Consider the following 72,089-nt stretch of genomic DNA (forward strand, 5'->3'; position numbering starts at 1 on the left):
GGCACCCGGCACCGCCGAGTTTTTCGCGCTCGTGCCTCAGCGGCACCGCCGAGCTTTCGCACTTGTACCTCAGCGGCACCGCAGAGCTTTCGCACTCATGCCTTCGCGGTACCCACGAGCTTCCGCTCACGAGCATACCGCTCATGCCTTCGCGGCACCCCCGAGCTTCCGCTCACGAGCTTACCGCTCATGCCTTCCCGGCAACCCTTGAGCTTCTGCTCATGCCTCCTCTGCAACCCACAAGCTTCCGGTCACGAGCATACCGCTCATGCCTTCGCGGAACCCTTGAGCTTCCTCTCACGAGCTTACCGCTCATGCCTTAGCGGCACCCCCGAGCTTCCGCTCACGAGCTTACCGCTCATGCCTTCGCGGCACCCTTGAGCTTCCGCTCACGAGCTTCCCGCTCATGCCTTCCCGGCAACCCTTGAGCTTCTGCTCCCGAGCTTTCGCTCATGCCTTCCCGGCAACCCTTGAGTTTCCGCTCGATCACGAGCTTCCCACTCATGCCTTCCCGGCAACCCACGAGCTTCCCGCTCATGCCTCCCCGGCAACCTACGAGCTTCCCGCTCATGCCTTCCCGGCACCCCGAGCTTTCGCTCACGCCTTCCCGGCAACCCACGAGCTTCCCGCTCAGGCCTTCCCGGCAACCCACGAGCTTCCCGCTCATGCCTTCCCTGCAACCCTTGAGCTTCCCTCTCATGCCTTCCCGGCAACCCACGAGCTCCCCGCTCATGCCTTCCCGGCAACCCCGAGTTTCCCGCTCACGAGCTTTTCCGCTCATGCCTTCCCGGCAACCACGAGCTCCCCGCTCATGCCTTCCCGGCAACCCTTCAGCTCCCCGCTCATGCCTTCCCGGCAACCCTTCAGCTCCCCGCTCATGCCTTCCCGGTAACCCACGAGCTCCCCGTTCATGCCTTCCCGGCAACCCAATGAGCTCCCCGCTCATGCCTTTCCGGCAACACGTTAATGGAACATTGAATTTTTCTACCATTTGTCGTTTACCGACCGCGACAAATCAAATTCTTTTCGCGTTCCATTAATACGAGCGAAAACCAAACAGACACAACCGTACGCGCGGTCATCGTTCATGAGTTACAAATGCATACCTTCGCGGCACTCATGCAACTTACATCTCACGAGCGTAACCCCGTCAAACTCGACCTCGTTCGTCTCCTTGCGCGCGTCACACATTTATCATATGCAATCCATATGCTCACACGACCATGTATCACGCACCTCATACATTTGTATATGCCAACGCATATCATTGCAACTCACATTTGTTGCCCAATGCAACAAGCATTCTACATATGCCTATTTTTTGTCTTTGTTGTGCAGGTTAACGAGTCCCTTCTTGCTTACGGAGTTCGGGGACTTGTAGGGGCTCCGTGCCGCCCAGTTACTTATGCTTGATGACTTCGTGGTTATAATTCCCCAACCAAGAAGCTCCTCTTGCTTGCGGACTTCGGGGACTTGTAGATACCTCTACTAGCAAGACTAGTTTGCTATCTCACCAAGCATAAGTAACACACTCTTTGGGACACCCACAAGCCATGGTGAGGCCCAACCGCTACTTGCATCTTGTAGCCCTAGGTTCAAGCTACGCTACGGTATCCGGAAGTCGCAAATCCGTCGCCGGGAAGCCACCTTTCCGGCCTTGCCAAGTTGTCTCCACAATATGCTTTTCTAGACTAGAATAGTAGCTTTGAGTCCCACATCTAAGAAAATGTAAATGAGGGAGCCTCCTTCCCCTATAAAAGGAGACTCCTTCCCACTTACTCCACATCCCATTATATCTTTTGTAATCACCTTGGGCCGCAAGGCTCAACACACTAGTGTAATATTCAAGTGGACGTAGTTTCCCGCTAAGGCGGGAAACGAACCACTATACATCTCGTGTCACTCTCTCTCTCTCTCTCTCTCTCTCTCTCTCTCTCTCTCTCTCTCTCTCTCTCTCTCTCTAAAGCTAACTAGAGACCCCTCGGTCACTAACGTTAACACTTTGTTTACACCCGGTTTATGAACCTCCATTCCATCAAATTGCAGCCGTTGAAGAGACAAAATTAAGATAATTACTAATGATTTATTTAATTATTAGCATGGTTATCTTGATGAGGCTAAGAAGAAGAGATATGTTCCAACTAGAAGTATCGGAGGAGATTAAGTTTCTTGACATGATGATAAGAATTCCATGCAGCAAGCAAGTACGTTGGAACTAATTAAAGTCAATGTATTTTGGTGGTCATCAAACACTCCAAAGCAATGTAATCATGCACAATACTTATTGAATTTGAATGGGTTTCTACTGCATGACGTGGTGCAATGCTTAATTGCATGATCAAATATTGAGAAGCCATATATATATGGTGCATATTTGTGATGACGTGGGGCTTTAGTATATATCAAGTATATTACTTAGCATGCATTAGGAGTCCTAATAAGATTGAAGCAAGCAATTTGGGTTCGAGAGAAAGACTTTACATCTGCTTGGTCGTCCACCTCTATATAAAGAAGCATCGACAGAAGAGAAGACACACAGACACACATCTCCAGTCAAAACTCCATCATGGGTTTCCTTTTATTTTTCTTAGCTCCAGATTAATTTCATTGTCTTTTCAATTCTTTAGTTGTTGGCTCTACTAGTTCAAGTCATTTCCCTTCGTTTTTCTTGTAATCTAGTATCGATATTTCAATTGTTTCCCTTGTTACTTTTTGATAATAGTTGATAATTTTATTCTTCAAGCCATTTATTGTTTTCTTTTTCCTCTCTTTACTTTATCGCTATTTATTTTCCTGCATTTATTGTTCCTTCCTCGGCTTTCAGTCGCTCGACTAAGTCAGAACACGCGCACTACATCTACAATTGCACACTTGGCCTTCTGGCCGTGTGCTGGCACGCCCCGCAATCTACTCACTAAGAAGGACGTTTGTTCCTTGATCTCTTGGCTATCTAGGCCGAGGTGATTTTCAGAGGCAACATCTTTTGGCACGCCCAGTGGGACCCGAAATATTTCTAGGCGTTGTTGATGGTATGCAATTCAATCAATTACGAACGAATTTTCATGAACCAAATTTTGTCTTCAACATAAAGCCATTCCACGATGCATATGAAGACGATGAGCCAAATCACTACTTTAATGACCTTAAACTCGGGGGGCTCACTGACCACCATTTGGTAAAGCATGAGGTTCCTACACTTGAAGAAACCATGTATACTGACATGGTAATTGGAGACAAAGCCGATGTGATGATAGCAGTATCGGCTAAATTAGAATTGAAGAAACAATTTGGTAACTTCTTCGCGGTGGGGGTACTTAGGAATTCACCATATGTAGAGTCCAAAGAGCGGAATGATCTTGCTAAGTACCCAATGAGTTCAATACTTCGCGGTCTTCAACACCATGAAATTCAGGCCGCGAACATAGGAAGTGTAGGATTTAAGATTAAACATTGGTGGCCACCTCCTAGTTGGCCACGGCTAAGGATGGAAGTTTAATTTAGATTGAGGAATGGTCGTCCAAGACAGGTGCAAAGAATAAGATTTTAGCTAGAACGTATCCATATTCACTTTTGTTTTCATATTTTCGATGTTCCTAACGGCCGAAGCCGTGAAGACCGACAAGGAACAATCAAACAACTGCTGCTGCATGCAAATTCGTAGGTGAAGGAAGAGGTATAGGTTTTGAGCCATGGATGAGCAATCGCGGCTAGAAAAGCATCCAATCTTTGATCATGGCAGTAGTAAAAAAAAAAAAAAAAAAGGGAGGGGGTTCAGCCGAGTTAATCAATGGCTTTAAAGTGCAATAAACCACTAGAAGCATGCAACTTGCAAAGAAGTTTTCATCCTTGTCTTTGTGCTCCGTGCAATATTTAAACAAGAACATTTGAGATCCAGTACCTGGTTCTTGCAATTTTTAAGGTGCAATGATAAAAAAATTCTTAAAGCCCAGGTTGGGAATTATCAAGTTAATTAATAAAGTCCATGGTTACAACGCTCAAGCTAGCATTCGGTGGTGGCTTTGATTTAATATAAAAGCCATTTGTAAAAGTTGCTGATGAGAAGCAGAGATGAAATGACGGTGAGGGAGGTGGCTTTTCAAATGCTAGATTAATTAGTCATGCAGGGAGCATTGGTGAGGTTTCATACGTACATGGCTTTGGTATAGTAAGACAACCACATGCATCATTGGTAAGACATGCTTGAGTTTAAAGTTTTCTACTTTCCAGTTACTTGTCTTACTTATATGTGAATGCATGAAGAGTGAAGAAGTTGATTTTGATCTCTTTGCTATGGTTCATGATATATGATTAATGAGTCGAGTAGATTTTCAGAGAATAAGGGCTTCCATTTCCTTAACCATTCGGCGATACTCGCCGATGCTCAAGAAAATGGGGGGGCTATGTTTACACCCGGTTTATGAATCTCCATTCCATCAAATTGCAGCTGTTGAAGAGACAAAATTAAGATAATTACTAATGATTTATTTAATTATTAGCATGGTTATCTTGATGAGGCTAAGAAGAAGAGATATGTTCCAACTAGAAGTATCGGAGGAGATTAAGTTTCTTGACATGATGATAAGAATTCCATGCAGCAAGCAAGTACGTTGGAACTAATTAAAGTCAATGTATTTTGGTGGTCATCAAACACTCCAAAGCAATGTAATCATGCACAATACTTATTGAATTTGAATGGGTTTCTACTGCATGACGTGGTGCAATGCTTAATTGCATGATCAAATATTGAGAAGCCATATATATATGGTGCATATTTGTGATGACGTGGGGCTTTAGTATATATCAAGTATATTACTTAGCATGCATTAGGAGTCCTAATAAGATTGAAGCAAGCAATTTGGGTTCGAGAGAAAGACTTTACATCCGCTTGGTCGTCCACCTCTATATAAAGAAGCATCGACAGAAGAGAAGACACACAGACACACATCTCCAGTCAAAACTCCATCATGGGTTTCCTTTTATTTTTCTTAACTCCAGATTAATTTCATTGTCTTTTCAATTCTTTAGTTGTTGGCTCTAGTAGTTCAAGTCATTTCCCTTCGTTTTTCTTGTAATCTAGTATCGATATTTCAATTGTTTCCCTTGTTACTTTTTGATAATAGTTGATAATTTTATTCTTCAAGCCATTTACTATTTTCTTTTTCCTCTCTTTACTTTATCGCTATTTACTTTCCTGCGATTTACTTTATTGCTCTTTACCTTTCTGCACTTAATTTAGAGTTTACTTCCTTGCTCTTTTACTATCGTGTTTGTTTCTTGCACTAGGAGTAGTTTAACGTAATTGTTCGGTTACTAATCACTATTTGCTTCATCCATTGAACAACCCGAAAGTCCTTGTCTCCAAGGCATCGAACCCTCAGCCGAGATTGTTCCTTCCTCGGCTTTCAGTCGCTCGACGAAGTCAGAACACGCGCACTACATCTACAATTGCACACTTGGCCTTCTGGCCGTGTGCTGGCACGCCCTGCAATCTACTCACCAAGAAGGACATTTGTTCCTTGATCTCTCGGCTATCTAGGCCGAGGTGATTTTCAGAGGCAACACACTTTCTAAAGAACTCCATCGATACTAACCTTATTAAGCCCAATTCTCAAAAGAAAGAGAAACAAGCTTAACCTTTTTCTGCCAGAAAACAAAATCTCCCTTTCTTCTCCTCCTGAAGCTTCTCTTAGCCCTGTTGACGTCAGTCAATTTTCATGCCTTAATGCACCTAACTCTAAACCTCTGATCGAAAAACGTTCTTCATCAAAGTTGTTCATCATCATCTCATCTATAACATATCCAAAAATCAGTGCGATCAGATCTGTAATGAAGTCTGTACATCGATCTAAGTGGAGGTAGCTCAGAAATCAGCAGATTTCGAGTTTCAGCTTTTCTTTATCCTCTTTCCTTATCAGGATTCCTCAAATTCCTTTGGAATTAATTCCATTAAGAGGTAATATCACTGTTCAGTTTATATTTCCTTCTCTTCCTACCAATTTTAGAACTCAATATACTTTATTGAGTATCCTACTCAATGAGGTCCTCTTATTTTACCTTGCATGTTATCGGAAGTGGTTCCTTGATATATGACTGGGCTTGGCCAAATTCGTCTTGTCTCTCCATCTTTTCCTGTCGAATTTCATGAGGGAACTCACCCATACATTTGATTCAGTGGTGAGTGTCTTATTGTCTCTTAACTTTGTTCCTAATGTGGTTAATGATATGATTGGTTGGTTTCTGGTTTTGTATCTATATTTATACAACATGCTCTCGTATTGCTTAGCTTGTATTTGAAATTTGGGTTTACTTGATCAAACTCCCTGAGTTTTATATTAACCTCTTACAGAATCCTTTTTTTTTTATTATTGAATTCCTTGCATATCAAAGCCTATTCATGTGCATTTCAATTTGAAAGAGACTCCATTTTCCCTTTCTGAACACATCAAAATCGATTGTGTTTTCAGTATGTTTTTGTCTCTGGTTAAATGATTTGCAAGTATTGTGAAGCCTTGACGTCACCTCAGTGATGTTTTTACCAAAGCTAATATCCAAAGCTTGTTATTTTCAGCCTCATTAAGGAATCTGGAAACCAATTCAGTTTCGTTCAATTTCTGACCAGCTGAAATGTTTCGAGCATAACTCTTTCAATTTTCATCCTTTTTACTTGATTCTTTTTGGGATGTATTCAGTACACCTTCACTACTAGAATTTTGTACATAGACATCAGTCCAGAACCGATGTTAAACTAATTTTCGACCGATGTCTTAGTGGGTGTAGAGAAAGATATAGACATCAGTATAAGCGCGTTTTTAACCGATGCCCCAGACAACAACCAACATCGATTCTAAAAAATAAATCGATGTATAATCGTTATAATCATCATATTTTTGTATGTTAGGTATGTCTAATTCTTCATATTTTCACATTTTATGCTTAATAAAGTATATGTCGAACAATACCTACGTGAACATTTGCATCGATTTTTATTCCAGAAGCGATGTCCAGTACACTTGTAGACATCAGTTCCCATGAGTATTGTTTGTTCGTGGCCATTTTTACATGTAAGTTGCCACATTATTTTCCTAGGAATGATGTCTGTATCTTTATTCTACATCGTTTTTTTATTCAGAAATGATGTTCACCTTTTGACCACACATCGGTTTGCTCCATGGTAGGTGATTTGTATGTTCATAATAGATTACGGTTTGGTGATTAGAAATCGATGTGCAGTAGTTTTGATTACATCGGTTTTGAGTTACAATTCGATATATTGATAATCATAGGACATCCATTTCATTTTTGATACTGATTTCTAATCTCTCAACTGACTTCGTTTTCCTTGGCATTATTGTTTTATTATGCTTTAATATACTTCACTTCATTTTGACAAGCATGATGTGAAAAGTTTGCATTTAGCTATTGCTGGGGAAAAAATTGCATTTCTCATCATCCAAAATAAGGGGCTTTCCCATTAATTTTCTTTCCAAATTCATGATTCAACATAATTCACAAAATAAACCCCTAAACTTACAAAAGCTAGCTTGGAAACATATGAGCAACAATGTACAAAAGTTCCACACCAAGCTTTGCTTCAAAGCCAAAACTAGATAGCCTTACTCAAAAAACATCTTGGCAGTCACATTCCTACATCAAACTCTGTATATAATCAGCCACTTCAATGCGCACCTTGTCAATTTGATCAGGGGATGTGACACCATTGATAGGGTCAGAAAACTCTGCTACAAGTTCATCTGCAACCTGGAATACTCTAAACTCTTAGACTTACAATAAGATTTCAATGAGAACTTGTATAATCTGAAAAATTGAATGGCTGTAACTGAGCTAATGGCACTTGCATGCCAATAATACAACTCCTCAAAGGATTGACCATGAAATGAAGGTATATTATAAGTTATAACTTCCTACAGCTTATCAGTTAATAACAGGCAGCAGACAACTTAACACTTAAACAACTGGTTATCTTTTGAAAATGACTGTTCATGCACAAAGGGACACAAAACTTGGATAAGATGAGTTTTTGTATCCTTAAAACCACGGAGAACTCCTTGAAGAACCAAAGATGCTACAACTGCAGAAGCACCAACTTTATGAGTAATCAAACAGAGAGCTCAAAAAAGAGCAATCTCTCGCTTCCCTATGACCTAAATTGATGTAGTTTAGTGACTTTATATCTTGAACATGTGGTTTGGTGTGAGTCTTAGTGACTCCCAGATCAATCAGTAAGTTAGTCACTTTCCTGTTATATGGAAGATGCTACAGTTTAGCAAACCCCACATTAACCAAGTGGGAATGCAATGGTGTGGTGCATATACCAGCTCTGCCTGGACCACTGTGACAATAACCAAAGGAGAAACAGACAAAAACATTACAAATTTCCCTTCTAGATATCTATTCCAACTTTACATGATAACACAGAAGCAATGCAAATTTTCTCTTAAAAAGATAAGAACAAAGGTTTTTGAGATTTGTTCAAGACAAGCTAGAGAAACAATTGGAGAAGTGAAGCAGGTTGAAAGATTCAGAATAAAGCAAATACAAGGTAGGGAGGTTCAAAATGAATAACATTAACATATATATGGTACAATGGTAGCACAGCAACGCATTTCAAATCCTCCATGTCAGGACCTACATTGATTCAAGAAAATGGATGCTTTACATTAATGTGATTCCGACTACTCCGAAAATATGTTTACCAAGGCAGAACTTTCAGTAAATCTAGAGCCTATCATTCAGTTCGAATTTTGCCCAAGCAACTAAACATATATTGCCACTTAAAAAAGAACTTATCTTTTAGCTCAGTTCATTCCCTAATCTCAAATTGCTGATCCGTATAGCATGTGATCCAAGTACACTAATTCAACTGCTAACCCAAAAAGATTGTGCAGATCCTAAAGCATAACTCCAGGTACAACAAAGTTAAGCCAACAAATCCATAGCAAATATAAGATTCAGTCTTTTTGCAAAAAAAAAAAAAAAAAAAAAAAAGATTAATAGTATGACCCCAGCTACAATTGTAAACTAAAATTTGAAGGAAAAAAAAGATTAACATACCATAACTCATGATTGAACAAGAATAGAAGCGAATTGGTATACTCACAGATAAGATATTTTTATTTGGATTTAGGGGTTGTTACCTGGCCATATCCAACATCAACTCCATAAACAAACAATGCACCATACTGAAGTAAACAGTCGGTAAATCCACCAGTTGACCAACATGAATCAAGAGCTACTTTGCCAGTAATATCGATAAATAGCAGCTTCTAACTTATGTCCTGCTCTGGATATACAAAACAGAGGAACAAATTAGCATAACAGGTCTTACCAAAGTTCGAGCATAAAATGATTCTCATATAATGAAGTGCAGATTGATTTGTTAAAGTGAATCACCTAGATACATATTTGGGGACTTCAGCCATATTCTTTACAACAGCTTTATTAGATACTGGAGTACCGGCTTTGTTGATCACCTTCCCATCCACCAATACTTAACCTACACCATCAAACAGATATGTAAAGAGTTTATAACTTCATTGCACGCTTTGCTATTTTTCAATTTCCCAACCATTGAAAGAATATTAGGTTCAATTGCCTACCCAAAAAAAGCATCAGATTGTGCATACATTCTCCTTAGACAAGTGAGGTTTCTGTATTTAGCTCAGAACATTTTTTTTTTTTGGTAAACTCAGAACATTTATTTCAAATCCAAGGAAACTAGGCTAAGTATTATTTCGTTAACGAGCAAAATTCATAAAGTGGTTGAAGTGCAAACAAATTAAACAAGTAAAAGAACCATTGCTAAAGCAAAACAAACCAGACCCACTTCATTTATCTATAGGAAATCAAAAGCTAAAATAAATAACTATGCATATATCCATATACATTGAAATTGTGGAGGGACGAACAGCAAATCTGATTACAATTCGGATATAAGAAATGGGAAAAACAAAGTACACCCAATACCAAGTATGGATTGAAAATTTTGTTTCAGAAAAACCCACAATGATTTGAACTTTCAGAAAGTCAAACAAACTAAGACCTAGAAGCACGTACCAGTAACAAAGGTGTAAGTCCTCAAAACTCGACTTTCCCTGCAAGTGTTTAGTTCAACAAACATAAAAAATGAAGAAAATTTCAACCCCAAAGAATTGAACTTTGAAACAGGGATTGAGCAATTGGAACAGAAATTGCATACCCAAAAAACAAAAAAATAGGAGCGAAAAGGTAAAGGCCTTTTGTGTATTGGGTTCTTCTTCATCGTCTCTGCAAAACAAGAAGAATTTCAGTTGTTTTACCATCAGTTATTCAGAAATTAAACCCAGAAGTGAAATTGAAACTCTAATTTAGAAATTAAATGCATACAAAACTCTTGGAGAAAATTTAAACCCATGAGAAGAGAGACCTTAAGTTTGCGGGAGCCTTTGGGTTCCCCTTGACAAAGTCAAAAAAAAAAAAAAGTTTGCGGGAGCAGAAGACCGGATGAAGGTGGCGATGACAACGACAACGCATGAAATCGAGAAATTAGCTTCAGTTTGGGAATGGGTATCCTTGCATAGTACCAGATTCACACTACGAAGGGATCTGATACAAGCAAAACCCATCAAGAGAAAGAATCAAAATTTCCCTCCAAATAGTTGAAAGAATCCAATTAGATAAAGGACCAGATCTGTGACCCAATAACATGTAATCAAAAGCAGCAAACTTTACAGAAGAGAAAAGGAAGCAAAGGCAAAGAGATCGGAAAGCAGATGCAGAGAAAGAAAGGGTACCTCATAAACCAAGTTGAAGAGGGATCGGAGAGTCGGAGGCAGTGAGGAAGGCTTGGCGCGTTTCAGAACCCCTTTTTGATTAGAGAGAGAGAGAGAGAGAGAAGAAAAGAAAGGGAAAAGAGGAATAAGGGATGCTGTGGTACGACCTCGGAGAAGAGCAGAAGCATAACGATGGAGGAGGCGAGAGTGATGACGCCGCCGGGGAGGGTAGCGCTGTAGAAATCTTCGTTGATTTTGGGGTTTGGTCCGTAGCTTGTTCATCATATTCTCCATAGTTTATAGAGAGAGAGTGAGAGTCGGGGGGGGGTTGGGTTTGAGGGAGGGGGAGAGAGGGAGGGAGAGAGATAGGGTTTGGAAGGAGTGAGAGTCATTTGGGTTCGAAAGTTTCAGAGAAAGTGAACAAAGTTTCAAGTGTTGGAGGGAATCGGGCGAGACCAACGTTAGGGTTTTCTGTTTCAGTTTTGGGGTCGGGCGCAATTTTTTTTCTAAGTGTGAAAGTTTTGAGTTTTAGTCCCCGCTTCTTCATTTCACTTAAAAGACTTAGCGTTTTTTGCAAAAATAGGTTCCCGCAAATTTTCGAACTAAACTTTTAACACCGGTCATTTTAAGAACTGATGTTAATGACATACATTTAAATCGGTATTTTCGTAAAACGATGTTAGATTACTTTTTTACATCGTGGGCAAGTCTGACCGATTTAAAACATGCGATGTCTATGAACAGATTTCTAGTAGTGCTTGAATCTTATTTCTGGAAATTTTTAGCTTGATTGGTCAATGTTTACTATGTCTAAACTATCAGACTGTCCAGTTCCAAAATAATCCAGCTTTGTCATCTTTCACTTCCATATAGTTAATGACACTTGCTTATTTCCGGATTAGGGCCTCCTATAACTCAAAGGAGATCAGTGGACGATGGCATTGCATTGATTATTCACCCAACATCGCTTAGCTTTGGACTCCAGGTAGGGGGACTCGCCCTAGTTAGTGGTTTTCTATATTGTTTTATAGTTTGAAAATTGGTTTTCTATGATTATTCTTATTTGAGATAATGAGGGTGACTTGAGAGTGAGAGGAGTATAGCGACTTCCTTGGGCTTCGATCCCCTAAACCTCCGGAGGGGCCGTATGGACGGTAGAGTGTCTGACATCCTTTGAGGTGTGGCACTGCTTCTAGGTGATACGGCGTAAGTGGACACTCTCGCTACGCCTTGCCGGTTTAAACGATAGTAATCGTGGTAAGGGTGTAGTTGGCTTTATGATCGGTCATCAGGCTTGTTAATCGGATATCCGAATATTTGAGTTTACAGAAAATGTTTTCAATGTGGATTTTATCTATATATGTAGTTTTTACTTACTCGTCGGCACCTATGTTTATATATTACAATTGTTTTCAAACCTAGCTAGGGTTGAGCCATATTGGGCCAGCGAGGACGATTGCTCATCCCTACAACAGTTGTGTGATTGCAGGTACTGTGCACTAAAACGGGACAACTAGGATTGGCGATGGGTGTGGCATGCTTTCTCTCAATTTCGAATTTGTGTATTGTCGAAAAGTTGTCCCGTTAACAGGTTTTGGATTGTGGATTCCAAATCCTATTATCTATCTCATGATTCTACCTATTTCATAATTCCTTGTTTAGTAGTAAGTTTGTAACAATTGATCAGAACATCTTCTTCAATTATTTTCTGCTAGTTATGTGTTTGCTATGAAGTTATTGGTTCCGAAATTGCATACTAAGTTCCTTTGGTATTCTACTCAAATTGATTAGCTTATCTCTTTCCAATCTTCTTGAAATCTGTTACTTGTTTGCTCTCAATTAATATTACTCGGACCAATGATTTGAAACTCCTTGAAACTTGGTTTTAGAAATGGAATTTATTTTGGTATTCGACGTAACAAGTTATTGCACCAAAAGTCTTCTCAATTTCACCTCATTCATATTCACACTTCTAGCTCGATTTTACCTTCCATTGAAAAGTAATTTTTTGTCAAATCCTATTCAAAATGCCTTGCGTATCTTTAGGAGTGTGGCTGAACTATTTTTAGCCTATGCTCCTAATGGTTCGAGGCACTGTAACGTGACTGATTTGAGGAGGTGCAAATCGGGGCGTTACAAGTTTACTGTAGCAAAAGAGGTCAACGTCGTTTTCTTCCATTTCTGGGCACCTCCTGCGACAAAGTCAGGATTTTTAGAAGCGCCTTGGGCAACCCTTCATGCTCTCCAAACCTTTTGCAGCGGATCGAAGCATGGAAGGAGAAATCACGTCAGGAAATTTTTCTGCACTATTCACCGTCGGGTTTTTCGGGTTGCTTAATTGTTCGACCACTTCGAGGTATTTTCTTACCTTGTCATAGTTGAGAAAGTTGTTGGGCTTGTTAAGTAGGTGTTGCTGCCATCGGTGGTGGTGGCCCACGGGGCGTGGGGCCCACATGCCGCCACTGTGGGTGGCGCGTAAAGGTGCGTAAAGGTTGCATATGTGATTTTGGTGAATTTTGGAGAAGTTTGACATCGATTGTGAATTTCCGAATTTTGGAGTTTCGGATGTCGATTTATGGGAATCCGACCTTCGGATTTCCCTTATTTCCGCTATGGAATACTTTAATCGATGGATTGATATTAGTGATGAAGTTTGGCTTGAATCCTGAAAGAAATGGAGATATTGGTTTACGAGGGGTTTTCAAGTTTCGTTTTAGAATTGTATTTAATTGTCGAATTGTTGTTTATGGAATATAATTGTGTACAGGACGACGTACCGGGCTACTGCTTGACGAGGAAATCCGTACGAGTGATCGCCTAAATCGTACTGTGAATGGACGTTTGATTTTAAATGATCTATGCGAATATTTTTTTCTGAATTATTGATTTATTTGATTTATCAAACACATTATTGGTTTTGCTTTACAATTGGTTTATTGGTTGTTTTTCCGCATGATTTTCGGATATGAATTTGTTATGCTCGAATTTGGAATTATGATTTATGATGATTTTCGACGAGTTATTTTCCGATATGATTTCCAGAATTAAGTATATTTTTATTCGTCAACTTTGAGATTTTTGAAAGGCTTTCAAAAATGGGATTTTTAGACGAAATTATATTCATTTGTTGATGGATTTGAGAATATCCTTTTGGCATGTGGGACACGTCGTTGTTTCATGTGATTTATTATGCAATTCTCCGAGTACTGTTGGGAATCGTACTCAAGCTTTTATTTGCATATTTTGGGGAAGCCTTATTGGTTTTCAGTTTTCGTATGATGTTACTCATATCCACTCCTGGGTCGATTTATTTAGTTCTCCTCCTCACGTGGGTGTAGTCGAGCATATTAGTACTCCTCCCCGCTTACTATATGTTTATGGGTGAGTTGAGCAAAGAGCATGGGATACTCAACAGGCTGGGAGGTTCCGACCCGAGCCTGGGAAGCTCCCTTAATCGTATAGTGATGACTTCTTCCCCATACTCTACTGTTACTTGACTAGCAGGTTTAGTCCGATTTTGTTTAACCAACAGGGCTGGTCTTATTTTCTTGAGCATCAAAGTTTCAGTCTTTTTACTTGGTTGTTTGTGACTAGCAGGGCTAGTCGGTTTTCTTGAGCCGAACATCATTCAGATTATTTTCCTTAAATGTTGCATGCATCGAGGTTTTATAAGTTTAATTACGTTGGAAAGTATTAAAGCTTTGCTTCATTTAAATTATTTTATTGATTTATTTTTGTCCACTCACGCTAACGTGTTTTTCAATTACTTTCCCCTAGGCCCTTCAGTTTTAAATGCCCAGTTTGCAGGTTAGATTAGTTGAGGTCGGGCTTACATGGTGTTGAGGCATAGTCAACAGTACAGCTTCTGCATATTCATTTTATTTATGTTTTCCTTGTTTACCTTGGATTAGTATTGCTTTGATAACCTATGGGATTAATGGTGTTGAGTTGAGACTTGTATTTGGGAAATTAGAGGTGATATGATATTGGGAGCAGGGTGGCTCCAGGGATATAAGATTGGTTTGCTAGAAGTGTTTTTGTGTGGTTTGCAGGTTTTGGGTAGTCCATCTTTAGGGGTGACTTCGCCGAATTTTCGGTAGAGTTATTCTTAAGGTGGGCCCCGCAGGGCCATCTTGGATTTCAGGGTGAAATTTGAGACGGGTCTTGTCATAAGATGGCTAAAACTGCTAGGCAGAGAATGCAATGCATAATGCACTACCTGTTCATCCCTAACCCCCATCAATAGCTCTTTGAGCCTACTATTGATGTTGATTAGCTTCATGATATGCTCTCTAACTCCCCCTGAACCCGTGTACTTAAGGTCATGAAATTCCTTAGTTAGCCTAGCTGCTTCTGCTTTCTCACTTTTTTAAACTTTGCAGTTATAAGTTCCAAAAAATCTGATGCTAGCTCAGGCTCTTCCATGCTTCCCCTGACAGTCTTGGACATAGAGGTACGGATGAGATTCTTAGCCATCCTATTGAATCTATGACACTTCTTGTAAAGATAAGTTTCTTTCTTAGTGCTCTTATCAGTCAACTCTTCAGACTTATCCTCAGTAAAGCAATAGTTTATATTCTCATGCATTCTCATATAGTTCTCTACTGAGTCTAACCAAGCTCTATAGTTTGTTCCAGTTAGCATCAAGACATTGTTCAAATTCATGTAGGAGTACCTAAGGAGAAAATAAAAAACGAGTGAGTTCTCAATTTGAAAAGAAAATTACTTTAAGTTTTCTGTGTCTTTAAGAACTTAAGCAATCAAAACAAGAACAGTCCAAAAAACAAAATCATACAGAAAACTTAATCAAGCCATACTTGCATTCATGTCAGTCCATAATATAAAATAATATTAAGCATCACTTTTGAGCAGAAGCATAATATTGTGGAGTTCTTTATCAATATACCATGTTTAACAAAAATAAGTTATATCCAAAGAAATTTATCCACATCTTTAGACGGAAAAAAATTTGTAAGTATTCAAATATATTTCCATTAAACATGCATACTGCTGTCTTGCATTCTAAAACCACACTCGACCACTTCTTTGGAAGATAAACAAAAGGGCATAGTTTTAAGACACAAGACACAATCTTAGTTTTGTTACACCATATGCTTTCTACCAACACCAATGAAGCATGCTTTATGCACCATATTCACTTATGCCAACAGAAAATCACAAAACTCATTAGCTTTTAACTTTATATTCTAACCAGATCAAATTATCTTTATAAGAAAATAAGCTCTTGTATCTGTCAATTTCAACAATGCGTAAAATTTTTGGGAGATATTAATTCTTTATACATTGTCACACGATCACAAACACAATATCATATAAACAATCAATTCATCATGCATATTCAAGCACAGACAAATTCATTCGATTCCAAGAAACCACAGAACAATCAAGAAATTGTAAGTTTCATCCGGTCACCATTGACTCTAGTCTAACGCATGCAGGGAATGCAACTAGGGTTCTTGAGCACAATCAAAAACTTAATAATCATGCTACGAATCAAAACGAGTTTCACAGAAAAAATTGGTTTTGCTTTTTCCCCAATTTGCTGCTAAAATTTTTCAGCGAAAGCATGAACTCAATATCCAGATGTTGCAATTAACTCTATCGGCTTCTTGATTCACAGCAATTGGGGTTTTGAATCCCTTCTTGAGATGAAGCATCTCGCGCGTTTCCAAGTCCAGTCTCAGACCTTCTTCTTGATCAAAATTAACCGTTGTGATACAACGATCACTTGTTCTTGAGGTTTTGTCGGGTTTGGGCCTGGATCATTCGCTTGCTGTGACTGGGCCTAGAATTGTTAACAGGCTTCATTGTAGTCTTTCTTGTAGACTAAGAATTAGATTACTATGCTTAATGAATTGATACACTATTTCATTAAGCTACAAGTATTGGTTTATAATTTGTGTCAATATTAAAATAATTTTTACATTAAGCTAATTATCAATTTATTTAATGTTAATATGTGACAAGTCCATAATGACTCTAACAAGAGTCATGTTCGCACAATTATGGCATAAAGTTATAGGAGTTACGAATTCAGGCATACAATGACTTGAAACACGAATACCACTTGACATACCATACAATTCACAAGAAGCTGATGAACAATTAAGCTACTAATTACATCATTCATCACATATCTCAACACATAATGTAGGGCAGCTATGCTTGTAAAATAAAAGTCTAAACTAAATAGGTGGAATTTTGTAAATTGTTAGCCTTGCGGTATTTTCCAATAAACTTCTATATAAATTAACATATTTCGTACAGTTTGTAAAATTCTTTATTACCATTGCAAATAATAATTCTATTTTTAAGTAATTAAACAAAATGCACAAGGCAAGAAAATAGAGGTCGAACACAAAATAATTGCAATAAGTCTTCAAATCTGACGATTTATTAAAAACCATAGAAAATTAAACCCTAAATCCCCTAATCATGATTCCACCAATTAACCCTAAATCCCCTTTTTACAGAGATGAATGGCTTAAGCCCTCTCACCCCTGATTCTCCTAGCAAGCTGGATATCCTTAGGCATAATTGTAACACGCTTGGCATGAATGGCGCAGAGATTGGTATCCTCAAAGAGCCCAACAAGGTAGGCCTCCGCCGCCTCCTGCAGCGCCAACACGGCGTGGCTCTGGAAACGCAGGTCCGTCTTGAAGTCCTGCGCTATTTCCCGAACAAGCCTCTGGAACGGAAGCTTCCTTATCAGCAGCTCCGTGCTCTTCTGGTACTTTCGGATTTCACGTAGGGCCACCGTTCCAGGCCGGTACCTGTGCGGCTTCTTCACTCCTCCGGTCGTCGGGGCCGACTTCCGGGCAGCCTTCGTCGCCAGTTGCTTCCGGGGAGCCTTGCCGCCGGTCGACTTCCGAGCAGTCTGCTTTGTACGGGCCATCGGCGACGAAATTCGAGATCAAGATAATGAGAGAGAATTGAGAATTGAGTTTTGTTTGTTGTGAGAATGAAAAGGCCTCGGTCGGTCTCCTTATATAGTGAACCCGTGCCTCATTGGACGGTCACGATGCTCCACTGTTGTGTTTCTTTGTGACCCAATCAACGGTCTAGATGTCAGCTTTCCTATATGCTACGGATCGTAAAACATGAATACTCGCTTCCTATTGGCCTAAAATAATCCCTTTACAATCTCTCACGGAGATTAACCCATTAGCCTTAATTTAATTTGATCCGTTTTGATGAATTTGGCGGATTTTACTGGATTTCCTTACTTAATCCACATGATCGGTGCACAATCTCATGAAAACCATGTCAACGTCTGATCACCAATATCTAAGTAATAATCTAACACTGTGGAGAGAAATAAACATTGGTCGTACCACAGAGTTCGAAAAAGTCCCCGAACAAAATGATCACTTTCATGCCCTATATAGATCATTCACATTAGACACCACAACTCGTAGGTTTCATAGTCACATCTTAATGAAGAAAGCTGAAAAGAATGCTGCAGTAGTCATTTTTGTTTTCTTGGATCGATCAGGTTGGTAGAAATTTCACTGATCATTCGAGTTTGTGAAGCTGTTTTTCGGTGGTTTCAAAAGAAACTTATTTTTTGCCAAAATAAAAAAAAAAATTAGAATAGACTGGAATAAAGCTGTAATTAAAATTAGACATGACTCATGCTTTTATCTGACATCATGCTTTTATCTGAAATCAGACATACAAGAAAATATACACAGTAAAAGGGAATCAATTACAATTCAACAAAGATTCAACTTTCAACTTTCTATAGAAAACAAAATATGGCTACCAACTAATTCATATTCCTAGTAGAAGGACCAAGTGTATCTCAAAAGGGGTAAAACTAAATTTAGCCATTTAGATTTCGTTGTATTGTAACAAATGGAAGTTAATTGATCATTTTAGTCTTCGGTGTTGGTTAAGAGTCAAAAAAGCTGCAGAGGCACAAAGAATGTTGGTTATCTACCAAAAGTTTTTTGGTGATGGTATCCTTGTTAACCCCTTCTCATTCTGGATAGGTGCACGAGAGTACCGTCTAGACTTGTGTAACTTCAATCTTATTCCAGGAACCTTTCGAGCGACTGCTTTCCATATCATCTGAACTGCATCACCCTCTTTTGATGGGTACTGAAACTCGTAGAAATTTTGAACCTCCTGTAACCTCTTCCACATTCGCGTCCACTCATCCCTACCAATGCTTCTTATGAGCTTAATAAGATAGTTCTTTTTAACAGCATCACTTGTACGAACAAATATGCAGAACTCAGAGTAGTCAAGCACATCTTCATATGGGAGTTCAATATCATCACTGATGATAACAGGCACACAGTGGCTAGCAATAGCATCAAAAAGGCGATTCGATGATGGGGTGTCGCCGGCTATGTTAAGACAGAATTTGGAGGAATGCATTCCCTTCGTAGCATTTCTTATTCCATTTTTCTGAACAGTCCCAAATGCAAAATGTACATCCTTTTCATCTTTAAGAAGATAGAATAACTCTTGCCGAGCAAAACCACCCTGGACATATAGAGCCAGAAAGTGCAGAACCATTAGAAAGATATGAACACAGCCTACAACAGAATTAGAAAAATGAAGGACAAAGCAGTAAGCAGAGGCAATAAATTGAAACACTTGTGAGCATAATGAATTATGTGAATTGACTTAATTTCTTCTTTTGCAATTGCTAACAATATAAACCTGCCAGGAAAAAGTAACGGTTAAGGATCGTGTAGGAATTGTCAACATTTAGAAGAAAGAACATGGACAAATTGGGAAATAATCTTCTTGGTACTAACTTTACCCTCTAAATCAATATCCAAACACACACACACACAAATTTGTATATGTGTCTGTGTGTGTGTGTGTGTGCGCGCGCGCGCGCGTGTAACTTGCATATCTATCACAGATAGTACCAACTCATGAGCCCAAATCTACATGAGTGTGCACAGCTCACACACCCAAACTCATTCAAAGGCTGGTCCTTCAACCGCATGAATTTAAAAGAGGAAAAGAATTAATCAACTGAGGTGACATAAAGATGGTATGATGCGTATGAATCTGTCATCACCTATGCGGTAATCATTAAAATTGGAGATGCCATTGCTTCTATCTTCTAATATCAGATGTCATTAATCCACATAGATCTCTCATCTAAAGTGAATAGTGCGTTAACATGGGAGTAATCTTCTGTACAATGTATGTGTCTTAACTTTCTGTTGGATGTTTGTGTGATGAAAAAGAAGAAATATCAGTTATCTGAAACACAACCAACAATACTGGGCCTAGCACTATACACCTTTAGATAAGATAAACTGTGATTATTAGAAAATACTTCTTTATTAGATAATAGAGAACAATGCTGCTAGCTTTGTCCCACGGAAAAATCTACCTCATAGTTATTAGACATATATATTTATAGAGGGGAACAACTCAACAACCCAATACCAAAAAAGAGACTACGAAAGAAAGCATTAGACAAAAATTATTGGACACAGGGAAAAAAAATAAATAAATAAGAAGTGACCCAGAGAGCTTGTCTCTTACTGTTGATATCTAACTGTCAAGCGATAAGTAAAAGACAGGATCCATAATACTGATCACTTCTTATTATTTTTTTTTTCTCTGGCCAACAGTGGACACTGGTTACAGGTCATATTCCAAATATTAATGCATAAGTGAATAATTGCATCATGATGCTTCCTACAGAATTATGAGGCCTATAAAATCATAGTCAGAAACAGGAAGAATTTGTTGGTGTCGAATACAGATGAAATAACCTTGAAGAGGCCAGATATTCATAATATGAAAGTTAAAAAATACTTTACAAATTCGATTTGTGAAATCAAATTGGCAAAAAAGACATCAACTAAGGGGAAAAGGGAATTGTAAACCAATAAAATGATGCAAACTAAGGAAAATACTCTATAGCTAAAAATATTAAATATGTTCTCCCACAAAAAATAGTCATAAATATATTCTATTGCTAGCTGAACTGGAGAAAGCTATAAACTAAGGATCTATCGGAAAAAAAAAAGATATTAAACATTTTGCATGCTGCATATTGTACCTTGGCAATAGCATACTATATGAATAAGTTAGCATGTGGTACTATATCTTGAATCATCTCCTCTAACTATACCATACCTGGCACCCAACAGTTTTCACTTTATTCAAAATACAACATCTATGCCTATAAGTAATGCAATATGTATTAAATCATCACTTGAATATTTAAAACTAGAGACAATTTCTAATTTTCTATTATAATGATAAAAGCGTATACGTATACTTATGAGCTCATGTACTTCATACTAGTAATTAAAAGTCCTAGTTATACTTCGTTTAATGTAATGTCAGAACAGGAAATTTTATTGGACAGTCTGCTCAAGTATCCGATCGCCAGCATTAACACAACATTTATTAAATCATCACTTGAATATTTAAAACTAGAGACAATTTCTAATTTTCTATTATAATGATAAAAGCGTATAGGTATACTTATGAGCTCATGTACTTCATACTAGTAATTAACACAATTGTGAAGTGCAGCATAGCCAATCAAGAACACAAGGAGAAGCCACATAATTGACATGTTATTATAAACACCAAAGAAAGTAAATGAAGGAGAAAGAGCACTTACATCTTTTCGGTATATTGCTCCTTGGAAGTAGAGCAAAGTAGGACGGCTCTCAAAAGTAGACGAATCATTTACAAAGGTTTTGATTACATGATTGTACGGTGCAATGACGTCTTTCTCCACATTGGCTACATTTGGAGGATACCTCCCAAAGTCTGAAAGTATGAAAGTTGCAGGCCACAGCTTCATCCTCGCATCCAGAAGGCTATTTGGATGGTGAGCCACGATTAAGTGGTCTCTTCCCCCTGAGGCCTTCCATTCCTTTTGAGCTGTCAAATACTTAACCAATATATCTTGAAGGGCCTTGTTATTGCTCTTCTTTTGGTGTAGGTCTATCTTGGAGAATCGGTTATAGCTCAAGGAAGAAAAGAATGGTACAAATATAATATCAGATTCACTGACATTGCGCACTCTGATTGCAAAACGTGCATTTGGGGGATTGGGAAGTTCTGAAGCAAGGAGGTCCAATGTTAACCAATATTCTATACTGTGTTGCAAATTCAAGCCACCAGGATAACTCGGCACTTTACTTTGAAGATCTGGCCAAACAGTAGCTCCTTGGGGTTTCCAATCTAAGAGTCCAAAATGAAACTCAGGGGGTAAATCATACATGAATACCTTGAGAACTTCTTTTTCATTGGTGTCACATTTTACACCACGACTAGGTCGGGAGGAAGATGATGATTTTTCTTCTTCTTCCTTATTTACAAGGATGGATCGATTCCCAACTGAGGGTTCAACATCATTTTGACTCTCAGTTGCAGAAATCGCATGGTCAATCACAGCAAGAAGCTTAGAATTAGGCAACAATGTATTGTCTATGAATTGGGGGCGACTGCTTGAACGCAACAGGAAGACCCAAGATAGTATGAAGAGTAGTGATGTAAATGTAAATAAACAGAACAAAGATTTCCGAGTAATAATCAAAAGGGATGATGCATTCCTTTCGGCCATTGCAAAAATCCCAAAGGATCAATAACTTGGTCTGTGAATCATGATGATGTTTAACGCCCCGAAATTTGAAAACCAAGGCAAACTACATTAAGCCAAGAGAATCAGAAAAGAGTCCACTAAGCAATCAATGCCCACCACAGTAATAGAGAATGATGTGAAAACGCAGAAATATGGAGAATGATGTGAGCTAACCCATAAAAACAGATCTCATTATGCTCATGCATTCTGCATTGACTAGAAATATGGAGAATCAGCTCAGCAAGATGCGACAACGATTGATAACCCAAAATGCACCAAGATAACAAAACCCAGATAAAATCGAAACGAATCCGATCAAATCCAGCAAGAGAGAGAACCCAAAATGCAACCCAAGCAAAGGAGCAAACAGAAAAGCCAATGTGGGTTTTGAAAATTAGAATGGCGTGAGAACTCGTACCGTAGAGGAAAAACAGAGGCTGCACAAGGCAACAGAGATTGTGAGAATTCTCTCTCTTCTCTGAAGAAGAAGAAGAAGAAGAAGCAAAGAAGGAAGCGGGAGGAAGAAGAAGCGTGGGAATAGGTGGTCTGGTCTATCTCTACCGCTCCGTCTTTCTTTCGCCCTCGTGGACCTCGTCCTTAAGTGACTTTCTCTATAATTTTTTAATTTTCCGTCTACTGTTGCTTACCAGTCTCTAATTATCAGGAATCCCACCATCCCCACCAATAAATAAATACATTTTATCTGTCAAACCCTAAAACCAACTTTACTGGTGGAGGATCCTTTTCGACAAAAAACTTACTGGTGGAGGATGGTACCTAACCAAACCTACTTGGTGGAGGATGGTACCGGAGTGGCTAAGTTCTAAGTTAAGTAATTAAGTTTTAGTATTAGAGTGTGGCACTTTTTTTTATAGTTTATAGGATTTAATAAGACCATTATATACTCGTTCTTGTACTATTTTGTGATTAATAAATATTTCCCTTTGATCAAAAAAAAACTCTAAGCAACAAAACTAGTAAACTCATGGGTGAAATTACCACAGGTCTTTTCTACTATACCACATGAGCAAAAATGGACAAGACCCGAGGCAGCATATAAAAACTAGAACACTTTAAAAGAAAAAATAAAAAAAAATAAAAGTAGTGAGGGTGCCCAACAAGAAATTTGAATTAGTTCCAGCATTATAATCCTAATAGATTCGTAAGAGTAACCCAGATACTGCAAAAGCCAGTGCAGCCTACATAAATATTGATAAAGCGTAACTCAACCAGATGATCTGCAAAGAAAAGCCCAGATAATTGAAATGCCACACGAACCAAGAAGACCCAGTTGACCAAGCCAACAATGACCGAAGCCCATTCAGTGTACCTACAGTGCATATGCACTAGCGGGTCAACCACCACCAAAATTGGTGACACGGTTTTTTTTCCCAGCCCTTGCGCCTAGGGGTGTGCAAAACATAGTACAAACCAGCCAAACCGGCCAAAACCGACCGTTAAATATGGTTTGGTTAAGGTTTTTTAACTTTAAAAATTGAAAGCCGGTTCACTACTGAATCAAACCATTTATGAAATGGGTTGGTTTGGTTTCTCTTGTACTTAAACCGCAAAACCCGAACCGACCAGCATGTTAGAAATATAATAGTAAAAAAATTAAATTTATATATTTAATAAATATATATATATATATATATATATATATATATATATTCATTTGTCCAGTCTATTTGTATAAGTTTTAGATCTCTAATTACAACTTTATTCTTAAATGATATACTACCATATTAAATCTAAGGCCCAAAGGCTCGCTACAATCATTTCGATTCTCTCACATCACATCTCTCAATCTCTCAATCTCTAACCTTCAATACTAGCAAATTAAGCTATTACTAATGGCTAAGCCATCAAATAAGTGAATCACTTTGAATCTATTCTAAATTTTGATTTTTGATCGAATATTGGTTTTGGATTTTAATTATTGAATTTTAAATTTAGTTATTGTTTATTTAACATAATTTTTATTATTGAGATTGAATTTTACTATGATTTTTTTTTTATAAATAATATTATTAGGGTTAAACTGCCTAACCGACCGAACCAAACCATCTTTAATTGGATTGGATCGGATTGGACTATGCTTATTTTTTCTGATGGTCGGTTGTTCAAAATGCATAAACCGCTCACTTTGGCATAGAGATGGTTTGGGGTCAAAACTGATCCAATGCAATCCGTGTGCAGCCCTACTTGCGCCACCACCAGCCATGGAACTAATTTTAAAATGACCGCCTGATCCCATCTAACCATTGCCCAAGCTTCAACACCCTCCATAACCGCCCACAGCGACGTATCAAATAGGATAACCAAAACGGTTGCAACTGGTAACTTCCTCCTCCAGTTACCTTGAGCTCCGTAACCACTTGGCTTGTCTCTTCCTTATGATTCCAACGCCAACCACTAGCAGACCTAGTAAGAGACTAGTGGGGGCTTATGCATGTCACGCCCTGATTTTAAAAAAAATTAAAAATCAAGATAATTCTCACAATTATACAGACATGATGGTTCAACCATCAATATAAAATACATGGAAAAAATTTTCCTTTTAAACCAAGTACATACTGATGACCTAAACCCACAATGTCAATACAGACTCACTCTGCAGAGTCATATATTACATTACAGAAATTTACGAATTAAATTGCATCACAAAATAATAAGTAAATGCTCCTCAGAGCTTACTACATAGCAGGAGTCTTATCAACGGTAAAGTCACAAAATTGGCTTCCTACCGTAAAACTGCAACTAGCAGCTCTCAACTTCAGCCACGATTACCCTGACTTGCAGGATTAACCCCTACACTATGGAATAGTGCACCGAGTTGCAAGAACAAACCTGATAAGTTTTTGCAAGCTTGTATGAGTAAACCCATTAAGGTATCTAGCTCGCTTAAACCAATGGACGAACTGAATCTGTCCAACCTGAACCGTACTAGCTTGAAGGATGTTATCAATGCCTTAACGACCATCAATTTGGCTGAAATTTTGCAGAGATGATCTATACATTAGTACCTAAAAACTAAACGGTCGAGATGTGGATATGCGACCGAAAAGTAACCATAAACCCTAACATCGCTCTGAAATTCACTCTGGATAGGATCTGTATATATATATATATATATATACTGTGTGTGTGTGTGTGTATATATATATATATATACACACACACAACCCTTCTTGGCTACGGATATCCGCACCTAAGCAAAAGGTGCGGATTTCCAGTTTTTCCCCACTTTCCGATCATATTTTCACATCTTAACCGTTCAGTTTTTAGATCCTAATGTATAGATCATCTCTACAAAATTTTAGCCAATTTGATGATCGTTAAGGCATCCAAAACTGCAACTTACACGAACGAACCGAATCTGTCGAACCGGAACCATTCGTGTTTATAATGGTAAATTGCAGTTTTGGATGCCTTAACCATCATCAAATTGGCTGAAAATTTGCATAAGTGATCTATAAATTAGGATCTAAAAACTGAACGGTTAAGATGTGAAAATATGATCGGAAAGTGGGGAAAAACTGAAAATCCGCACATTTTGCTTATGTGCGGATATCTGTAGCCAAGAAGGGCTGTGTGTATATATATATATATATATATATATAGTTTGTCTATATTTTAAATTCTTAGCAAAAGTGCAAAACCCTGCATCCCAACTACTTCTTAATGTTCATAATAAAAAAAGGGGGAAAAAAAGGATTAGTTGGATCTCCTTGAGGACCGTGCACACTCTTGGTTGATTCAAGATTGATATGCAAATAGACGGATATTACTAAACTGAAGCTGCAAATAGTGTGTTCAATAAAAATGAAAGTGGTGGAGGTGAGAAAATAAAATAGTGGGGCATTTTTTATTTACTAATTATCTATCGTTTGTTTTTTTCAAAAAGTATTGGTAATAATATGAAAAATTGAGTTTGTACCAAAAAAAAAAAAATGAAAAATTGAGTTAATTACTTTGATTGAAGTTCTTAGATCCATGATGACTAGATCTTGTCTTCTCTAACTTGTAGGTTGCTGTGACCTGTGAGCATGTCACATTAGAGAAAAAGAAAGACCTATTGGTTGCTTAGGCCATCTCCAACCGGAAGGGCTAAAAATAGCCTTAGGGCTAAATTTTAGCCTTGAATTTTATACTATTCATCGATGTGACATCAACTATCTCCAACCTGTCAAGGCTAAATTATAGTCCTAAAATATATTTTAACATTTTGGATATGTTATATATATATATATATTCTTATTTTTTTATCAGATTTGTACTTATAGTAATTGAAATCATTTTTATGATAAAAAATATTTTTACAGATGTTTTTATTTTTTTAAGATAATCAAAAATATCTTTATTTATGAGGAAGTAGAAGGAAGATGTGAAAAAGAAGGTTGAGGTGATATGCATTTATAGTGTAAAAAAAATTAAAAAAAAAATAAATTCAAAACCAACCGCTATATGAAAAAAAAAAAAAAAAAAAAAAAAAAAAAAAAAACCCAACGGCTAGATGACGTCAGCGTTGTTGTTGACGTCATGCATATGTCACAGTAGCACCCAACAGTGGGCCTCCCTTTTCTGATCTCTTTGGGACTTTGGCCCTAAGGGCTAAAAGGCTAACTTTGGGGCTAAATTCACCCCTCTCTACTCACCTTTAGCCCTAAGTTTTGGCCCTTTGGCCCTAAGTTTGGTGGGTTGGAGATCATTTGGGCTAAAAAATAGCCTTTTAGCATTTTATGTTGGTGGGTTGGAGAAGGCCTTATTTCACACCTATTTTATTTGTCAGTGGACTTGGCGACTTTTAGTCAATAAATGAGTGCCTAGGACTCAATTTAGCCAGAGGTAGAGTGAATCCAAGAAACCTTAGTTTTTGCCGGTGGATATTGTGTAAAACCATAGAATCATGCTCACAATCATATGCATATAAGCTCAACAACATTCAAACAATAGATCAAGGCTTACCTTCAGCTATTAATGGCATGGATTCCATCTCAGCAGCACTGCAAACACGAACACTTGAATATGGTCTTCTGTTACTTACCAACCTTGCTTCTCAATGGACAGAACTTATGCAAATTGTCGTGGTAGTAACAGGGACCAATTCATCTATTTATATAGGATCACTAGACCTCAGAAACCTTCCATCAAAGCTGTTCTTGAGGAACTAGGTCTCCTAGCTAGATTCTTAATGTAACACTTCATTGTAGTCTTTCTTGCAGATCAAGAATTGGATTACTAACCTTAATGAATTGATATACTATTTCATTGAGCCACTAGTATTGATTTGGATTTTGTGTCCATGTTAAATTGGATTTGACATTAAGCTGATTATTAATTTACTTTATGTTAATGTGTGACAAATCCATATTTGATTCTAACAATCTCCCCCTTGGACTGACACATACTAACCTTGATAACTTGCACCAAAAAAATCCCAGAACCTATTTAACTTACTGAAGTGCGCGCCAGACAAAAATTCAAATCAAAATCCATTCCAACATGGTCAGATCACAATTACTTATGCAGGGCAAGAAACAATATACATTTTAACATAAATGCAGAGTTTCAAAACCACAAACATAAGCTCCTGCAATCCACATATGTCAAACTAGAAGTGATACAATATATGTCGATGTGTATCAACAAGTAGACATATATTAGGTCCTCCTGAATGTTTCTAAAACTAGAAACTCAAGCAATTTTTTTGAACACTGATGGCCTTACTGCTTATTACTTGAACTGTAACATCATGCTATACATGATTTTAAGCCATTTGATAGCAAGTATAAAACAAAATAAAAATTGACAATTTTTTCAGAACATTCAATAGAGCTGCAGCAATCACCAAAATTTGAAAATACCTCAAAAATTTTATTGATAACTTTAAACTGTCATTACAAATAAGTTGTGATAAATGAAGCTGAAAATCACAACTGGAATTACAAGAACTCAGAAACCTTAGAATTTTAAATTGCTCCAACTAGACTAACTCTCACTGAACCTAAACATCTAAGCTAGCTAAAACTCCAATGCTTTGTGTATGCTTTTGGAATGCAGCTACTAATAGGGCTTTGGTAAAAGGGTCTGCCAACTGTGAATTTTTGTCAATACTCAAAACAGTTATCTCACCATGCTTTACTCTTTCTCTAACACTGTTATACTTCAAATCAATGTGCTTGGAATTATTTGACCTTTTGCTATTTTTACTGAAAAGACAGCAGCCTCATTATCACAATAAATCACAAGTGTACCAACCACAATGTGACTCAACACCTTGGTCTGCATCAAAAAATTCCTGATCCAAAGTCCTTTACACACAGTTTCATATATGTACATACCTCCAACAATATGAAGGATTTGCTACATCACCAAGCATAAGTAACACCCTCTTAGGGGGGCCCACAAGCCATGGTGAGGCCCAACTGAGACATACATCTCATACCTCGACACTCATGCTACCCCGTGGTGGTCGGACTCCGCCAAGAGCTTACCGGGAAGCCACCTTCCCGACCTTGCTAAGATGCCTCCATGATAAGCTTTCTACACTAGAATAGAGGTTTCTTGTCCCACATTGGAAAACATGTAAAGGAAGGAGCCTCCCTCCCCTATAAAAGGAGACTCCTTCCCACTTACTCAACATCCCATTACATCTCTTGTAATCCCCTTTGGGCCGCAAGGCCCAAACACACATAGTTAAACATTCAAGTGGACGTAGTCTCCAGCTAAGGTGGGAGACGAACCACTATACTTCTTGTGTCTTCTCTCTCTCACTCTCCCTTTCTCTAAACGTTAAATAGACCCCTCGGTCGCTAACATTAACATTGGTGCCGTATGTGGGAAGCCAACACAAAGGCTTCGTCACATACCATGAACTTCGGTCAACACTGATCAAGGCTTGTGAACGCCCGGTCAACGCAGATCAAGGTTGGTCAACGCCGACCAACTTTGGTAAGTGCCAACTCAAAATTGGTCAATGCTACACCACTCCAAAAAAAAAAAAAAAACTATTGGCTGCCTATTTACTCTGGACACCCAGAAGTATACCGCTGGGCACCCAGGAGTCTCTTGTCGACATCAAGGGAGGCATCAAGTGATCAAACTTCTCTGAGTCGTCATGCTCTACGAAGCCAAGTAACCAACTATGATCATTGATCAAACCCCGTCATCGACCACTGCTCCGCCAAGCGTGAAGTAATCACAACAAGGGCAACGCCAATCGATCAGCCTGCTACTTAAGCGCCAACCATCCACGGCTAGACAACCTCTGCTAGCCATCCATCGCTGGACATCCTCCGCTAGCCATCCGCAGCTAGATATCCATGGCTAGACAACCTCTACTAGCCATCCACCGCTGGACATCCTCCGCTAGCCATCCACAGCTGGACATCCTTCGCTAGCCATCCACCGCTGGACATCCTCCGCCAGGCAGCACGACTAGCTGTCGACGTCAACGGGCTCCGTTAGGCATCCTCCGCTGGAAGGCCTCCGCTAGCAAGCCCAACACACCAGCGGCCTCTGTTAGATAGCTCTGCTAAGGCACCATTCCGCTGGCCATTCTCCGCTGGCCACCCTCCGCTGCCCATCCTCCGCTGGACATCATCCGCTAGCCATCCACAGCTGGACATCCTCCGCTAGCCATCCACAACTGGACATCCACTGCTGGCCACTCTCCGCTGGCCATCCATCACTGGCCACCCCTCCAACCTACTCCAAATTGGCATAAGATAAGTAAAATGCTATATCTCAATACACGCTCATACTATTAGAGCTATTGCCATGCTTTTACTACTTCTAAGCATGCCTACGGTATATCTCACTTGATATGCATTTACATGCTTCTATGACTCTTAAGCATGCTTACAACAATGCAAAAATATTATTAGCATCCACACTAAAAGTACATGCTATATACACATGCCATGCTTAAATCAATTTAATGTGACACTCACTTAAACAAACTATGCCACATCTAGAGGCTTGTGGCACCTATGACTTAATTAAACATGCCCGGATAAATGAATTGCTTAGGTTACGACTCGCTTGGGTATCGAGCATGGCCACGACTTGCTTGGGCCACGCTCCGCATGCTCGCACAGCGCCTACCCGCTCAACTACACCTAACTTCCTCGAACACAACCTAACTCGCTCAACCACATCCAACATGCTTTAATTAAGTTCCAAGTTGACAATGCTTCATAGCTTTCACCGGGAGCTACATACCTCCAACAATATGGAGGATTTGCTACATCACCAAGCATAAATAATACCCTCTTAGGGGGGCCCACAAGCCATGGTGGGGCCCAACCGAGACATACAACTCGTACCTTGACACTCATGCTACCCCGTGGTGGTCGGACTCTGCCAAGAGCTTACCGGGAAGCCACCTTCCCGACCTTGCCAAGATGCCTCCATGATAAGCTTTCTACACTAGATTAGAAGTTTCTTGTCCCACATTGGAAAATATGTAAAGGAAGGAGCCTCCCTCCCCTATAAAAGGAGACTCCTTTCCACGTACTCAACATCCCATTACATCTTTTGTAATCCCCTTTGGGCCGCAAGGCCCAAACAGACATAGTTAAACATTCAAGTAGACGTAGTCTCCCGCTAAGGCGGGAGACAAACCACTATACTTCTTGTGTCTTCTTGTGATGCCCCGGAAATTCGTATTTATTTTTCGAGGATTTTCCGGAATCTAAATTGTGATTATTGGACGATTTCGTGGCTCGTGGATGGAGCGAAAGTGTTTCGGGCGAATAATTATTTGAAGAATATGGTTTTAGGGGGGTTGCAAAGGTTGAATTTTTATTCATTGGGATTCTCTAAAACCTTCCTTCACAAAAGTTGTAGAGCGCGTCGATACGAGTTCGTGGATATGTGGAATACAGAAATCAGAGTTCGTATGAGAAAGTTATGAGCGTTTGAAAATTTGGAAAGTTACTATAAGTAGGAGTTTCCATTTTCGGAAACTTACTATTTCCATTTTTCCATTTTCCTTTTCCGGAAACCAGAAACGCTCCGTTCTCTCTCCTCACCCGCGTCTGACCCGACCCGGTTTTTCCGGCGAGCTCCGGCGACGAAACTTTCCAGATCAGTTCGTCTCCTCCTTCCGATCGTCTCTGCGGCATCCTCTAGTGGCGATATCCACTGTGTGCGGCGCAGCAAGGCGGCGCAATTTGGTGTTTTCTGACCCGGTCAGAAAACACAGCTCCGGCGACTTCGTGACCTCATGCTTCCTTGGTTGAGTTCAGAGAAGGCTCCCTGATCGATCTATGGTGTTTGTTTGGATCGATTTACGTGGAAATCGGTTCAACTCGGATTGAGCAAAAATCCAAAGCTTGTGAGATAGTTTTCGACCCTTTATGCTTGTTTCTGACTTCGAGCTAGTTATGAAAATTCACGAAGTACTTTGGACGGTTATTTTGTGGATTGGCTGTTTTGTGCTATATTGAAGACGCAGCGGGAGTTTTGAGGTGAGTAATCTCACGAGGTTCATTTATGAACGAAGTTACCTTTATTGTTTTGATAGTTATTTAGTTAACTGCAAACTATTTTTGGTATTAGTGGCATTCCTGAGTGAATGACCACGTGTGTATATATATATTTACGTGAAATATGTATATTCTTGTGGGTTGATGGGTGATTTATGCAATAGGGATTGATGGGTTTCATTCTATTGCTTGAGGCTTGACTTTTCGGGAGACAATGTGTTAGGAATTGGGAATTCCTATTGTTTGGGAAGTGTCAAGAATCGTGTGAGTTTATCTCGTGTTTTGTTTCTTGATTGAAACGTAAATCGTGTGGGTGTATCCCGTGATTTGTGTGAGTTATTTCTTGATTGAAACGTGTGAGTTTATCTCGTGATTCGTGTGGGTTTATCCCGTGATTTGTGTGAGTTGTTTCTTGATTGAAACGTGTGAGTTTATCTCGTGATTCGCGTGGGTTTATCCCGTGATTTGTGTGAGTTTATCTCGTGATTCGTGTGGGTTTATCCCGTGATTTGTGTGAGTTATTTCTTGATTGAAACGAATGAGTTTATCTAGTGATTCGCGTGGTTTTATTCTGTGTTTTGCGTGAGTTATTTGAGTTACTCATACGGGCTTGCAAAAGCTTACCGGGTTTGTTGTGTGGCAACCCGGTGCACCGTTCAAACGGTAGTAGGGGTTAATCCTGTATGTCAGGATAATCGTGGCTGAAAGCTGAAGTAGCGAGCTAGCAGCTTTACGGTAGGAAGCCAATTTTGTGACTTTTACCGTTATTAAGACTTCCGCTTGTAGTGAGCTCTGAGGAGCATTTACGTTTTATTTTGTTGTTGACAACTTAATTTGTAAGCTTATGTAATATATAACTCTGCGGAGCGAGTGTATATTAACCTTGTGGGTTCAGGGCATTAGTATGTACTTGGTTTAAAAGGGAAAAGTTTCCAGGTATTTTGTATTGATGGCTGAACGATCGCGCATATATAAGTATGAGATTATATATCGATTTTTAATTTTGTTAAAAATCAGGGGCGTGACAGAATGGTATCAGAGCGTAAGGTGCATATTTGGTGACAATCAATACTCCTCGAGTGATGGCCCGTCTGGAATGTGAGTCTTCAGGGTAGTGTTGACTCAGTGAACAAAGTGTAGGAGCTTAAGGTAGCTTCTAGGAGTTATAATCTTTTGAGGGATGAGGACCTTTAGATTTAACTCTTGTTTACGTAGGGGATAGAATTGTATCTTCTGACGTAGTGTGAGGTTGATTTAGTCATAACGTTGACTTATACTTGTAGTTGGAAGTTGTACAAGTATTAATCACAGAGTGGTATGCTCCTTAGAGCAAGTTCACCCGTTGGGTCACCAGGTCACCCACTATTCACTGCTTTTTAGTGTTGATTTCACCCTCTGGGTCACAAGTACAGTGTATTTCGTGCCCTGGGTCTCCCTGTACAGTGTTCTGGGTCACCATGGTGACCTGCACAGTGTATTTCGTGCCCTGGGTCACGGGCACAGTGTATTTCGTGACCCAGAGAATGAAAATATACACTAAAAAGCAATGAATAGTAGGTGACCTGGTGACCCAACGGGTGAACTTGCTCTTAGGTGATGGATTCACAAGGAGGTAGAGCTAGGGGTCGAGGTAGACCCAGAGGCAGGAGCAGGATTCTTTCTCCTGTTGAGGAGATGTTTGAGAATGATGTTGAGGCATCGAATGTGGAGCTGCCTGTTCCACCTGTTGTGGAGGTTGTGAATGTTATGGATGCCACTCGTTTGTCGAGGTTGGCTAAGGAGATTTCGATGGCTGGGAGCAGTTGGAAAGGGAGTTTATCTCGTTAGTCCAAGGGACTAAGAGTGTGTGGGATTTGGGGGTGAGTTCTGGAAGAGGCGCAGAATTCATCAACAGGCGCTAGCTAATTAAGGAAGTAGCTGCACCTGTTAGGGCTGCACCTGTGGGGCAGGTGGCATCCGTGAGGTGTTTCAATTGCGGTGAGATGGGCCATATTGCCAGGGGTTGCAAGAGGCCGAAGAATATATATGTATCGGTGGCCTCGTTGAGATTTGAACAATGTTTGAAAATGAGTTCATTATTGCTCGAGAATGGTGAAATTGTGTATTGAGTTATGATTGTAGAATTTCATGTGTTAAGATACCATGAGTCACAGATGGTGACGGATCATAGAAGGTGATCGAGAATGAGTCACAGATGGTTATTGATATTGAGTCACAGATGGTGACGGATCATAGATGGTGATCGAGAATGAGTCACAAATGGTGACGGATCACAGATGTTGATCAATATTGAGTCACAGATGGTGACGGATCACAAATGGTGATCGATATTGAGTCACAGATGGTGACAGATCACAGATGGTGATCGAGAATGAGTCACAGATGGTGACGGATCACAGATGATGATCGATATTGAGTCACAGATGGTGACGGATCACAGATGGTGATCGATATTGAGTCACAGATGGTGGCGGATCATAGATGGTGATCGAGAATGAGTCACAGATGGTGATCAATATTGAGTCACAGATGGTGACAGATCACAGATGGTGATCGAGATTGAGCCACATATGGTGACTGAGATTAGTTCACAGATGGTGATCGTAATCGGTGCAACATTTTGAGTCTAGTATGACCGTCTTGATTGATATCTGTGTGATGATCAGTTGGATGATTGATATATGCGTGATGACCGGTGAAATCTGTGTGATGATTTAGGTTTAGGTTGATCGATGCTAGACCTTATCTTAAATGTGTTTTGAGACAGCAGTACATCCTTGAGTGTGATGAATCTTTCTTTTCTATTGTGGTAGAAATTGCTGTGAGGGTTTGGTCTATGGAAAGAACTTTGTGTTGTTTTTGTGAAAGGTTGATTGTGAACGAACTGTGTGTTGATGTTTGAGTTGAAGTGATGTTGTCATTTTCAATTCTAGGAAATGCCAGTGTAGCATGTTGTGTGGTGCATCCTTCATTGTTATGGTAGTAGAGGGTCTATACCACTTTAATTGTGATTACAATGACAGGTGATGAGTTAAGTGCGGGTCAGGCGGGGCCAGCCCTTAGCTTGATTTTGTGTCTCAAGTTGGGTAGACACTTATTCAGTTGTGATGCTTGGGCTATTGTTGATTTGAGTTGAAGTGAAGGTTTCACTTTCAATTCTTGTAATGCAAGGGTTGCATTTTCGAGGAAATGATGTAGATACTGTTGTGATAACAGGATTCTGGACTCTTGTGTGATCTGTGTATAGTGCTGCAGTCACAGAGTCTTGTTGGTCAGTGTACGAGGATGAGATCCATGAAATGATTGGGTTACCACTAAGTGGTGTGGTAAGGATTCCTAATGTTGTGATACTAGGTGGGGTACCTGTATCCATTATGGATCGCGGAAAGTTGTACTTTGAGATGAAGGGCATTCTTGTCGAGGAATGAGAATTTGATTGAGCATGATTTATCCGTACTTGTTGGCGTGGTACGTGTAAATTTCGGGACAAAATTTCTTAAAGGGGGGTGGAATGTGATGCCCCGGAAATTCGTATTTATTTTCCGGAATCTAAATTGTGATTATTGGACGGTTTCGTGGCTCGTGGATGGAGCGAAAGTGTTTCGGGCGAATAATTATTCGAAGAATATGGTTTTAGGGGGTTGCAAAGGTTGACTTTTTATTCGTTGGGATTCTCCGAAACCTTCCTTCACAAAAGTTGTAGAACGCGTCGATACAAGTTCGTGGATATGTGGAACGCAGAAATCAGAGTTCGTATGAGAAAGTTATGAGCATTTGAAAATTTGGAAAGTTACTATAAGTAGGAGTTTCCATTTTCGGAAACTTACTATTTCCATTTTTCCATTTTTTCATTTTCTTTTTCTGGAAACCAGAAACGCTCCGTTCTCTCTCCTCACCCGCGTCTGACCCGACCCGAACCCGGAAAACCGACCCTGCGAGCTCCGGCGACGAAACTTTCTAGATCAGTTCGTCTCCTCCTTCCGGTCGACTCTGTGGCATCCTCTAGTGGCGATATCCACCGTGTGCGGCGCAGCAAGGCGGCGCAGTTTGGTGTTTTCTGACCCTGTCGGAAAACGCAGCTCCGGCGACTTCGTGACTTCATGCTTCCTTGGTTGAGTTCAGAGAAGGCTCCCTGATCGATCTATGGTGTTTGTTTGGATCGATTTATGTGGAAATCGGTTCAATTCAGATTGAGCAAAAATCCAAAGCTTGTGAGGTAGTTTTCCACCCTTTATGCTTGTTTTCTGACTTCGAGCTAGTTATGAAAATTCACAAGCATGCTTAGATGAACAGCTTTGATGTTGGGAGTTTTGTGAAATATTGAGTTTTGGCCGGCGGCGGTGCGCCACATCCTGTGGCGTCGTTCTGGTGGCTTTTCGGCCATGTAGGGAACTGTTTTTGGTATTATATATGTTCTACTTGTTGATACGATATATAATATGCAAATTTTGGAGTTCATATGGATTTGTTATGATTTTTACGGTTTCATACCGGTTGATTTATTCAATCCGTGAGGATTTGAGCTTCCGATCGACTTGTGGGTTGGTCATATCGATGGTGGAAGTATTCTGGAGACTTTGGCTATGTTTGGGGGGGCTTTTTTGCTCCCCTGCTTATAAGCACCAGAGCAACAAGTGTTTGGTGAGTGAGCTTATGGTCAGCTTTTGGAAAAAGCTGCCCCAGCTTCCCCCAGCTTTTAGAAGCCAGAAGCCCGCTGAGTACTGTAGCGGTGATTACTGTTCATTAATGAAATTTTTTAAATCCCGGTTTCTACCCTCCGTTGGCTGAAGCAATGACAGTGAACTGCCATCAAACCCTCGATATCGATATCAGTCTCTCGCTCTCCCATCTCCCTCTGCTCGATCACAGAACGCATCCCATCCCATCAAGCAAGCCTCGATCTCCCTCTGCTCGATCTCCCTCTCACAGAACCCATCCAGTCGCCGCCACATCTCGCGCATCCCATCTCGATCTCCCTCTAATCACAGAACCCATCCAGTCGCCACCGCATCTCGATCTCCCTCTAATCAGAGAACCCATCCAGTCGTCGCCGCATCTCGATCTCCCTCTAATCAAAGAACCCATCCAGTCGCCGCCGCATCTCGATCTCCCTCTAATCACAGAACCCATCAGTCGCCGCATCTCGATCTCGGCCTCACTTGCATCTCATCAGGATTTCGGAAGTGAAATTGAAGCCTCAATCAAGCAAGTCAGTCTCTCTCCCTGCTTCGTTCTTATCTTTAATCTAATTGTTGTTAGATTCGTTTTGATTTTCGTAGTTCTTGTTAAAGCTTTTGCATTGTGACTTTCGCAACCTCTTCTAAATCAAAAAACACGCTGGGGTTTGGTAGTGGGTAAGAGTGGATTGGGAAAGTTAAAACATTTTGGTGTGGTGAGTGCTAGTGATCTAGAAGTGTACTACTGATGAGCAAGGTTTGAGTGAATGTTAGTTGGATAGTTCAATTATGTTTGCTTTTCTTGTTTATCGATCCATTTAGGTGTTTCAGAATTTTTTTGTCAGATGAAGTGTATAGGCTTCACAATTATGGATCTGTACTAAGAATAGCTCCTGCAAGATGAGGTGTTTTCGATTTGGTTGGTTTTTTTATATCTATCAGGAAACTAAATGGGAATTGAATTTTTGCTATAAAGTGGAGTTGTTCTTCCAGAGTTGCAGTCACTTTTTGTTTGGGGTTTTGAGTAATTAAGTTATAGTTTACTGTATCATTATCATATATGGGAACGAATTCTACAAAGGTTTTCAATCACTGAAGGAACAAGAAAATGGGGATGAATTGAGTAATGATAATAAAAAAGAAAACTAAGAACATGAAGGATGAGAAGATGCTTCTCAGTTTCTTTCCTGTCGGTCACCAACCCTTTAATTCCAATGTGCAGAAGTACATGCCTTATTTTTTTTGAAGGATGCAGAAGTACTCCTTTAAGTTTTCTTTTTCTTATAGCTTTGTTGTTTGTTTCAGCTGTACAAATGGTTGGGGCTGTTCAAGCTACTTTATTCTTTTTCTTATAGCTGCCTTTTTTTCTTTGTCTGTTGTTGATGTTTATGTTTTCTTATCACTGCTTTAGTTTCTTGTTATTGCATCTAAAGCTTATCTTCATATCATTGATTATGCATTGGGGTTGGTACTAAAGCTTGGGCTGTAAATTTTTGGCTTTTTATCTGTGCTAGATGGCTGTTTGGAATGATGCTTTAGTAGATGTTTTTTGTGACTTATGTATCAAGGAGGTGGATAACAATAATCGTCCACATACTCATTTTAATCCGGAGGGATGGGTGAATATAATCAATAATTTTTCTATAGAAACGGGCAAAGAATATACTAGAAAACAACTGAAAAATAAATGGGATTCCCTCAAAGATCATTGGAAATTATGGAAAGACTTGAAGGGAAAAGAGACTGGTCTTGGGTGGGATCACAGGCGTCAAACTATAGATGCATCCGATGAGTGGTGGCGCCTCAAGATTGAGGTATGTAAATCAATTTAATTATTTTGGTTAACAATTTTACTTCATTTGAGGTACATTGAACATCGTATGATTTTTTTTTTTTTTTTTTGTTCAGAAAAACAAGGAATATGGAAAGTTAAATAAAAAGGGAATTGCACCCGATTTTGAAGACAAGTTGGATAAGATGTTCATGGGTATTTCAGCCACTGGTCAGCATGCATATTCACCATCTTCTGCACTACCTATCCCTACAAGTCCACAACAAGGTAACAATGAGGTGAACCTTGAAGGTAGTGGTGACTCTGAGGACAATGATGATTTGGCCCCCACTCTGCCTAAAAGAAAAAGAAATGAGAGAGCTGAGAAAGGTAAAGGAGTAGTACCAAAAAAAGAAAAGGTGGGAGGTGCTGCTCATTTGGCTAAACAAATTAATCGAATGTGTGAGGCAATTGAGAGTAGGAGCACAGCAACTTCCATGGTCCATAAAAGTGTAGAAGGTGGAGGCACCAGTATTAAGGACGTGATGAAGGATGTCACCTCATTGCCTGGTATCGAGCAGGGTAATAGTTTGTGGTTTTTTGCCACTCGACTGTTTTTAAGTCAAGAGAAGAGGGAGATGTATTTCACTATGGAAGATCCTAACGTGAGGTTGGAGTGGCTGAAATTTGAGATGAACGATAAATAAGCTTATCTTGTCTTTGGTTAAGCTTATGTTATATTTGAAGTTTTATGTTTGTTGTTTGTTTCAGCATGTTTTTAATTATGAGAATTGAATTTGATTACATGTTTTTCAGCCCAGCCATTTTCATTGGTGGGTTTGATTATGTTTCTTGAATTTGATTACATGTTTTTCATCATGTGGATATTCATTGGTGGGTTTGAGAATGGATTTTGGCCTCATTTTGTTCATTACTGCTTGTTAATGATTTAGTTTATATTTATCATACTTATAAAATCAGTCATTTAAATTTGCAGGTTTTGGATTGAAATATGAACAATTCGGGAGTAGATGAAGTGGAGGAGGAGATATTCTTACGAAGTGTACAATTTAATGCTCTGCTCATTCAACATTATTACATGAACTATGTTCATAAAACTCCTTGCATGGTATCTTCTCAAACAGGTAATAAGTGGATAATGGCCGGAAGTGCTACAAGGGAATGACATTCGGTGTTACAATGCCTTTAGAATGCAAAAGGAAGTATTTTATCGTTTATGTAGTGATTTGGAAGTTCAATTTGGGGTGTTGGGTTCAAACAGAACTAGTCATATTGAAGTTATGGGAATGCTATTGTGGTGCCTAGGACAGGGATGTGGAATTAGGTCAGTAGCAGAACGATTTCAACATTCTAGTGAAACCGTTTGTAGATATTTCGGACAAGCACTAGATCATTTGTGTCAATTAGGTAAACTTATACTCAAGCCTTCGGAGAATGAATTTAATGGTGTTGCACCGGAGATAATGAGGGATAACAGATAGATGCCTCATTTTAAGGTATTTGTCATGCGTTACTAGTAAATTATTTCACAATTTAGTTACTTATATTAATTGACAAATAACATCATCATTTACAGGATTGCATTGGGGCTATCGACGGAGTGCATATTCCCGCTTCTATAGCTCCTGAAAAACAAATACCGTACATTGGTAGAAAAGGAATACCAACACAAAATGTTATGGCGGCATGTAATTTCGATATGCAATTTATCTATGTATGCGCGGGATGGGAAGGGTCTGCTCATGATACAAGAGTGTTTCTATCGGTACTTCGAGATCTTGAAATGAAGTTTCCTAAACCTCCACCAGGTAACTATATTTATTTATAGTTATTTTTAGATCAAATTTTATGATCCTTTGAATGAAGTTTTGTTAAAATTTGACATTTCTTTATTTTACAGGAAAATATTATGTTGTAGATTCCGGATACCCTCAAATGAATGGGTTTTTGGGACCTTACAAAGGTCCGAGACAACATTTTCAACAATACCGTAGGCAAGAACCAAGAAATGAAAAAGAGGTATTTAACCAAGCACACTCTTCTCTTAGAAGCGTTATAGAACGCACATTTGGAGTTTGGAAAAAAAAGTGGAAGATTTTAAGGGACATGCAAGGTTATTCATTTGATAAGCAAGTGAAGATTGTCATTGCCACCATGACACTTCATAATTATATACGGAGACATGCACATGGTGATAGACATTTTGTCCGCAGTGAAGAAAGAGAAGGTTATGGGTCAAGTGGTGGGATAGAAATGGATGATGATGTAGAAGAAGAATATCATGGTCACGGTGCACAAGAAATGGAAACAATAAGAAATAGCATTACTCAAAGTTTGATGAATGCGCGTAATAACGTGAACATTTGATGTGAACCAGAAACCAATTGTTATTAATGTTACTAATATATTTGTATAAGTTATTTTTAAAATTGTCCAATATTAATCAGAAATGTCACCATGATTTATAAAAATTGAAAGTTAACAAAAATTAATAAGGATATAATAAATATTAAAATTAATAACAAAAGCATTTGAACAACATTGTTTGGTATATAATCAAGGCAAAATAATCTCTCATGTCCAATTTGGTCATTCCCCAAACAAAAAGCGCAAGCCAGTTTGATTTACCAAACACTTTACCACTACTTCTGCCACTGACAGCTCCTAAAAAAAGCCAGTTTACCAAACACTCAGCAGCTTTGCTTTTCAGCCACTTATTCTCAGAAATAAGCAGAAGCCAGCTTTTCTGAAAAGCCTAGCCATACCAAACATAGCCTTTGGGAGGTCTCGGATGTGGTTTCACCTCGATTGGCGTCATTTTGAGAATTTTGGTTCGATTTAGGGTTTCGAACGTTATTCCTTGTGTTTCAGTGACTGAATCAAGGCTGTACTTTCTTTAGGTACTTGACGAAATACTTTGGACGGTTATTTTGTGGACTGGCTGTTTTGTGCTATATTGAAGACGCAGCGGGAGTTTCGAGGTGAGTAATCTCACGAGGTTCATTTATGAACGAAGTTACCTTTATTGTTTTTAGAGTTATTTATTTAACTGCAAACTATTGTTGGTATTAGTAGCATTCCTGAGTGAATGACCACATGTGTATATATATATTTACGTGAAATATGTATATTTTTGTGGGTTGATGGCTGATTTATGCAATGGGGATTGATGGGTTTCATTCTATTGCTTGAGGCTTGACTTTTCGGGAGACAATGTGTTAGGAATTGGGAATTCCTATTATTTAGGAAGTGTCAAGAATCGTGTGAGTTTATCTCGTGATTTGTTTCTTAATTGAAACGTGAATCGTGTGGGTGTATCTCGTGATTTGTGTGAGTTATTTCTTGATTGAAACGTGTGAGTTTATCTCGTGATTCGTGTGGGTTTATCCCGTGATTTGTGTGAGTTATTTCTTGATTGAAATGTGTGAGTTTATCTCGTGATTCGCGTGGGTTTATTCTGTTTTTTGCTTGAGTTATTTGAGTTACTCATACGGGCTTGCAAAAGCTTACCGGGTTTGTTGTGTGGCAATCCGGTGCACCATTCAAACAGTGTAGGGGTTAATCCTGCAGGTCAGGATAATCGTGGCTGAAAACTGAGGTAGCTGATAGGAGCATAAAATGCGACGAATTTATAGTTTAATCCTTTACACTTTTGCTTAGTTATTTCGTTAAAAAGATCAAACTAACTTTGTTATTTTCTTAGGAGGTTTGTGGATCAACCATGGAAAAATAGGAGCTCAATTGTGGCAAGTTAAGGCTCAGATGTATAATACTGATGCAAAAGATGAAGGACAACCATTTATGTGGTCAGAAACAAGAAGGGAAGCTTGTGGAAAACTTCGTGCAAAACAGTTGCTGAGAAGCAAAATATGAAAACTGGAATCTGCCTTATTTTCTTCTATATTTGGACCCCATTTTGAAGATATTTTGAGTGCACCATGGCAACAATTCTTGACTACATGTGAAAACCAGATATTTCACTACAATAAAGCCAAATCAAGTGATCATAATAGTCAAGGATCAAGTCAGAAACGTTGCACAAAGTAGGCATCCTGATCAGCTTTCCACCTTCAGTCTTATCTATGAAGCATATTGGAGCTGTCTTTTGGAGACTTTCTTGGAAAGTCTTTTGGAAGGATATTGTTTGGACGTCAATAAATGATATCATAGGGCATTATAGGCCTAAGAAACGTTCAGAAAGATAGCTACAAGGTCGGTGTACAAGCCCATAAAATTGACCAGAAGATAAGGAAAATCTGGAAATTTCTGACAGACCTTATCTTGAAGGCTTTTCAAGGCTGCTTTTGGGCAGCAAGTTGAGGGGATTTTTAGAAGATCTTTATACACTCTTAAAGATCAACATCAAGGCTGTTATCTTGTTAAAAATCACATTCAAAGCTGAAATGAAACCGAGTTAAAAGAAGGGCTAAAAAGGCAATCCTAAGTGAGGCAGATAAGGAAGTCACCTTCCTTATCTCTTGGCAGATTGTTTTGAGGCTTCTTGGGGATCCTTTGCTGAGTTATACACGTTTTATATGAGCTGTTAGCATGTTTTATATCAGCTGTAAAGGATCTACAAGTCAAAGAATTCAGCCTAAGAAGAGAAAATCAAATAGAACAAGTAAACAAGCTTGGCCTAATTGCAAGAGTGCCCTTGAAACTTGCAACTCCTACATAAAGGGGCCTCCTTCCATGTTTTATAAATAGAGTGACCAACCACATACAGACCATATCACATAAAAAAGAACCAGAGACACACCAAAGAAGAAGAAGAAGAAGCAAGACTGCAAAATCACACCAGAGACGATCGATCACTGTTTCTCAAAGATCGATCATTGATCGTATTTTTCCCAATTTCTGATTTTTGTTGTCTTCCTTTCTCATGAACTCCTTTGTGTTTTTGATTCCAATTATGTGTAACTAAATTTCCAGTAGCTAGGGAGCTGTTGAAGCCCCTAGACATGATCCATAACATGCTTTGATTTTCGGTTTGTTTTCAATTAATAAAGTTGAGGTTTTGTTTACCAATTTCTCATTGATGAATTCTATGTTTGTATGCTTTGGAGGACTACTTAGTATGCATGCTAGGGTTCTAATACTTTGATGGTTTGATGCCTGGATCAATAGTTGGATTCCTCAAATTATCTAGAGAAGTAATTGGTAGTTTTCACTAGCAAGTAAACAAAATCCTAGGTTTAGCAAGGCTCTAAGTTATTTGCGATGCCTAGTGATTGCTCAAACTCTTTTCAAACTTAATGATCTCTGCATGTTTAATCTAATAAACGTACCTTTAGGTTGCATTGCTTGGGAATAGTCTAGGTGTAGAGCACTTCCTGCCTCGCGTACAAAGTAAGAAAGAGTAATAGGTTGTGTTCAAGCGTACCGAGCCAATCTGAGTATCTTCAACTAAGTTAATTGGTGATAAATTGGACAAAGTGTGTTGTGTGTTATTGTTGGGGGTGGATACTTCCTTCCTAGCTAGTTTCATTATCTTGATCTCAACCAACTTCAAATCTGCTTCAATTTCATTTTTCTTTCTGTTCTCTGTTTTTCTGTATTTTATTTCCATAGCAAATCAACTCCAAAATTCACCAAATTTTGTGTGCTAGACTCTTTACGTGTGTAGTATATCTCTGTAAATTTTCGTATTTTTCTGGGTTGTTTTAGTTAGGTTTTTAGTTTGTTTTTCTACTGCGGTTCAGTAGGAGCTGCAGTCACGTTTTTGTGACTTTTGTTGAAGCCTTTAGTTTAACTTAATCCTCTGCGGGAGACCCTTATTTCCGTATATTACAATTGACATATTTGCAGGAGAATAAGGAAAATCAATAGCTTTAAAAAGAGCTATCAGTAGCGAGCTAGCAGCTTTACGGTAGGAATCCAATTTTGTGACTTTACCGTTATTAAGACTTCCGCTTGTAGTGAGCTCTGAGGAGCATTTACGTTTTATTTTGTTGTTGACAATTTAATTCGTAAGCTTGTGTAATATATAGCTCTGTGGAGCGAGTGTATATTAACCTTGTGGGTTCAGGGCATCAGTATGTACTTGGTTTAAAAGGGAAAAGTTTCCAGGTATTTTGTATTGATGGCTGAACGATCGCGCATATATAAGTATGGGATTATATATCGATTTTTAATTTTGTTAAAAATCAGGGGCGTGACACTTCTCTCTCTCTCACTCTCCCTTTCTCTAAACATTAAATAGACCCCTCGGTCACTAACATTAACAATATACTGCAATAAATTCAGCTTGCATAGTAGAAGTTGAAACAAGTGTTTGCTTCATGGTCTTCCAAGCAACTGCACCTCCTGTAAGCATGAATGCATATCCACAAGTTAACTTCTTGGAGTCTGGATAATTCCCTGCAAAATCAGAGTCTCAAAATCCAACGAGTTTCAGATCCTCAACTTGCCTATACACTAGCATATGATTTTAGTTTTCTGCAGGTATCTCAACACTTTCTTTCCAGCCACCCAATGTTCATCGCCTGGATTAGATTGGAACCTTGATAAAATTCCAACTGCAAAGGACAAGTCTGGCCTAGTGCAGACTTGTGCACGTATGAGAGTTCCTACAAGTCTTGCATAAGGCTTTGACTCCATATTCTCTTTCTCAACATCACTTTTAGGGCTCTGCTTCTTGGTTAATTTATCACCCTTAGACATATAGGGACTTCCTAGCTGCACATTTTTCCATACCAAACCTTTTCAAAATTTTGGTAATATAATTTTGTTGGGACAAGCCAAGTAGTCTTTGTGCCCTATGTCTTTTATACCTACCACATATGATGCTTCTCCTAAATCTTTCATGTCAAAATTCTTTGACAGAAAGTTCTTGGTGTCTTTAAGCAGTTTAATGTTACTGCTAGCCAAGAGTATATCATCCACATAAAGTACTAGGAAAATAAAATTGTTCCAACAGTCTTCAAATACACACACTCATCAACAAGATTTTCTGTAAATCCAAAAGTTGAAATCACAAAATCGAATTTCTTGTACCACTGCCTAGAAGCTTGTTTCAGGCCATAAATCGATTTCCTTAACTTGCAAACTAAGTTTTCACTTCCATTTTGCACAAAACCTTCTGGCTGTCTCATGTAAATCACTTCATCTAGTTCACCATTCAAGAAGGCTGTTTTAACAACCATCTGGTGCAGCTCCATATCAAAATGAGCCACTAAAGCCATGATTATCCTAAAAGAATCTTTTGTAGAAACTGGAGAAAAAGTCTCAGTGAAGTCAATACCCTCTTTTTGTGTAAAATCTTTGGCAACTAACCTTGCCTTATGTCTCTCTACATTGCCATTTGCATCTCTTTTTGTTTTGAAAACACATTTACAACCTATAGGTTTCTGTTTGGGGTCAGGCTCAACTAATTCCCAAACTGCATTTTGGCTCATGAAATCAATTTCTGCTTCCATTGCCAGCTACCATTGAGGTGATTCACTACTTTCAATAGCTTGAATAAAACTAGTTGGATCATTGTCTTCTGCACAATCCATTTCAATTTCAGTTTCTTACAGATAAATAATATAGTCAGTATTTTCCCCCCATAAGTTGGTTTTCTTGCTCTCTGTGATCTTCTAGGCTAAGGATTTTCAGGATTAGGTTGAGCTACTTGAGGATTTTGTGGTTCTGCATCAGGGATTTGTTCATGTAAGTTTTCAGGTTCAGCTTGATCATCACCAAGATGCATTTCCTGATCAATCACTTGATCTTGTGCATCTTGGTTTTCTGTAACAGTCTCAATTGCTAATGGTTCTTTTTCTAAAGGCAATGCTACACTTATATCCTCATCTGACACAATTTCCTCAAAATCTGAGGTTAAATCCGCAAAGTTTGTATTGTGAACTTTTTCACGTAGAAATTTTACTTGATGAGTTTCAAAAGTTCTAGGTGAATGGTTAGCAGAATATGACTTATAGACTTTAGATTTATCCGGATAACCAATAAAATAGCAGCTAATAGATTTAGGATCAAGTTGATTCAAGCTTGGATTATAAATCCTAGATTCTACATGACATCCCCAAACATGGCAGTGATGTAGACTAGGTTTCCTACCACACCAAAGTTCAAAAGAAGTCTTTTCTATGGCTTTACTAGGTGTCCTGTTGCAAATATAATTTGCAGTTGGGAGAATTTTTCGAACAGTACATGAACTAAAGGTCACTGTAAATTAACGTTCCTCACTTTACACTAATTACATTTTTGTACCTGGACTATAAAACCCGACTACATTTAAATACATGACGTTAACTTTTCCGTTACGGGGAAGCCAGCTGGCATATTTACAAGGGTAAACTTGTCTTTTCAGTGAGCCCAAAGATGTGGACGAACTTTGATGGCGTTTGGGGTTGGGGACCGATGAAGTAGCAGCAGCAGAGGGGCTTCCAGAAGCTCAAAGGAGACCTTAGTTACAAGGTCGATCCCTACGCTCTTCGTTCCGGTGAGATCGTTTCGCTTTCGATCACGCCATATGATCGGAGTGATATTTTCTATGTTTTTAGTATCATTTCCTCTACATTTTACTTAGTTCTTCTCTTAACAATGTCACTTCTGACTTACTTTGTTGTAAATAGTTACATTTGAGCTTCAAGCGCAAGAAATGAGCTAAGAAGAGCTGGAAATGAAAGAAATGAAGGCAAGGAGGAAATGAGGAGCAGAAATGAGAAAGAAATGGAGAAATGAAAACTTTCCTAATCTAAAACAGGAAATCCCAGTCAAAGTAGGAATCCTAATGCAACTAGGAGTGAGCTCGGAAAAATGATGTTCGGAAATGAAGAAATGACAGAGTCCCAGTTGGACTAAGAAACCTGATGACACTAGGAGTCCTGGTGGTGCTAGGAGATGTTGTGGCTTCAAGATGACTCAAGATAGTTCAAGAATGTTCTAGAATGCACAAGAAATTTCAACAAATGAAGAATGGGCTTTGAAATTGTCCAATTGAGAAGTCTGGCCCAAAGATTGAAGCATGTGACTTGCACATGAGTTTCTAGACCCTTCTTGACGTCTTGGAGGAGCCCTAAACATTTGGTTTTTGCCGTGATAATTAAAAGAAGATTCAAGAAGATTTCGGAAATCCCAAAAAGGGAGAGTTTTTAGGAATCTGACTGTGCAGATCAGTCAACTTCAACAGAGCACCGAGAACAGCTCAGTGATTAGAAAATTGCGATCTATATATGGTTGGAAAGCTACGGATGTCTAGTTTCCAGATATTTTTACGGTTTGTCAATATCAATTTTCTAGAAGAAGTTATGACCGATTTAGTGCACGGAGGTCAGTCTTCCCGGAAATCGGTTTTGTGCAAATAAAGAGAGTTTGGACGTGAATATCTTTTGGGACGAGTTTGGGAAGGTCTCTACTCCATATTTGATCTGATTTTTAGGATATATTGCAGCCATGATGATGTGGACCAATGAGAAAATTCAAGAAGAAATCTACATCAACACAAAGAAAGGAAGGAGAATCAGAATTGAAGACGAAGAGCTAGGGTTTGACGTCTAGAGCTCCTCTATATATACACACCTATGTTGGACGTTTTTATTGTTCCTTCACTCCATTCAGCCATCTCTCTCCCTCCATACACTTCACAACTCAAAAATATCATCAAACCCAGAATCAATTCGCAATTCCTCCCCTTTACTCTCAAGATTTCGATACCTCTCCAATTGTTCAAGACTTGAAGCTGTGAAGCAAAGCTCCATCATCCATTCACCATCCTTGCCGTGAGCCTCATCAACATCCACCACCTTTGAAGACCTTATTGCGTTCTTGAAGTTTCTTTAAAAGTGTAACCATGACCTCTAATCTTTTGTTTTCGGTTTTATGTTCTTGTAACTTTGTAAACAATTTCACTTGTGTTCTTGGACTTTGTTTTAATTGGATGTTTCGACTTTTTGTTAGAATAAAGAGCATGTCTTGATGTTTAGTTTTCGAATACTATGAAGCATGATAAACGTTTTAAATTTTCAGATATTAATTTGCGATATCTCTATGTGATGATGATTGTTTGCTGATTTTGTGCTTTAATCCCACCTTTTATGTGTTTATCTTAGTTGGTTCGAAACAATTAGGGTTTGCATGTAATTGAATCCAAATTAAGATTTGCTAGCGTTCTAGGTCTTAATTGCTTAAGTGGAAAACCTATAAATCCTTAGGTAAATCAACAAAGAGATTTGCATGCTTGATTAGCGTTCTAACTTGTGTGTTCTTCTTAAATCGATCAAACTTCCACATGTTCTTAATGCGTTAATTGTGTTTTGTTGGGGAATTGATCACTCACTAGCTTTGCATGATTAATAGGGTTAATTATGGTGCGTTCATCTAGTTAATCTAATTAAGGGAAGTAATAAGAACTTATGCATGCGTTCATGGTTTGTTCTTGATTGATTTCTTTCTATGACATGTTTGATTTGTGAATTATTATTTGATGTTCTATTTTCGTGTTAATAGTGGTTGACTACATCATGCATCTTATTCGTCCCCTACTTCTATCTTGATTCATGGATTGATTGATCATTGTATTTAGTAGTTAGATTTAGATTTAGATACAACTTTCAAAATCCCCTATCTTGTAATTCTGTAAATATATACTTTGTTTTATTTTTCTTTTATACTTTGTGAATAATACTAATTTGTTTAATGTTTTTGACAGGAAGTATACCCCAATCCCCGGTTTAGAACGATACCCTACTTACTCATACTACAATTCGATGCAGGGTTTTCCCTTCTTTTCATTTTCTACCGTAGCTCTGTCCCCTTTGTTCTTGTGATTATGGCTTCTTCTTCCTTTTTTTTTTTTTTGTCATTTTTATTTACAGGTTTGGTGTTTTGACTGATAGTGGGTTTGGGTTGGATTGTTGATTCTGGTTTTTGTTTAATTTTTGACATGGTGGATGTTGGGTATGAATTTGCTATGCTAAAAGTGTGGTGTTGCAATTGTATATGTATATTTGCAGATGTTTATCAAACGAAGAGGAAGATATCAATGGCTACAGAAATGACCTTCCCAAAACGTCTTGGAAAATTTCCGGTAGTTTTTTGTAGGTTATTTTCGCTGTAATTCAATTTCAATCATGTATTGTAACGTCCCGAACCTGAATTTACCCGTTTACTAGTCATTTGGACGGTAAACGACCTTTACTTTCACTTTTACTTTCGGTTTAGTGCTTTTAGTGGCCCTAAAAATTGACTTTTTGTTCGACTCAAAATTTGAGAAAATGTTCTTCATGAAAGTTGTAGGGGACGTTAAACCGAGCGCGTGCATATGTGGTTCGTAAAAATCGGAGCTCGTATGCAAAAGTTATGAGCGAAATAAGGAAGTTACTGTTCATGGTAAATTTATATATATTGAAATTTTACTGTGGTAGGTTTCCAAAACCGGAAACCCACCCTTTCTCTCTCTTTCCCCCGATCTCTCCCTCTTTCCCTTTCGGCCTCTATCTTCCTCCTCTCAATTCCCCGCCGTCCGGCCACCTGGGGACGAGCACCGATCATCACCGGCGCGCCTACTCCCCCTCTTCACGCTAGTACCCGTGGGTCACGCCAATTTGGCCGGAGAAGCGAGAATCGACGGCGAGAAGCAAACTGTAGCAGATTGGGGTTTTCCGGCAATTCTTTCGTTTCCGGCCACCTCCGGCCACCATATTAACATCGAAGGTTCGGTTTTTGACATAGATCATTTCCCCTAAGGTCTTTCATTTCAATTTGCATTGTAGATGTCGAATTGACAATTTTTCATTTCTAGGGTTCTTGAAGTTTCGGGCTTTTCTTCACCGACTTGATTCGACCACTTCGAGGTAAAATTGGATTACGTTGTAGTTGAGAAAGAGATTAGGCTTGTTGAGTAGGTGGTGCTGCCAAAATTTGGTGGCCATCGGAGGTGGTAGCCGCCGGCGCGTGGGCCCCACTCGCCGCCACTGTGGGTGGCGCGTGGTGGCGCGTAAGGCTGACATTTAATTCCAATTTTTAGCCCATTAAATCCTATAATTTGAGTAGAGCTTGTATGTGAAGTTTGGTGAATTTTGGAGGGGTTTGGAATTATTTGTGAATTTCCGAAGTTTGAAGTTTTGTGATGGAATTGTGGGAATTGATGGATTTCCCTTGTTTTCATTGTGGAATATGTAGATTGAGGAATTGGTGTTGTGGAAGAGATTTGGGTGGAATTTGAGAAGTATTGGAGATAGAGATTTTCGGGTTTCGTTTAGGTTCGTATTTATTTTATTCGAATTGTCGTTTATGGAAGTGTACTTGTGTACAGGACGATATATTGAGCTACCGCTTGACGAAGGAACTCGTTTGCGTGGTCGCCCATTAGTACAGTGAGTGGACTTTTGTTTTCAAATAAGTGATGCATGCATTTATTTATTAAAGTATGCTTTATTTAATTAACATATTATTTTCCGAGCATATGAATTGATTTTGGAATTTGATTTCGATTTATCTCGTGGATTTGCTTTCAATAATGATTTTCATGAAGTAATTATGATTTATACCGGTTGTGAATTTCGGTTATTAATTTGTTATGCTCGGATTCGAATTTATAATTGATGTTGAATTTCGACGAATTATTTTTCCGAGGTGATTTCCGGAATTAATTATATTTCTATTCGTTGTTTTGAGATTTCTGGAAAGCTTTTCGAAATGGGATTTCGATGCAGTTATTTCTTATTTATTTATCGATTTACTGTTTTGGCATTGGGAATGCCTCATTGATGATTCTGGATTCAGTTTTGTTTCGGAACTGCGATTTATAATTGATCTAATTATTTTCTTAGCGTGTGGGACACACTGTCGATTTATACGACGTTTTACGAGAATTTCCGGGTACGGTTGGGAATCGTACCCGCGTTTTTCTTTATTCGTGGGACATGGGGAAGCCTTAAGGATTTATTGGATTTTATCAGTTTTTACCCGCCATACCTGGGTCGTCATATTTATTGCTAGCTAGCCTATTAGTACTCCTCCCTGCTTACTATGTGTTTGTGGGTGAGTAAGAGCAGAGCATGGGATGCTCCAGAGTGTGGGACACTCCGACCCGAGCCTGGGAGGCTCCCTTCTTTCGTATGGTGAAACTTCTTCCCCATATTTTATCGTTGCTTGACTAGCGGGGCTAGTCCAATTTTCACTGTAGCCAGCGGGGCTGGTCTTATCTTTTTGAGAAACGAGATTTCGGTTTTACGATATAGTTTTCGAATGTCGTGACTAGCGAGGCTACAACCAGATTTTCACCAAAATTTTCAATCTCTCTTTTGAAACATGGCCAAGTCTTCTATGCCACAAAAACGTAGACTTTTCATTTCGTTTAGTTCTTTTAACACCTGTTAAGGTGCTAGTGCTGTTTATGTTATTTTCAACAAGTAAAATTTCTTGTTGAGCCATAGAACAATTAAGTTGTAAATAATCATTCAAGATAACACCAGAACTAATTTGAACAAAATTTTTAGAAATAAGAATTCCATTATTATCAATAACAAGTCTACAACCAGATTTGACTAAAAGAGAAATTGAAGCCAAATTCCCTATCATGGAAGGTACATAAAAAACATTGTCCAAAACTAGCAATTTTCCTAATCCCAGATTGAGGTTTAAGGTGCCAATAGCCTTGACTGCCACTCTCATGCCATTTCCCACACATAGGTTCACTTCATCACTTATTGGGATTCTCCTCCTTATGAATCCCTGCAAAGAATTAGTAATATGAATAGGTGAGCCTGAGTCTATCCACCAAGACTGTGGTTCAACATTTATAAGATTAATTTCTAAAGAAAAGACTGTATTAGAAAAAATCTTACCCTTTTTGGCTAACCAGTTCTTGTAGCCAGTGCAGTCCTTTTTCATGTGGCTTACTCTTTTGTAAAAGTAGCACTTGAACCTAAATGGCTTGTTTTCCTTGACCACTGCAGTTGTTGAACTCTTAGCTATAGCTTTGGTAGGCTTCAACTCGTTCTGTGGCTTTTCCTTCTTAGCCTTTTCTATGAGATTTATGGTTGTGGCACGCTCTCTTTCTTTCTTGATCATGTATTCCTCATCCACACAGATGGATATGAGTTCATCTGGAGTCTAGTTTCCCTTTTGAGTATTATAACTGGTTCTAAGCTGGCTAAAACTGTTAAGCATGGAATGCAGTGTATAATGCACTACTTGTTTATCCCTAACTCCCATCAATAGCTCTCTGAGCCTGTTATTGATGTTGATCAGCTTCATGATATGCTCTCCAACTCCCCCTGAACCCGTGTATTTTAGGTCATGAAATTCCTTAGTTAGCCTAGCTACTTCGATCTGCTTTCTCACTTTCTTTGAACTTAGCAGCTATGAGTTCCATAAAATTTGATGCTAGCTCAGGCTCCTCTATGCTTCCCCTAATAGTCTTCTACATAGAGGTACGGATGAGATTCTTAGCCATTCTATTGGATCTATGCCACTTCTTGTGAAGATCTGTTTCTTTCTTGGTGCTCTGATACGCCAAAAATAGATGCTCAACTTTACCCTGCAAAATTGTAGTTGTTAGTATAGAATAAGTATGGACCGTTCAAGCCGGGGATTGAGGTACACAAGTAATTACATAAAGAATCAAAGTATGTACAAAAATAATGGAAGAATGTATGAACAGTAAATTATAAAAAGGGGGGTTTTGGGTTTTGTAATGCAGAAATTAAAGTAAAACATATAAACAATGCGGGATTTACAATGATATGAATGAAGATGTTAGAGACTCGAAAATCCACTACCAAAACATGCTCTAGACAAGTTTATTATCCTAGTTTCAATTACTAAGACATGAAAAGGTTTCAATCAAGAACAAACCGTGAACGCACTGCATAAGTTCTTATTACTTCCCTAGATTACTTAAGCAAGATGAACGCACAATTACTAAGCCTTTAGAATAAACAATCAAGGTATAGAACGCTATCCTATCAACAATTTATTCTAAGCATTAAGCATATGTGGAAGTTTGATCGAAACAAGTATGCAAAACTAGTGTGGAACGCCTACCTAGCACGCAATCATTTTTATTTGGTTTCACCTATTGTCCTATAGGTTTTACTACCATTGAAATAAGCATTATTACCCGTTTAGGAGATTAAAATACCTATTTCTAGCCCCACTCACATGATCATAATATTTTATGTGCGCATTCATAAAACAGAAACATGCAAGAGTTATCTGTAAACCAAAACCAAATAAACAAATTCACAACAAAGTATTTTCAAAACTAAGAATCAAAACAATGTCAAAACCATGTCTTAGGGCTTCAAACCTCACCCCTAACAAAAGTAATTTAGTTATACATTGTTGCAAAATAACATAGTATAATAAAATAGGGAAAAATAAAAAAGATGGTGGCGGAGGAACAAGAAAGAGAGGTAGAAGAGAAGGTGGAGGGTGCGGTTCTCTTCATTGTGTTGCAGAGGCTCTTTATATAGGAGTGGGGCTGTCAATTCCGACACGACCGGATAACACGACTCGAAACCCGTATGAGATAAAGTGGGTTGAACCCACACGATTAAAAAGCGGGTCGGTCGTGGGTCAACCCGCCATGACCCATTTAATAAATGGGTCGGCCATGGGTCAACCCGCCAACACGAAGTGAACCCGTATAACCCGATTATGCTAGACTTCTTGAAATTTTGGAAGTTGGGAGTATTTCAGCTTAAGATTAGACAATTTGAAATATTTTTCTTTATAATTATTGGATTTAATTATTTATGAATTATATATAATTATTTATATTCTTCGTTTTGTGGAGTTTTTAGTGAATTTAATAATTTATGCATTGTTTTTTAGTTAAATAAGTCACATTGTTAACTTTTAAATGGGTTATTTTGTCTAACACGTTTATTAAATGGGTTAAGCGGGTTGAAAACGGGTAACCCGTTTCATAAATAGGTTGGGTTTGGATTTAATTTTTTGACACGATTATTAAATTGGTTGGGTTTGGGTTTGTGTCTTGCGACACGACAAATATCTTAACCCGACACCAACCCAACCCGACACGACCCATTGACAGCCCTATATAGGAGATAGACAACCCTAGTTTCCTTATTCAACTCTGTTTGTAATTTGCTTGAGGTTTCCTTCGATTGATGCACAATTTAATTACTTTCAAGCCAATAAAATAATTCCATGTCATCAAGATTGAGTCATCATCTCCAATTTGTATCCAAGTATGATTGGGGAAGCCTTTGGACGTCATAGACTCTAGAATCTTCAAGTAAATATAAATTCCCGTCAAAAACCAGATTCACGCGCAGCTTGACCTTCCTGTACTAAATCGGCCATAACTTCTTCTAGAAAAATGATATCGATGAACCGTAAAAAGCTATGGAAACTAGACATCTGAGGCTTTTTAGAAATATAAAGATCATTATCTGGTTCGTTCTGAGATGCTCTCAGTGCTCTGTAGAAATTGACTGATCTGCACAGGCAGATTTACTGATTTCGCCTTTCATGAGTCTTTTCTCCTTTATTTTCTCCTTTACTCCACAAGAATCCTAAAACAATAAAACAAACATTAATACTTTCTATTAAGAGAAATAGCATGACAAAATGCAAGGAAATATTAATATAAATATCGCACATTATGCTCCTATCATGCTCTTATCAGTCAACTCTTCAGGTTTATCCTCAGTAAAGCAATAGTCTATGTTCTCATGCATTCCCATGTAGTTCTGTACTGAATCTAGCCAAGCTCTATAGTTGGTTCCAGTTAGCATCAAGACACTGTTCAAATTCATGTAGGAGTTACCTAAGGAGCAAAATGAAAATTCAAGTGAGTTCTCAATCTGTAAAGAAATTTCTTTAAGTTTTCTGACAGGACCCTCCCCGAATTTCACCCTGAAATCCGAGGTGGCCCTGCGGGGCCCACCTTAGTGATAACTCTACCGAGAACTGGTCGAGTCACCCCTAAAGTGGACTACCCAAAACAATAACCCACAATAGATCAGAGCCAACAAAGAAGTGCGGAAGCCATTCATCAACTATGCCTCGAACCAAGTACGCCCGACCTCAACTAATAACGCCTGCAAACTGGGCATTAGAAACCGAAAGGCCCAGGGGAAAGTAGACGAAAAAATGTTAGCGTGAGTGGACAAAAATAAACAATTTAAAAGAAAAAGGATTTCATACTTTCCCACATTTATTTCATTAAAAACCGATGCATGCAACAATTAGAAAACACATTTAGATTTAAATCCAAGAATTTCAAAACAGTAAACCGACTAGCCTCGCTAGTCACAATATTCGAAAAATATATTGTAAAATCGAAATCTCGTTTCTCAAGAAGATAAGACCAGCCCCGCTGGCAAAAAAGAAAATCAGACTAGCCCCGCTAGTCTAGCAACGATAAAATATGGGGAAGAAGTTTCACCATACGAAAGAAGGGAGCCTCCCAGGCTCGGGTCGGAGTGTCCCACACTCTGGAGCATCCCATGCTCTGCTCTTACTCACCCACAAACACATAGTAAGCAGGGAGGAGTACTAATAGGCTAGCTAGCAATAAATATGACGACCTAGGTATGGCGGGTAAAAATCATACGAAAAAATCAAAAATCAGTAAGGCTTCCCCATAAGTCCCGCGAATAAAGAAAACACGGGTACAATTCCCAACCGTACCCGGAAATTCTCGTAGAAAGTCACATAAATCTACAGCGTGTCCCACACGCTAAAAGAATAATTAGATCATCAACAAGGCATTCCCAATGCCAAAACCGAAAGTCGATAAATAAATAGGAAAATAAATTCATCGAAATCCCATTTCGAAAATCTTTCCAAAAATCTCAAATCAACGAATAGAGAATATATATTTAATTCCGGAAATTACCTCGGAAAATGATTCGTCGAAAAATCAACATAAATTATAAATTCGAATCCGAGCATAACAAATTAATATCCGAAATTCATAACCGGAATAAATCATAATCACTTCGTGAAAATCATTATTGAAAGCAAATCCACGAGATAAACCGAAATCAAATTCCGAAATCAATTCATATGCTCGAAAAGTAATATGTTAATTAAATAAAGCATTAATTCAAGAAAATAAACGCATGCATCATTATTTGAAACAAAAGTCCACTCACAGTACTATTGGGCGACCACGCAAACGAGTTCCTTCATCTAGCCGTAGCTCGCAACATTGCCCTGTACACAATTATATTTCCGTAAACGGCAATCCGATAAAATAAATACGAACCTAAACGAAACCCGAAAATCCCTATCTCCATTACTTCTCAAATTCCACCCAAATCTCTTCCACAACACCAATTCCTCAATTTACATATTCCACAATGAAAACGAGGAAAATCTGACGGCCGGATTTCCAACAATTCCATCACAAAACTTCAAACTTCGGAAATTCACAAATAATTCCAAACTCCTCCAAAATTCACCAACCTTCACATACAAGCTCTACAACAATCATACAATTTAATGGGCTAAAAACTGAAATTAAAACACTGCCCTACATGCCTCCACGCGCCACCAACAGTGGCAGCGCGTGGGCCCCACGCGCCGGCGGCCACCACCTCCGATGGCCACCAAATTTTAGCAGCACCACCTACTCAACAGACCCAACATTTTTCAAAACTACAACAAGTTCCAATTTTACCTTTAAACAGTCGAAACCGGCCGGTGAAAAAATTTCCAGAAATTCCAAGAACCCTAGAAATTGAAATTGTTAATTCGACCTCTACACTGCAAATTGAAATGAAAGACCTTAGGGGAAATGATCTATGTCAAAAACCGAACCTTCGACGCCGGTTTGGTGGCCGGAGACGGCCGGAATCGCCGGAAATCGATGAAAACTCCAAACTGCTACAGTAACCTTCATAGCTCAAAATCGAGCTCTTCCGGCCAAATCGCTGCAAAACACCACCACAGCCGTGACCAGGGTGAAGAGGCGAGCCAGATGATGTCCGTATTCCATCGTGGGGTGGCCGGAGGAGGAAGAAATCGGAGGGAGAAGAAATCGGGCCGAAGAGGAGAAAGGATTGGGGGAGAAGAGAGAGAAAAACCGGTAGGTTTCCAAAAATGGAAACTTACCACAGTAACTTGGCTATTTATAGAAACTTACCATATGAACAGTAACTTTAGTATTTCGCTTATAACTTTCGCATACGAACTCCAATTTTTACGTACCACATATCCACGCACTCGATTTAACGTCCTCTACAACTTTCATGAAGAACATTTTCTCAAATTTTGACCGGAACAAAAAGTCAACTTTTAGGGCCACTAAAAGTGCTGAAATGACAATAAAAATGAAAATAAAGGTCGTTTACAGTCCAAATGACTAGTAAACGGGTAAATTCAGGTTCGGGACGTTACATTTTCTTTGTTTTTTGAACTTTGAGCAACCAAAACAAGAACAATCCAAGGAAATTCATACAGAAAACTTAATCAATCCATACTTGTATTCATGTCAGTCCATATCATAAAACAATATTAAGCATCACTTTTGAGCATAAGCCTAATATCCTGTAATTCTTTATCAATATGCCATGCTTAATCAAAATATGTTATCCAAAGAAATTTATCCACATCTTTATACAGAAGAAAAATTTCTAAGTATCCAAATATATTTTCATTAGGCATGCACACTGCTGTCTTGCATTCTAAAACCACGACCATTTCTTTAGAAGATAAACAAAAGCACAGTTCTAAGACACAAGACACAATCTCAGTTTTGTTATACCATATGCTTTCTGCCAACATCAATGAAGAATGCTTTATGCACCATATTCACTTATGCCAATAGAAAATCACAAAACTCATGAGCTTTCAACTTAATATTCTAACCAGATCAAATTATCTTTTTAAGAAAATAAGCTCTTGCATCTGTCAATTTCAACAATGTGTAAAACTTTTGGGAGATTTTAATTCTTCATACATTGTCACTCGATCACAGATACAATGTCATATAACAATCAATTCGTCATGCATATCATAACATATACTCATATTCAAGCACAAACAAATTGTTTCGATTCCAAGAAACCACAGAACAATCAAGAATTGTAAATTTCATCCGGTCACTATCTACTCTAGCCTAATGCATGCCGGGAATGCAACTAGGGTTCTTGAGCACAATCAAAAACTTAAAAACATGCCATGAATCGAAACGAGTCTCACAGAAAAAACATGATTTTGCTTTTTTCCCTAATTTGTTGCAAAAATTCAGTGGAAGCATAAACTCAATACTCAGATGCAGCAATTAAGTCTCTTGGTGTCTTGATTCATACCAATTGGGGTTTGAATCCCTTCTCGAGATGAAAGCATCTCGAGAACTTTTGAATCTAGCCCCATACCCTTCTTCTTGATCAAAACTGACCGTTGCAAGGACAACGGTCCTTTGTTCTTGAGGTTTTGGGTTGGGTTTGGGCCTGGATCATGTGCATGATGTGACTGGGCCAAGAGTTGTTAACATGCTATGGCTTGTTAACCCGTAAAGCAAAAGAAATTTTTTTTTTTTGGTAAAACCTTAAATCATTTTTCATGTCAAGCAAAACTAAAATCATATATGTGAGCCTATGCTCTGATACCAATTGTAAAACCATACAATCATGCTCACAATCATATTCATATAAGCTCAACAACATTCAAACAATAGATCAAGGCTTACCTTCAGCTATCATTGGCATGGATTCCATCTCAGCAGCACTGCAAACACGAACACTTGAATATGGTCTTCTGTTACTTACCAACCTTGCTTCTCATTGGATAGGACTTATGCAAATTGACGTGGTGGTAACATGGACCAATTCATCTATTTATATAGGATCACTAGACCTCAGAAGCCTTCCATCAAAGCTGTTCTTGAGGAACTAGGTCTCCTAGTTAGATTCTTAATGTAACACTTCATTTTAGTCTTTCTTGCAGACTAAAAATTGGATTATTAACCTTTATGAATTGATACACTATTTCATTAAGCCACTAGTATTGATTTGGAGCTTGTGTCCATGTTAAACTAGATTTGACATTAAGCTAATTATCAATTTACTTTATGTTAATGTGTGACAAGTCCATATTTGATTCTAACATATTCACGCCGTGTGCAGTGTCGACGGATGTGGCATTTCGGCTTGTGGAGGCAGATTGAGTGGAGTCATCAATAGCTAGATTGAAGATTGGCGAGTCCAGGCTAAAGTAGTAGAGGCAGGGGTAGCGTCGTTTGGAGGTAGGCGGGCGTCGTTCGTTGCAAGTCAGAGGCGGCTAGGTGGTTTGGTGTGATCAACGTTCAGCTTCACTAGTAAGACAGGTCGAAGTCAAGCACATTGGGGCAGATTGGCATTAACCTGATTTGTTGTTTTTCCAGTTTGTTATGTGGTTTTCGGCCTTGTTCTAGTCGTCACTAGTTGGATCATGGCGTGTTGGAGAGAGCAGCCATCGGACGTGGCGTTTTGGGGATTTAGGCCCGTGCTCAAGTCTGGGCTGTTTTGGGCCTTTCTTAGGGACTTTCAAGGAGGGTGTTTTGTTACTCTTTGTACCTACATGTACATTTACAAAGCATAATTAGCTATAATGAGCCACGCTCATTGTACCGCCAGAGGTACCAACTACCGCCAAAGGAGTGACCCACGGATAGACAGCCAGGCGGGCTACGGCCTGAGCACAAGATTACCCCGGAATCACCGCTGACGCGCCGCGCCAAGGCGGCATCAGAAGCTACTGAAACTGGGAACTGAAGCACTTCAGTCCCACATCGAAAACAAGGAGAAGATCGGACCTCTCCTCACCTATAAAGGTCCTCTTCTCTCTCTTCATTAAATTACGCATTAACTACTCATTTATTATTATGCTGCCTATTATGTGTCAACTGACTCAGGCATCGGAGAAGTGAAGACCGCCCAATGCGGTCTCCCTCTGACGCCCTGTCTTTCATTTGATAGCCAACGAAGATCATCAAGCACACAGAGTAGCGGTCCGCCCACCGGACCTGCGTTAAACGGAGGTTTGGCTACCGCCAGACTTTGAGCATTAACATTGGCGCCGTCTGTGGGAATCCTTGAACAAAAGGTCATCCCATCACAACTACCATGACAAGCGGTAGCGGGGGAAACGCTGAGGAGCAGGCAGACCAATCCGCCATCCCCCAACCCTCCAATCCAGCGGTAGGTGTTAACAGCGCACTATTCACCACCCCGGCCAACCCCGGCGGTGAGGCAATCGAAGCAGCAGCCGCCCACCAGGCCAGGACCTCGCCGCTATGTACGAGCTGGCACTGGCGAACCTTCACAAGGCAAACAGAGAGCGTGAAGAGGAGCACAGAGAGAAGACTGAGGCCCAAAAACAGGTGGCTACGCTGATGTCACGTTTTGATGACCCGAAGAGGGCGGTGGAAAGAACCGCCAATCCAGCGCAAAGCGAGCATTCACACAGCACCAGGCGTAGTCAACCCAACATTGGCACATTAGCACCAGGACCAGTCATACAGATGCAGGTTCCGCTGGACCCACCTGAACTATTGGGGATGGGACCACCGCCCATCCCCCAGCTCATGTTGGAACAGGAGGCAGAGTCAGTGCCGCGCACCAACCGCTCGGAAGCTAGGGCAAGAACTGAGGGCAATCCGCCTGCGCCAAGGCGTGGGCAGGCCCAGCGGAGTACGCATGCCGGATCCGCCGGCGACGCAACGGCCCAAATTCTGGAGAGGATGCAGCAGTTGGAACAGAGGTTGGTACGGGCGGAGTCGGGCGCCCCGGCGATAACTCAAAGTCCACTTTTCACGTCCAGACCAGGGCCCTTCACCGCTGCAATTCTGCAAGCTATCAGACCTGCATACGCAAAAACTCCAAAGATGTCACACTACAGCGGTACGTCCGACCCCTTCGTCCACATGGACACCTTCAAGAAGGTCACCAACAACAAAGGATTTGACGACCCCACCCTGTGCCACTTGTTCAGCGAAACACTGGACGGAGAGGCAATGAATTGGTTCTTCGAGTGTCCGCCAGGATCCATTGACTCGTTCCACGCACTATCACATACCTTCCTCTCCCGGTTCATCTTATTGTCCGCCGGACATCATAACACAAGTCAGCTGTTCAGCGTCAAGCAGGGAGAAAACGAATCACTAAAGGCATTCGTCACGAGGTGGCGGGCGGCAGCATCTCAGTGCCGCGATCTAGACAAATCGATGGCATCGGCGGCCTTCAAGCAGGGGCTCCTCAAGGGACCGTTCCTCTATCACCTCAACTACAACCATCCAAACGCGACATATGACCATATCATGAGTGAGGCGGTCATTCACGCCCAGGCGGAATTCATTACATATGGAGAAGCCCCACCGCCACCGGCAACGCCAGCAAAGACAACACAACCCACCTCCAGTCAGCATGAGACCGTTAATAAAGCACCCACCGCATCGCCAACCGACAAGAAAAGGGAATGGCAACAGGGCCACTACCAGAACAAGCGGCAGAAGGACCAATACCACAAGGGCAACCGCCCAACCCAGGAGGATAATCACAACAAGCAAACGGAGTCTTCTCAGCGGTATGCAGTGTTCACGGTCCTCACAACCTCGTACGAGGAAATATACAATCAGTGCAAGGATCAAATCCCGCCACCACCCCCGGCAAAATACCCAAAGACGGGCAAACCTAGAAACACCGGCAGGTGGTGCAAGTACCATGAAGACAGCGGCCACAATACCAACAGCTGCAACGCACTGAAAACGGCAATTGAGACCTTGTACCGTGAAGGCAAGATGGAGCAGTTCAAGGTGCGCCAACCACCACCCGTGATCGCCAACGTAGAGACCTTGGGCCGCATTAACGCCATCGACGGCGGTGCTCCAATCACGGGCATGTCTCACAGAGCAAGGAAGCGTTATGCACGCGCTAATCACCCAAAGGAAGTCTGCCATATCCGCTACGAGAGATCCGCCAAAATCCCAAGAGCGGGTTGGGAACCTATTACATTCTCAGAGGAGGAGGAGCGCGGGGTGCATCTACCCCATGATGACCCCTTCTTGGTCGACGCCATTCTTGGCAGATTCTCAGTGGGGAGAATATTGGTAGATAGCGGGTCCGCTGTCAACGTCATCTTTAGCGGTTGCTACAGCCACCTCAAGCGGAATAACAAATTGCTCCAGGACCATGAGCCACTGCTCAGCTTCTCCGGTGACGTCACTCAACCGCTCGGTTCTGACTACATGCGGTTGACTATTGGCGCTAGTCCATGTATGGCGGAGGTACATACAGAATTCATAATCGTTGATTGTCTCAGCTCGTATAATGCCATCCTCGGACGACCGGCGCTCAACAAGCTTAAATGCATCATCGCCGGATACATGCTTCTCATGAAGTTCCCCACACCTAATGGCACGGGCAGTGTGAGGGGAAGCCAGCAGTTGGCACGCGAGTGTTACTCAACGACCATAGCGCGGTCAACACGCCGCCATGACATCCTGACAGTGGGAAACCAGGCACCGCCACCAAATATCTTCGAGGACCGTAGGGATGAGGAGGAGAAGTATGCAAGGAAGGAGCCAGTCAACCCGGACACATCCTTGAAAGTTGTCTGCATCTCAGACGAGCACCCTGAGCGGACAGTCCGCATAGGCACCCACCTAGACCCAGAAGTGGAGGCAGAACTCACTCAATTCCTACGTCATAACGCCGCCGTTTTTGCATGGTCCTACGCGGACATGCCAGGTATCTCCCCTGAAATTATCACTCATAAACTGACCATCAAACCCTCCTTTTATCCCATCAAGCAGAAGCGGAGGGCCTTCGATGAGGAAAAATACCGGGCAATCGGAGAGGAGGTCGCCAAACTCCAGGACATTGGATTCATCCGCCAAGTCATCTATCCCCAGTGGATCTCAAATTTGGTAATGGTCAAAAAGCCCAGCGGCAAGTGGCGGATGTGTGTTGACTTCAAAAATCTCAACAAGGCATGCCCAAAGGATAGTTTCCCGCTACCTCGTATCGATCAGTTGGTCGATTCAACCGCCGGACATGAGCTCCTCAGCATGATGGACGCTTTCTCCGGATACAATCAGATCAAAATGCACCCCAGCGACCAGGAATGCACCACCTTCACCACCGACAAGGGCCTCTACTGCTACAATGTCATGCCTTTCGGTCTGAAGAACGCCGGTGCAACTTACCAGCGGTTGATGAACGCCATGTTCGCTGAGCATCTGGGAAAAATCATCGAGGTCTACGTGGACGACATGCTAGTTAAGAGCATAAAGGCCAGCGGACATGTGACAAACCTCAGGATCATAGTAACCATTCTCTTGGCCTATGGTATGCGCCTCAACCCAGAAAAATGTTTCTTTGCGGTCACCGCTAGCAAATTCCTGGGATACATCGTCAGCGAGCGGGGCATCGAGGTTAACCCAGACAAGGTGCAGGCCATCCTTAACCTGGCAGACCCCGAGTATAAGAAGGACGTCCAGTGCCTCCAGGGCAAGTTAACTGCCCTTTCTCGATTCATCTCTCGACTCACTGATAGGTGTGCCCCATTCTTCAAACTCCTCAAAACAACGCACAAGAAGGTCATCGACTGGAACCCAGAATGTCAAGCGGCGTTCCAGGGCCTGAAGGAATACCTGGCGGCAGTCCCTCTCCTTTCTGTCCCTGTGCAAGGAGAAACCCTATTCATATACCTAGCGGTATCCGCATCGGCGGTAAGTTGCGCAATTGTCCGAAGGGAAGGCCAAGATGAGTTCCCAGTTTTCTACACCGGCAGAGGCATGAACGGAGCAGAAACAAGATATCCTCCCTTGGAACAACTGGCCCTCGCACTTATCGTTGCCGCCAGACGCCTCCGCCAATACTTCTAGGCTCACACGATCCATGTGTTAACCAATCAGCCGCTAAGGCAAGTGATGCAAAACCCCGAACATTCGGGGCGCCTCAGCAAGTGGGCCATTGAGCTCAGCGAGTTCGACATAGAATATAAGCCAAGAACCGCCATGAAGGGCCAGGCAGTGGCGGACTTCATCGCTGAACTCACCAAGAGCCAGCCAGAACACGGTACTGAGCCAGAACCCGGACCAGAAATGGTAACCGTTGAGGAGGCAACTCCCCTACAGTCAGAGTGGAACCTGCATGTGGACGGCTCCGCCAGCGCCAAGGCCAGCGGCGCCGGAGTCATTTTAGCAGGACCCGGGGGACTAAACGCGGAGTACGCGTTGAAATTCAACTTCAAAGCTTCAAACAACATGGCGGAGTACGAGGCACTTATCGCCGCTCTGCTCCTCGCCATTGACGCAGGGGCTGACAGCGTCAACATATTCAGTGACTCTCAATTAGTCGTTAACCAGGTCAACGACAGCTTCCAAGCCAAGGACCAACAGTTAGCGGCATACTTGGGATACGTCAAAACGTTGCTAAAAAAGTTCAAATTTCACACCATCACACAAATCCCCAGGGAAAAGAACGCCAAGGCTGATTCACTGGCGAGACTGGCAACCGCCCAGCCGCATCAAAGTCCAGCGGACACAAAGGTGGAATGCCTTGACAAGCCAAGCATCACAAAGACCCTAGCGGAGATCTTCAACATTGAAATCAACCCCAGCTGGATGGACGAGATCACTGCATACAAGCGCAGCGGCACATTACCAGAGGATAAGGTCAAAGCACGCCAACTTCAGCGGAGAGAAACCCGCTACAATATCCAGAATAGCAAGCTTTACCGCCAGGGGTTCACTCACCCCAACCTCCGCTGTTTAACCCCAGAGGAGGGCAAGGTCGTGCTGGCAGGAATCCACGGCGGGGAGTGCGGAAACCACTCGGGCGCCAGATCCCTGGCCAATCACACAATGCGACAAGGCTACTTTTGGCCTGCGCTTGGTGAGGACGCCCGACAGGTATCAAGATCTTGCCACAAATGCCAGCAGTTCGCTGATCTCCCACATGCACCGGCGGAGCCACTTTCAATCATCATCGGTCCATGGGTTCCTTCTACATGGGGCCTCGATTTGATGGGAAAATTCCCAACCGCCAAAGGACAGTTCAAATACATCATTGTTGCTATCGACTACAACAGCAAGTGGATAGAGGCAGAGCCACTGACGGCCATCACTACCGCCAAGGTCATTCACTTCCTCTGGAAAAACATTTACTGCCGCTATGGTGTCCCACATACAATCATTACCGACAACGGCACATAGTTCAACAACGAGGAGCTCATTTCATTCACCGCCAATCTGGGCACCAAGATGAGCTTCGCATCTGTCGCCCACCCCCAAACCAACGGCCAGGTCGAAGCAGCAAACAAGATAATCAAGAAGCTGCTAAAAAAGAAACTCGACACTGCCAAGGGTTTGTGGGCGGAAAAGCTTCCAGAAGTGCTATGGGCCATCAGGACGACTCCATCCTCCGCCACTGGTGAAACCCCTTTTTGTATGACGTTCGGAACTGAGGCCGTTCTGCCTATTGAGGTAACTCAACCCACCGCTCGGGTCGAGGGCTACTACCCAGAGACCAACGGCGACGGCATCAACCTGGACTTGGACCTCCTAGAGGAAAAACGACACAAGGCCCATTTGCAAAACCTGCAAAACAAGCAACGAGTATCGCGTTTCTACAACGCCAGAGTCAAGGCCCGGAACCTCCAACTGGGAGACTGGGTAATGAAGGAAGTCATTCCACCGCCAACAAAACTCCGCCCAACTTGGGAGGGTCCATACAAAGTAGTAGAAGTCGTTGGCCCAGGCACCTTCTACTTAATGGACAAGGATGGCGTCACTACGACCCACCCTTGGAATACCAAACACCTTCGGTATTACTACAAATAGTCATGTCGCTACCCAGGAGCATCTTGACTTAGCTAAATTTTTGTTCAATATTTAGCTGAGGGAAGCTACCCAACGGGTACATCCCCACTTTTGTATACACTGACCAGTCAGTTATCAATGAAACGAGGAATTATTCAAACCATTGTTACCAAGTCTAGCACTGAGGGCAGCTGGTGTACATACATGTACATTTGCAAGCATAATTAGCTATAATGGGCCACGCTCATTGTACCGCTAAAGGTACTAATTCCAACCAAAGGAATGACATACAGATACACCGCCAGGCGGGCTACAACCTCAGCGTCGGATCACCCCCAGATCACCATCGACGGGCCGCCACGCGCCGCGCCAAAGCATCATCAGAAGCTTCTGAAACTGGGAACCGAAGCACATCAGTCCCACATCGAAAACAAGGAGGAGGTCAGCCTCCTCCTCACCTATAAAAGGTTCTCTCCTCTCTCCTCATTAACGACGCATTCAATACTTACCACTGTTACTTTGTCAACATAAATACATTGACTAACTTAGGCATCGGAGAGTTGAAGACCGCCCGACGCGGTCTCCCTCTGACGCCCTTTGTATTTTACTTGACAGGTAGCGGAAGCTTTGAGAGTAATACAAGTATCAATCCGCCCACCGGATTAGCGTTAACAAAGGTTCAGCTACCGCCGAACTTTTAGACATTAACATTGGCGCCGTCTGTGGGAATCCTTGAACGAAAGGCCATCCCACCACATCCACCATGACTAACGGTAGCGGAGGGAACGCTGAGGAACAGGCGGACCAGTCCACCATCCCCCAACCCTCCGACCCAACGATAGGCGTTAACCGCGCACTATTTACAACCCCGCCCAACCCCGGCGGCGAGGCAAACCCAAGCAGCAGCCGCCCGCCGGGCCAAGATCTCGTCACTATGTACGAGATAGCACTGGCGGATCTTCATAAGGCAAACAGAGAGCGTGAGGAGGAGCGTAAGGAGAAGGCTGAGGCCCAAAGACAGGTGGCTACGCTCTTGGCACGTTTTGAAGAGCTAAAGAGGACTCTGGAGCCCACCGCCCGCCCATCACAGAGCGAGCAGTCACGCAACACCAGGCGTAGTCGACCCGGCACTGGCACGTTGGTACCAGGGCCAGTCATACAGATGCAGGTACCGCTGAACCCACCTGAATTGTTGGGAATGGGACCACCACCCATCCCCCAACTAATGATTGAGCAGGAGGCGGAATCACTGCCGCATACCAACCGTTCAGAGGCTAGGGCAAGAACTGAGGGCAATCCGCCTGCGCCTACCCAGGCTGACACCGCCGGCGATGCAACCGCCCAAATATTGGAAAGGATGCACCAACTGGAGAAAAGGTTGACCCGGGCGGAGTCGGGCGCCCCAGCGCCAACCCAGAATCCACTTTTCGCTTCCAGACCTGGGCCATTCACCGCTGTGATTCTGCAAGCTATCAGACCAGCGTCTGCAAAAACCCCAAAGATGGCGCATTACGGCAGAATGTCTGATCCCTTTGTCCACATGGACACCTTCAAGAAAGTCACCAACAACAAGGGATTCGATGACGCCACCTTGTGTCACTTGTTCAGCGAGACGTTGGATGGCGAGGCAATGAACTAGTTCTTTGAGTGTCCGCCGGGGTCTGTCAACTCATTCCATGCACTATCGCACGCCTTCCTCTCCCGGTTCATCCTATTGTCCGCCGGGCACCACAACACAAGTCAATTGTTCAGCGTCAAGCAAGGGGAGGACGAATCACTGAAGGCCTTCGTCACAAGGTGGCGGGCGGCAGCATCTCAGTGTCGCGACCTAGACAAAACAATGGCATCGGCGGCCTTCAGGAAGGGACTTCTCAAGGGGCCATTCCTCTATCACCTCAACTACAATCACCCAAATGCGGCATACGACCACATCATGAGTGAGGCGGTCATCCACGCCCAGGCGGAATTCATTACGTATGGAGAAACCCCACCGCCACCAGCAACTCCAACAAAATCATCACAGCCATCCCCCAGTCATCAGGAAACCGCTAACAAGACCCCTTCAACACCGCCACCTGACAAGAAGCGGGAGTGGCAGCAGGGCCACCACCAGAGCAAGCGGCAGAAGGACCAGCATTACAACAAGGGCAACCGCCCAACCCACGGGGATAACCGCAACAAGCAGGCGGAGTCCTCACAGCGGTATGCAGTGTTCACGGTCCTCACGGCCTCATATGAGGACATCTACAATCAGTGCAAGGATCAGATCCCCCCGCCACCCCCTCCAAAGTACCCAGGGACGGGCAAGCCCAGGAACACCGGCAAGTGGTGCAAGTACCACGAGGACAGCGGCCACAATACCAACAGCTGCAATGCCCTCAAAACGGCCATCGAGACTCTGTACCGCGACGGCAGGTTGGAGCAGTTCAAGGTACGCCAACCACCACCAGTAATTGCCAATGTTGAGACCTTGGGCCGCATCAACACCATCGATGGCGGCGCTCCAATCACCAGCATGTCTCACAGGGCCAGAAAGCGCCATGCATGTGCCAATCACCCAAAGGAGGTCTGCAACATCCGCTACGAGAGATCCGCCAAACTCCCAAAGTCAGGTTGGGAACTTATCACTTTCTCAGAGGAGGAGGAGCGCGGAGTCAATTTACCCCATGACGACCCATTCTTGGTCGACGCCATTCTTGGCAAATTCTCAGTGGGGAGAATCTTGGTGGACAGTGGGTCCGCTGTCAATGTCATCTTCAACGGCTGCTACAACAACCTCAAGCGGAACAAGAAACTACTCCAAGATCACGAACCACTGCTCAGCTTCTCCGGAGACGTCACACAACCGCTGGGGTCTGATTACATGAGACTGGTTATTGGCACTAGTCCATGTATGGCGGAGGTACATACGGAATTCATCATTGTCGATTGCTTCAGTTCGTATAACGCCATCATTGGGCGGCCGGCACTCAACAAGCTCAAGTGCATCATCGCCGGATACATGCTTCTCATGAAATTCCCCACACCCAACGGCACGGGCTGTGTGAGAGGAAGTCAACAGTTGGCTCGGGAGTGCTACTCAACGACCATTGCGCGCTCGGCGCGCCGCCATGAGATCCTGACAGTGGGCAACCACGCACCGCCCTCGGATATTTTCGAGGATCCTCGAGATGAGGAGGAAAAATATGTAAAGAAAGAGCCGGTCAACCCGGACACATCATTGAGAGTTGTCTGCATCTCGGACGAGCACCCTGAGCGGACAGTCCGCATAGGCGCCCACCTAGACCCAGAGGTAGCGGCAGAGCTCACCCAATTCCTGCGTGATAATGCCGCAGTATTTGCATGGTCCTACGCAGACATGCCAGGTATCTCTCCTGAAATTATCACTCATAAGCTGACCATCAAACCATCCTTTTACCCCATCAAACAGAAGCGGAGGGCCTTTGATGAAGAAAAATACCGGGCAATAGGAGAGGAGGTCGCCAAACTCCAGGGTATTGGATTCATCCGCCAAGTCATTTATCCCCAGTGGATCTCCAATCTGGTTATGGTCAAAAAAGCCCAGCGGCAAGTGGCGAATGTGTGTCGACTTCAAAAATCTCAACAAGGCATGCCCAAAGGATAGTTTCCCACTACCCCGTATCGATCAGCTAGTCGATGCAACCGCCGGACATGAGCTCCTCAGCATGATGGACGCTTTCTCCGGGTATAATCAGATCAAGATGCATCCCGGCGATCAAGAATGCACAACCTTCACCACCGACAAAGGCCTCTACTGCTACAATGTCATGCCTTTCGGTCTGAAGAATGCCGGCGCAACTTATCAGCGGTTGATGAACGCCATGTTCGCTGAACATCTGGGAAAAATTATCGAGGTCTACGTGGACGACATGCTAGTTAAGAGCATAAAGGCCAGCGGACATGTGGCAAACATCAGAATCATAGTAACTATTCTCCTGGCCTATGGTATGCGCCTCAACCCAGAAAAATGTTTCTTTGCGGTCACGGCCAGCAAATTTCTGGGTTACATCGTCAGCGAGCGAGGCATCGAGGCTAACCCGGACAAGGTACAGGCCATCCTCAACCTGGCGGACCCCAAATATAAGGTGGACGTCCAGTGCCTCCAGGGCAAGTTAACCGCCCTTTCTCGATTCATCTCCAGACTCACCGATAAGTGTGCCCCATTCTTCAAGCTCCTCAAAACAACGCACAAAAAGGTCATCAACTGGAACCCAGAATGTCAGGCGGCGTTCCAAGGCCTGAAGGAGTACTTGGCGGCAGTCCCTCTCCTTTCTGTCCCTGTGCAGGGAGAGACACTGTTCATATACCTAGCGGTCTCAACATCGGCGATAAGCTGTGCCATTGTCAGGCGGGAGGCTCAGGACGAGCTCCCAGTGTTCTACGCCGGTAGGGGCATGAACGGGGCAGAGCCAAGATATCCTCCCTTGGAACAGCTAGCCCTCGCACTCATCGTTGCCGCCAGGCGCCTCCGCCAATACTTTCAGGCTCACACGATCCACGTGTTAACCAATCAACCGCTGAGGCAGGTTATGCAGAACCCTGAACACTTCGGGCGCCTCAGCAAGTGGGCTATTGAGCTCAGCGAGTTTGACATAGAATACAAGCCAAGGACCGCCATGAAAGGCCAGGCGGTGGCGGACTTTATCGCTGAGCTCACCGAGCGTCAGCCGGAACCCGGCACCGAGGCGGAGCCTGGAACGGAAATGGTTACCGCGGAGGAGGCAGCTCCGCTGCACTCAGACTGGAACCTGCATGTGGACGGCTCCGCTAGTGCCAAGGCCAGCGGCGCCGGAGTCATCTTAACAGGACCCGGGGGACTGAACGCGGAATACGCGTTGAAATTCAACTTCAAAACTTCAAACAATATGGCGGAGTACGAGGCCCTCATTGCCGGCTTGCTCCTCGCTATTGACTCAGGGGCTGACAGCGTCAACATATTCAGCGACTCTCAATTAGTCGTTAACCAGGTCAACGACAGCTTCCAGGCCAAGGACCAGCAGTTATCGGCATATTTGCGGTACGTCAAAACGTTGCTAAAAAAGTTCAAATTTCACACCATCACACAAATCCCCAGGGAAATCCGCTAAAGCTGATTCACTGGCGAGACTGGCAACCGCACAACCACATCAAAGTCCAGCGGACACAAGAGTGGAATGCCTTGACAAGCCGAGTATCACAAAGACCCTGGCGGAGATCTTCAGCATTGAGGTCAGCCCCAGCTGGATGGATGAGATCATTGCATACAAACGCAACGACACATTGCCGGAGGACAAAGTTCAGGCGCGACAGCTCAAGCGGAGAGCAACCCGCTACAACATCCAGAATGGTAAACTTTACCGCCAAGGATTCACTCATCCCAACCTCCGCTGCCTAACCTCAGAGGAGGGAAAGGCCGTCCTAGCGGAAATCCATGGCGGAGAATGCGGAAACCACTCAGGCGCCAGATCCTTGGCCAACCGCACAATGCGACAGGGCTACTTTTGGCCAACACTTGGCGATGACGCCAGGCGGATTTCGACATCTTGCCACAAATGCCAACAATTTGCAGATCTCCCACATGCACCGGCAGAGCCGCTGTCAATTATCATCGGCCCATGGATTCACTCCACGTGGGAAAGTTCCAAACCGCCAAGGGCCAGTTCAAATACATCATCGTCGCCATCGACTACAACAGCAAGTGGATAGAGGCGGAGCCACTCACGACAATAACTACCGCCAAGGTAATTCACTTCCTCTGGAAGAACATCTATTGCCGCTACGGTGTCCCACATACAATCATTACAGACAACGGCACACAGTTCAACAATAAGGAACTTATATCTTTCACCGCCAACCTTGGCACCAAGATAAGCTTTGCATCCGTCTCCCATCCTCAAACCAACGGCCAGGTCGAAGCAGCAAACAAGATAATCAAGAAGCTGCTAAAGAAGAAGCTCGACGACGCCAAGGGTTTATGGGCGAAACACCCTTTTGTATGATGTTCGGAACAGAGGCTGTCCTAC

At 41.4% G+C, this 72,089-nt stretch overlaps 4 protein-coding genes and 1 long non-coding RNA gene across 5 annotated transcripts; 2 read left to right on the top strand and 3 right to left on the bottom strand.

Moving 5' to 3' along the window:
• Window positions 1-7,456: 7,456 nt before the first annotated feature.
• LOC133723557 (uncharacterized) lies at window positions 7,457-10,440 on the bottom strand. Its single transcript, XR_009853111.1, has 6 exons — window positions 10,424-10,440; window positions 10,217-10,284; window positions 10,075-10,112; window positions 9,412-9,514; window positions 9,156-9,301; window positions 7,457-7,758 (listed from the first exon to the last, which is right to left on the bottom strand). It is a non-coding gene; the product is annotated as an uncharacterized LOC133723557 (long non-coding RNA).
• Window positions 10,441-17,135: 6,695 nt separating this feature from the next.
• Window positions 17,136-17,747, bottom strand: LOC133721497 (histone H3.3). The gene has a single exon (XM_062148122.1). It carries the CDS (start codon window positions 17,683-17,685, stop codon window positions 17,275-17,277), a length of 411 nt encoding a protein of 136 aa, XP_062004106.1. The 5' UTR covers window positions 17,686-17,747; the 3' UTR covers window positions 17,136-17,274.
• A 653-nt stretch (window positions 17,748-18,400) lies between these two features.
• Window positions 18,401-23,042, bottom strand: LOC133721984 (probable arabinosyltransferase ARAD1). The gene is made up of 2 exons (XM_062148767.1): window positions 21,406-23,042; window positions 18,401-19,283 (listed from the first exon to the last, which is right to left on the bottom strand). The coding sequence occupies exons 1-2, from the start codon at window positions 22,354-22,356 to the stop codon at window positions 18,729-18,731; spliced, it is 1,506 nt and encodes a 501-aa protein (XP_062004751.1). The 5' UTR covers window positions 22,357-23,042; the 3' UTR covers window positions 18,401-18,728.
• Window positions 23,043-36,448: 13,406 nt separating this feature from the next.
• On the top strand, window positions 36,449-39,022 carry LOC133723256 (L10-interacting MYB domain-containing protein-like). The gene is made up of 3 exons (XM_062150074.1): window positions 36,449-37,077; window positions 38,059-38,358; window positions 38,453-39,022. Exons 1-3 carry the CDS (start codon window positions 36,661-36,663, stop codon window positions 39,020-39,022), a joined length of 1,287 nt encoding a protein of 428 aa, XP_062006058.1. The 5' UTR covers window positions 36,449-36,660.
• Window positions 39,023-39,790: 768 nt separating this feature from the next.
• LOC133723543 (uncharacterized) lies at window positions 39,791-40,775 on the top strand. Its single transcript, XM_062150389.1, has 3 exons — window positions 39,791-39,832; window positions 39,913-40,144; window positions 40,237-40,775. Exons 1-3 carry the CDS (start codon window positions 39,818-39,820, stop codon window positions 40,701-40,703), a joined length of 714 nt encoding a protein of 237 aa, XP_062006373.1. The 5' UTR covers window positions 39,791-39,817; the 3' UTR covers window positions 40,704-40,775.
• The last annotated feature ends 31,314 nt before the right edge of the window (window positions 40,776-72,089 follow it).

The sequence above is a fragment of the Rosa rugosa genome, chromosome 7 (genome assembly GCF_958449725.1).
Source record: "Rosa rugosa chromosome 7, drRosRugo1.1, whole genome shotgun sequence".
Taxonomy (NCBI): Eukaryota; Viridiplantae; Streptophyta; class Magnoliopsida; order Rosales; family Rosaceae; genus Rosa; species Rosa rugosa.

Coding starts and splice junctions, on each gene's coding strand:
- LOC133721497 (XM_062148122.1), bottom strand. CDS start 17,685: ATGGCCCGTACAAAGCAGACTGCTCGGAAGTCGACCGGCGGCAAGGCT.
- LOC133721984 (XM_062148767.1), bottom strand. CDS start 22,356: ATGGCCGAAAGGAATGCATCATCCCTTTTGATTATTACTCGGAAATCT. Junction 19,284..21,405: donor GAGCAATATACCGAAAAGAT/GTAAGTGCTCTT, acceptor CTATATGTCCAG/GGTGGTTTTGCTCGGCAAGA.
- LOC133723256 (XM_062150074.1), top strand. CDS start 36,661: ATGACAGTGAACTGCCATCAAACCCTCGATATCGATATCAGTCTCTCG. Junction 37,078..38,058: donor TTGAAGCCTCAATCAAGCAA/GTCAGTCTCTCT, acceptor TATCTGTGCTAG/ATGGCTGTTTGGAATGATGC. Junction 38,359..38,452: donor GGTGGCGCCTCAAGATTGAG/GTATGTAAATCA, acceptor TTTTTTGTTCAG/AAAAACAAGGAATATGGAAA.
- LOC133723543 (XM_062150389.1), top strand. Junction 40,145..40,236: donor GTTTCCTAAACCTCCACCAG/GTAACTATATTT, acceptor TTTATTTTACAG/GAAAATATTATGTTGTAGAT.